Source organism: Zingiber officinale, chromosome 1A, assembly GCF_018446385.1.
Source record: "Zingiber officinale cultivar Zhangliang chromosome 1A, Zo_v1.1, whole genome shotgun sequence".
In the NCBI taxonomy this organism is placed as follows: Eukaryota; Viridiplantae; Streptophyta; class Magnoliopsida; order Zingiberales; family Zingiberaceae; genus Zingiber; species Zingiber officinale.
The window spans coordinates 88786280-88858368 of record NC_055987.1 but is presented as its reverse complement, the minus strand read 5'-3'; the positions used below and the strand labels follow the sequence as shown (position 1 = coordinate 88858368).

At 37.3% G+C, this 72089-nt stretch overlaps 2 long non-coding RNA genes across 2 annotated transcripts; both read left to right on the top strand.

Annotated features, from left to right (window-relative positions):
• Positions 1-30600: 30600 nt before the first annotated feature.
• LOC122006326 lies at positions 30601-31140 on the top strand. Its single transcript, XR_006118676.1, has 3 exons — positions 30601-30664; positions 30740-30881; positions 31083-31140. It is a non-coding gene; the product is annotated as an uncharacterized LOC122006326 (long non-coding RNA).
• Positions 31141-37422: 6282 nt separating this feature from the next.
• On the top strand, positions 37423-38511 carry LOC122006322. Its single transcript, XR_006118675.1, has 3 exons — positions 37423-38035; positions 38111-38252; positions 38454-38511. It is a non-coding gene; the product is annotated as an uncharacterized LOC122006322 (long non-coding RNA).
• The last annotated feature ends 33578 nt before the right edge of the window (positions 38512-72089 follow it).

The following is a 72089-nucleotide window of genomic DNA, read 5'->3' as shown; positions in this document are numbered from 1 at the left end:
TTCGTTAAATCAATAGGCCTGATAAGTTGAGAAATAATATTATTTATATGGTGTGTTGTTGATTATAGAAGGAAACTATGTCCTAGTTATCTAGGTTCATGATGTCCCCTTGAGGAGCTCATAAGGATTGTCATGTAAACTCTATAGGTGGACTTAGTTCTGACATGACAATGAAGTTGAGTGGTACTACTCTTGGAGCTAGATGTTAATTAAGTGAGTTGTCAGTAACTCAATTAATGGGCATTCGATATCTTAAACACAAGGAGATTATCGCAATCATGATAAGGAGTCCATAATGTAATATGGGATTGGTGCTGTAGTTCAATAATAACTCTTTAGTGGTATGAGTTATTATTCATGAACTTGAGTTGGGTGTTCCTGTCGAACACAGGAAACTCAAGCTCATCGGGAGGCCAAAACCAATTCCTCCTCTCGGTTCCTGTTGTAGCCTCTGTAAAGCTTCACATTCACCCATTTTAATTTTCCTTCTTACCCAAATGAGGGACCGGCCACATCCTTGCTTGGTGCCCAAGCAAGGGGCCGGCCAAGCCCTCTTGGTGCCCAAAATGTAGGCGACCAAGCCATGCTTGGTGCCCAAGCATGGGGCCGACCATACAAGAAGAGAAAAGGAAGTTTTTGTTGAAAATAAAATTTTGTTAAAATCTTTCCTTTTATTTCTTTCTACAATGGATTAAAAGAGAGATTTTAATTTTATTAAAATCTTTCCTTTTTTGTAGTTATCTACAATGGTTAAAAGAGCGATTTTAATTTTTTTTAAAATCTTTCTTTTTTGTAGTTATCTACAATGGTTAAAAAAGATATTTTAATCTTGTTAAAATCTTTACCTTTTTGTAGTTATCTACAATGGTTAAAAGAGAGATTTTAATTTTGTTAAAATCTTTCCTTTTTTTTGTAAACAACCATTATAGAAATAAAAGGAAGATTTTGTTTAAAACAAAATTTTGTTATAATCTTTTCTTTTATAGCTATTTACAATGGTTTAAAAGAATGATTTTAATTTTGTTAAAATCTTTGCTTTTTTGTAACCATTTACAATAGCAAATAAAAGGAAATTTTATTAAAAAGTTTCCTTATTAGCCGCTAGCAAAGATTATAAAAGAGGAGGAGGGGATGCTCTCTAATAATACAACCTAAGGCTCTCTCTCTTTTATTTCTTTTGGTGGTCGGCCCTTCTTCTCCCTTTCTCTCTTGAGGTCGGCGACACCTCTCTTCAATTCTTGGTGGCCGGTTGTTTGGTGGAGAAGGAAAAGAAGAAGGAGGCCTCTTCAATTTGCCTTTCTTGGTGGCCGAAAGTTTGGAAAAGAAGGAGAAGGTCGGGTGTCTTCATCTTGGTAGATCGTTGCCCACACGACGTCCAAGAGGAGGAGAGGAATACAGCAGAAGATCAAGAGGTCTTTAAGATACAAAGAAAGGTATAACTAATTATTTGTTTCCTCTGCATAATTAGTTTGTGTTCTTTGTATGTATCCTGAAATACCAACACAAGAGGCTATCGATTTTGTGTTTTGATTTTGTGTTTCTATTATGGTCTCTATAGTTAAACCTAAGGTTACTGTATTAAGTTTAAATATTCAATTTCTTTGAAAGGCTTTGTCTAGGAAGTGGTGGATGATCCCATACCCAAGAAGGCTGAGTGCCTCGCCATGTTTAACCTGGAAGCTAATCTTTGAAATAGATATTTAATCAACTTCTGTAATATGTTTTAACTTTCGAAGAACACATGGGTTGAACTTGGAGTAAAAATGTTAAGTTCTGTTTCCAATCCAAGTTTAACTTCTGAAGAACAACTTGGATTAATAATGTTAAGTTTCGTTTTCAATCCAAGTTTAACTTCTTGTAGAGCACATAGGTTATTAGAAAAAGTTCTGTTCTTGTACAAATTTTTGAACAAGGGAAACAGAACAGAATTCCAAGTAGCACCCAGCAGAACAATGACGAGAAGGTAGCATAACTCCAAGTGAGAATCAAAGAGCTAATAACTCAGCTAAACAACCTTGGAGAATCGATAACAACCCGAGACTCAATCTGGTACGCGCTCAACGCCTTCCCAAGGTCTCCAGAATGGGCGTCCTTAGTAGATGCATACTACATAGATCTCTAAGGACCTTGAGGTAAGTACTTTAGAAAGTTTATTTTCTACATTTGAACTTCAAGAATCTCGAATTGCAGAGCCTAAACAAGTAGAGAAGCCAAATCTCAACATTGCCCTACAAGCCGAAAAGGACGATCCCGACTCTGAAGCGTCGATCGACGAGTATGAAGCGACTCTATTGGTAAGGAAGCTAAATAAATTTATTAAAACTAATAAATTTAGATTGTAGTCAAAAAGGCATCAACACAGCAAAAGGATGGTTTGTTGCTACAACTGTAACCAGGAAGGGCACATCAAAGATGACTGCCCAAGACTGAAGAAAAGGGATAAGGAGAAGTTTCAAAAGCCGACATCCTCGATGCGCAAAAGTCTGAAGGCTACATGGGATGAATCATCATCCTCGGAATTAGAAGTCGAAGCCTTCTCGGGATTAGCAATGATGGCCAACCATCTTTTCGAAGAAACCAGCTCGGAGATGAGCATTGATGAAGGGGGAGGATCATCAGAAGAAGAAAACTATGATGAAGGGGGAGCATCAGAGATAGAGGTATGTCAGGTACGTAATTTAACTCTCAAGCAATCCTTTCAATTCATTAAAGTACTCACTAAAGATTTAGTTAAATTAGAACAAGAAAATAGTGAGTTAAAATTAAATTTAGCAAAAGCATGCCCACTAGAAATGTATTATAATTTAAAATTAGAAAATGAGAAATTGAAAAATGAAATTGAAAAATTGAAAAATGATTATGCATGCTTAAATAATTTCTAAAATCAAAACTCAAATTATATAGAAAATTAAACTGGTACATTAGAAAACATCAGGGAAAACTTAGGAAAGTTTCTGAAAGTTATATACCCCTAAGTTCTTCATTAATCTAGTAGGAAGGAACCTTTTGTTGGTGCGGGAAGTATCCGACGATCGAACCTAAGTTTTGATAATAGCAAAGGGATTCAAAGTTAAGATTCCTTATTATCTAACGTGCTTAAATGAGTTTCCAGGAAAGTCCTAACTGCGGTTAGGCAAGAGGAAAATCCTAAGGGGTGGTAACCTTAGGTCATAGGGGTTGGTAACCCAAGGTGGAGGAAAACCCTAAGGGGCGGCAACCTTAGGTCTTAGGGGGTGGTAACCATAGGTGGAGGAAAACCCTAAGGGGCGACAACCTTAGGTCCTAGGGGGTGGTAACCCTAGGTGGAGGAAAATCCTAAGGGGTAACCTTAGGTCCTAGGGAGTGATAACCCTAGGTGGAGAAAAATCCTAGGGGGCGGTAATCCTAGGTTCTAAGGGCAGTAATCCTAGGTCCTAAGCCTAGGAAGAACGTCCAGTCGGTTTGGAAGACCGGACTGCCATCAGGTAATCTCTCCTGAGGGGAGTAGGTGAAGACGCGTTCCCCGGAAGAGGGAACAGTAGGCGTCGGTTCGACCTAGGATTTCCGGTAGGAAATTCGAAGTCAAAATCAGACAGCCCGAAAGCTTTCAAACATTTTATTTATTATATTTATTATGTGCTAACTTTGTCTTGCAGGGTATATGGTTGTTTTGTGGACTAACACATCTTGCAGGGACGAAGGAGACACTTTTGCCTCGGATGAACAGTACCCGAGGCGCCCTCCATGGAGCTTGGAGGTGCCTCGGGTCCAAGGCTGAAGCTGGCTGTGCTATGGGCTCGGAGGCACCCTCAAGGGAACCTGAGGTGTCCTGGATGCTGGCTTGAAGGTGCCTTAGTGGTTGATGGAGGCGCCTCTAGGTGGATAAGTGGCAGCGACCAGGACACTTATCGCAGCACAAGAAGCGGGATGAGAGTTGAGGTTTGAGGCGCCTCCATGGGGCATTGGAGGCGCCCTCAACGCCCAATAAAAGGACATCTCGAGGCAGCAGCAATTCAATCACCTTCCAAGAAATCCTTACGGAACTAGCTACTAACGAGAAGTTCCAATGAAGCTACAACTTGACGCCGATGACCCGGAGCCCCGATTCTACTATTTCTTGGTTGTCATCGGTAAATTTTACTATTGTTGATTGTACTTCATTTGTAAACATTTTAACGATATTATAGTTGTTGCCCAACGTAAACGCTCAACGAGCGTGGACCTTGGAGTAGGAGTCGCCACAGGCTCCGAACTAAGTAAATAACTTGTGTTCGCGTTGTTTTTGTTTATTCCGCTGCTTGTTACACGTTGTTTTATGAATCTAAAACGTGTGAAAGCCACGAGTGCTATTCACCCCTCTCCCCCCCTCTAGCGCATCTCGATCCAACAATTGGTATCAGAGCGGGGTAGTTTTGATTTGGTGCAACCACCAATCAAGCAATTTTTTCGTGGCGTTTTTCAATTTTTTCAGTCATTTTGAATTAGTATTATTACTATATTCCAATTTATTTTCTTAAATTGAATCGATTTCTGCTCGAAGATGGTGCAACACCACTCGAGTTCACTTTTCTTTTATAATTCATCCTGCACTACTAATCCAGGATCAAGTCCTGGGATATTCTTTTTGTCATTTTTTTGTGCATATCCTCTAAATGGCCCAACAAGAAGGCTTCAACACTGTCCGCCCCCCGCTCTTCACCGGAGAAGACTTCGGTTATTGGAAGGGCAGAATGGAGAATTTCCTGAAGATCCAGTTTGAGATGTGGATGATCGTCAAGACTGGATTTGAACTACCGACTGATAGAGAAGGCAAACCTACACCCTGCGAAAACTGGGATCCAACACTAATCAAGAAGGTGGAAGCAAATGCCATAGCAACTTGCACCCTCGAGTGTGGACTAACAAAGGAGGAACTCAACCGAGTTGGCCCGTTCTCAAGCGCAAAGGAGCTGTGGGAGAAGTTGATCGAGCTTTTTGAAGGGGCGTCCGACACCAAGGTAAGTAAAAGGGATTTAATACTTAATAAACTGTACAATATTAAACTACAGGAAGGTGAGACGGCTACCCAACTCCACGCCCAGATCTAGGACCTCCTCAACGGGCTTGATGCGATCAGACAAAAAGTGCACAACTGGGACATAATCAGGTACTCTCTAAATGCTTTTCCGAGGAACACCCTGTGGGCATCCATGGTAGATGCTTACAAGGTGTCTAAGGACCTTACCTCTATTAAACTAGATGAGTTATTTTCCAAATTCAAGTTGCATGAGCAGATTAATGCACACCCGACCAAGAAAGGGTTCGCTTTGGTTGTAGGTACAAGTAGAGCGCGTGAATCGAAATCAAAATGTAGAACCGAACCGGAGTCAGAAGAAGAACCAGAATCGGACGACGACGACGAGCTCACGACCGAGCTTGTCAACCTGGTGAAGAAACTCTACAAAGAGAAGGGCTTCAACAAAAAGTATGTCAGAAAGGTCATCCAATCTAAAGAAGCTCAACCTAGCTCAAAGGTGAAATTTGAGGTCACGTGCTACGGGTGTAATCAGAAGGGGCACATCAAGGCGAACTGCCCAAACCAGAAAGATCCGAAAAAGCCAAGAAGAAGGAAGGCCCTGAAGGCGACTTGGGACGAGTCTTCTTCCGAGGAATCTGACGACGAAGAACTCCAGCAGGCAAGCTTTCTCGCGTTGACAGCCTGGGACTACACCAACGAATCTAGAAGCGAGGACGAATCGGAAGCCGAGTCCGAGAGAAGCAATAGATCCGTATCCGTTTTCGAAGAGCCAAACCCCTCTATAAGTATAAATCATCTTTATAATTTAATTAATTATTTAATGCGTAAAATAGCTAAGTCCAATGTTCGGATCAAGTCGCTTCTAAAGGAAGTAACATCCCTTAAAGAAGTGACTAATACCAAATCCTTGACTGAATCTGTTTAGAACGGAACCTCAACTCAAGTCCAAAAGCTTGAGGAAGAGAATTCCAGCCTGAAAATTCAAATCAAAGATTTGAAGATTGTATTGGAACGGTTTACACTAGGTTTCAAGAATCTTGACTTGATTCTTGGAAAACAGAAAGCCATATACAATCGATCCGGACTGGGATTTAAAGCAAAATAGAAATTTCGATCTTATTTATCGCTTATTAACAGACCAAATAGTAAGATAGTCCAAGCATGGGTACCCAAGTCTAACCTGGTCAATCAAGTTGGACTTGGTCAATATTGGGCTTCCAAGGATCAAGTACATTACCTTGATAGATCATATCGAGGCTATGATCCAGGGGGAGTAAATAGAAAAAATATCCTGATAAAAAGATAAACCATTAAAGGAATATAACTCAAATCTAATTTATAAAGTTAAATAAAAATATTCAAAAATCAATAATGTAGGGTGAAGCTCCAGAATAGCTAGCACCTCCAAAAATAATCTACTTGACAGGGTAACCAAAAGTAACCTACCCGGCAGGGTAAGTAGGATTAGAATAAAAAAGGGACAACAGTTTAACTTGACTTGTGGTAAAGGTGAAGTTTTGGATGATAGTACGTTAGGAAAGCTTAGTCTATGCATGTCTAGGAAGATATGACTTCAACCTGGTGCATTTGGCTAAGTGGAACTGACCGAAGCTACCCCTTACGAATCCTAACTAGTTAGACCAATGTTTTGTACTAAGTTCAGTGGATAGTACTACTTGTAAAACCTCGAAGGTATGATTATTCTAATAATGTCAAGGTGACTCACCATAGCCCAGAAGTTTATCCAAAAAATACATATTTGTTGAGCCCAAAGCCAAACCTGAATCTAACATAAAGTTAAACCAAACCCTATAATTGAATCTAATTTATCTTATAAAATTATAGGATTCCCTGAGTTAAAATTTAGATCGTGTGAGATGACTAAGAATCAAATTAAATTAAATTAAATTAAATTAAATTAAATTTAAAATTAAATTAAATGGTTTAAAAAATCTTTTAAAAAAAACTTATTTAAATTTTTTAAAAAAAACTTATTTAAAAATCTTTTTTTAAAAAAACATATTTAAAAATCTTTTTTTTTTAAAAAAAAACTTATTTAATTTTTTTTAAAAAAAACTTATCCCTGAGTTAAAATTTAAATCGGGTGAGATGACTAAGAATTAAATTAATTTTAATTAAATTAAATTAAAATTAAAATTAAATTAAATTAAATTGTTTAATTTTTTTAAAAAAAAAACTTATTTAAAATCCTTTTTTTTAAAAAAAAACTTATTTAAAAATCTTTTTAAAAACTTATTTTAAAATCTTTTTAAAAACTTATTTAAAAATCTTTTAATTTTTTTAAAAAATATTTTTAAAAACTTATTTAAAAATAGTTTTAAAAACTTATTTAAAAATATTTTAAAAAATTTTTTAAAAATATTTTTAAAAACTTTTTTAAAAATCTTTTTAAAAAATTTTTTAAAAATCTTTTTAAAAACTTTTTTAAAAATATGTTTAAAAACTTTTTTAAAAATATGTTTAAAAACTTTTTTAAAAATCTTTTTAAAAACTTTTTTAAAAATCTTTTAAAAACTTATTTAAAAATATTTTTAAAAACTTATTTAAATATCTTTTTAAAACTTATTTAAATATCTTTTTAAAAACTTACTTAAAATTCTTTTTAAAAACTTATTTAAAAATCTTTTTAAAAACTTATTTGAAAACCTTTTAAAACTTATTTAAAAATTTTTTTAAAAAAGTTATTTAAAAATCTTTAAAAAAACTTATTTAAAAAAATTCTTTTAAAAAACTTATTTAAAAAATCTTTTTAAAAACTTATTTAAAAATATTTTTTAAAACTTATTTTAAAAATATTTTTTAAAAAAACTTATTTAATTTTTTTTAAACTTATTTAAAAATATTTTAAAAACTTATTTAAAAAATATTTTTAAAAACTTATTTAAAAAATATTTTAAAAACTTAGTTAAAAATCTTTTAAAAATCTTATTTAAAAAATGCTTTTAAAAAACTTATTTAAAAAATCCTTTTAAAAAAAACTTATTTAAAAAATCTTTTTTAAAAAAAAAAAATCTTAATTCGTCAATCTAGACAACTTAACTTAATCGACTTAACCAAATCTTATCTAATCCAATTAAATTGAATCAATAACTAAATAAACCTTCTCACAATCACGCATAAGGGATACCTGATTGAAAACCTAGATTGAGTGAGATGGAAGATTAAGGAGCTAACTTCAATCAAACTATTTGTTCCATCAAATAGATTCCAATTCAAATACTTTCTGTGTAGGAATTGGATCAATGGATGTTGGATAGTGGATGCTCTAGACATATGACTGGAGATAGATTGAAGTTCACAAAGCTCAAATTAAAAAGGTTAGGATCAGTTGCATTCGGCAACAACGGTAAACTTAAGGTAATCGGAAGAGGTAACATCGAACTTAGTTCCGATTTTATTATACAAAAAGTATTATTAGTTGAAAATTTTAACTTTAACTTACTCAGCATCAGTCAATTATGTGATAGTGGTTACTCAGTGAACTTTACCAAATCTGGGTGTATAGTTAAAAATATTGACAACCCTGAAATCATACTTAAGGGCATTAGGAGAAATAACATTTACACAATTAGCCTACCAACATCCTCAATAAAATGTTTCCTGACACAACAAGAGGAAACTGAGTTGTGGCACAGGAGACTGGGTCACACTCATACTAGACTCATTTAAAAAATGAGTCAAAATGGTCTAGTTAGAGGTCTACCCAAATTAAACTTTATTGAAAACTCAACTTGTGATACTTGTCAACAAGGTAAACAAATCAAGTCAAACCATAAGCTAACCAATCTAAACAGAACCACCTCAATACTTGAGCTCCTTCACTTAGACTTATTTGATTCACACGGAGCCAAGTCACTAAGCAAAAACCAATATTGCTTAGTAATAATCGATGACTACTCAAGATTTTCTTAGGTAAAATTTTTAAAAACTAAAGATGAAACTTTTGAAGTATTTAAAATCTTTTGCAAATTAATAGAAAATGAAAAAGATACCCAGATAAAAGAATTAGAAGTGACCATACGGGAGAATTTGAAAACCATAACTTTATTGAATTTTGTAAAATAAATGGATATAAACATGAATATTCTTGCCCTAGAACCCCCCCAACAAAATTGTCTAGTTGAACGCAAAAGCAAAACCCTAAAGAAGCTACTAGGACCATGTTAAATAAATACAAACTATCTAATCAATTATGGGCAGAAGTAATTAATACAGCCTGTTATATACAAAATAGAATTTTAATTAATAAAATCCAGAATAAGACACCTTATGAAATATATTATAATAAAATTCCTAACTTAAACTACTTAAAAGTATTTGGGTGTAAAGTATTTATCTTAAACACCAAAGACTATTTAGGAAAATTTTCATCAAAAACAACTCCAGGAATATTTTTAGAGTACTCAACAACCAGCCGAACATACAGAGTTTACAACAAAAATACCCTAAAAGTTGAAGAAACAATAAATGTGATATTTAATGAAGAAAATGGAATACCCAATTTAATAAATGAAAAAAATAATACAGAAAATGTTAACTCTAGATATATAGAAGTTGATGAAGGAACTATACTTGAACCTAGTGACTCACAAGAACCAATTACTAACCCAAATATAAGACCAAACAGAATAAGTACCAATCACCTATCTGACCAAATTTTGGGTGACCCATCTCAAGGAGTTAGAACTAGGCCATCTTATAGGAACCTAAGCCAAATATCTCTTATTTCTAAAATTGAACCCAAAATTATAGATGAAGCCCTACCAGACCCAGATTTGACCTTAGCAATGCAAGAAGAATTGACCCAATTTGAAAGAAACTAGGTCTAGGAATTAGTGCCCAAACCCATTAACAAGACCATAATTGATACTAAATGGGTTTTTAGAAACAAATTAAATGATCAAGGAAAAATAGTTAGAAACAAAGCTAGGTTAGTAGCTAAAGGATTCAATCAAGTAGAAGGGTTAGACTATGATGAGACCTATGCCCCTGTAGCCAGACTTGAATCCATTAGGATGCTGCTAGCCTATGCAGCACACAAAGGATTCAAGCTATACTAAATGGACGTGAAATTCATATTTTTAAATGGATTTATTAAAAAAGAGGTATATGTAGGCCAACCCCCAGGATTTGAAGATCTAGAACATCCAAATCATGTTTTTAGACTAAAAAAGGCCCTATATGAATTAAAACAAGCACCTAGGCTTGGTATGAACGATTATCCAATTATCAAATATCAAAAGGGTTCAACCAAGGTCAAATAGATCCAACCCTCTTTGTAAAAATCTTATAAAAAGACATTTTTATAGCCCAAATATACGTAGATAATATAATTTTTGGGTTAACTAACTCCAAATTTTTAAAAGAATTTACCAAATTAATGGAAGATGAATTTAAAATGAGTCTGGTAGGTGAACTGAACTTTTTCTTAGGTTTACAAATTAAACAAACCAAAGATGGAATTTACATTTATCAAACTAAATATGCTAAGGAGTTAGTTAGAAAATTTGGAATGGAAAACTCAAAAAATATTAATACACCTATGGCCACTAATATTAAAATTGACTCAGACTTAGAAGCTAAACTAGTAGACTCGAAATACTATCGAAGTGTGATAGGGGGTCTACTGTACCTAAATGCGAGCCGACCAGATATTCTTTTCGCAGTGGGTATGTGTGCAAGATACCAATCTTGTGCAAAAGAGTCTCACTTAACCTTTATAAAAAGAATACTAAGGTATATTAAGGGAACCCTAAATGTAGGATTATGGTACCCTAGAACTTGCACCCTTGATCTAACTGGCTACTCTAACTCAGATTATGTCGGGTGCAAGCTAGATAGAAAAAACATAAGTGGTAGTTGTCAATTTCTAGGTCAATGCCTAGTAAGTTGGTCAAGCAGAAAACAGCACTGTGTGACCCTATCTACCACTGAAGCTGAGTACATAGCCCTAGGAGAATGTGCATTCCAATTATTATAGATGGTATATACCCTTAAAGATTATCAATTAGAATATCAGAATACTAAAATTTCAATCGATAACATAAGTTCAATTAATCTAACCAAGAACCCAATTCACCACTCAAGGACTAAGCATATAGAAGTAAGACACCATTTTGTGAGGGATCATGTGGCTAAGGGTGATATTGTACTTAACTATGTTGAGTCCAAATCAAAACTAGCCGACATATTCACAAAACCCTTACCTGAACTTGAGTTCAGTGCACTTAGAAGACAAATAGGGATGTGCTTAGTAGAATAGAATTTATTTTAAAATCAGTTTATTTTTTAAATCAGTTTATTTCTAACTGTGTTTTTTCTAGGAAAAATACTTTTTCAAAATCCCAATTTCCTAGATTTTCAAAATTTGGACTTAGCTTAGGAAATTACCCCCTAGATATCATGTACCTCTAGATTCAGCCAGAGCATCTCACAAACACACTAGGTCTAACTTGCTTGTGTTTGATAAACTTAGAATGGGGTGAGATGCATAGGGTGCAGTCTAGACTTCAGTATGCTTATTTCTGTGCATCATAGAAAGTCTGGACAATAAATACCAAAAGTACAGTAATCAAGTTAAGTTATCCAGACTTAGTCAAATATAACTGGATCACTAGCTTAACTTGACTAACGAAGTGAAAGTTGTTGCCCTCTAGGTAACCAGCTAGTTGTTGGTGCGGTTAGAACTAACGGTCTAACTCAGGTTTTGATGAATGACAAATCAGGTTAAGTTAGGTTCATCGTTATCTAATACTTTGATCGAGTGTGCAAGATAAGTCCAGACAAGTCGACGGGCTGACCGGATGTCTGGCACGAAGTCCAAGCGGGTCGACGGGCAGACCGGACGCTTGGCGAGAAGTCCAGCTAGGTCGATGGGCTGACCGGATAGCTGCCAAGAAATCCAAGCGGGTCGACGGGCTGACCGGATGCTTGGCGAGAAGTCCAGCTAGGTCGACGGGCTGATCGGATAGCTGGCGAGAAGTCCAGACGGGTCGAAGGGCTGACCGGACGTCTGGCAGGTAAGTAAGGTAAGTCACTGGAGGGGAGTGATTGCGAGGACGCGTTCCCGGGAAGGGAACATTAGGCGTCGATCCGGCTTAGATCCATTTCAGATATCTAAGTCGAGATCGTGACTAGATTTCGGTCTCGGAAAAAGGAATCTAATTCATACTTTTTCTGTTAATTCATACTTTATAAATTGTGCTAACAATCTGTGTTGCAGGGTATATTTTGCCTCGGACTAACCTTGTTTTGCAGGAAAAGGAATCTCTGGAAAAAGGTTGTCCGGGTGCCCGGAGGCAATTTTTATCCTCTGCGTCGCCTCGCCACGTGGAGCATCCTGACTGGACTTGCCACGTCGCACCAGGGCGTCCGGAAGGGATCCAGGCGCCCGGAGCAGCATATAAAAGAAGCCCTAGGGGTGGAGCTTCTCAAGAACATCTCAGAATTCCCAGATTGCTCTGCTGCTCCGTGCTCCAGCGACACTAACAAAGCTCCGACAACGCGCCCTTGCTCTTTAAGTTTTCTTTTCTGTCGGTATAGCTTTATGTTTTGTTTCATTAGCATTTCTTGTACTCTTTTTGTAATAACATTCGAATTGCTAGTGATTGCCCAACGAAAGTGGTCAAGGACCACGGGCCTTCGAGTAGGAGTCGTCACAGGCTCCGAACGAAGTAAAATCAATTGTGTTCATTTACTTTTCCGCTGCGTACTTTTACACTCGAGTTTTCGAATCGATATTCACCCCCCCCTCTATCGAACGATCACGGTCCTACAAGTGGTATCAGAGCAGGTACCACTCTGATTTGGTGCAACCACCAATCAAGCAAAGGGGGGTCGTTTTAAAGAAAAAATTAGATATTGTTTGTCTTTTAAATAAAACCTTACACCTTTCGTTTTTTCCCTCCAAAATGATTTTTGAAAAATACATCGCCATCTTTTCACCATTGTTTAGTATTTAAAAAATATTACATTTTCAAAATTTTGAAATAATATTTTTTTCAAATATTTTATTAATATTTTATTATTTTTTCCGAAAATAGTGAATTATTATTTTTTTCAGTACTGCTTGTAACGACCCAAATTTCCTCATTTTGAGCTCCAAAAATAATTCAAAAATATTTATAAATACTTTTAAAATATTCTAGAGATTTTTAGAAATTTTTAGAATATTGTTATGCAATTTTTGGAATTTGTTTGGTATTTTTACCAAGAGCAAGAAGTTTTAAAAAAAAAGAGAAAAGGAATATGTTGAAGCTAGGTTTTGAACCTGCAATCTGTGACTTCGAGCAAAATCATCCCAACCAGCTGAGCTACATGATTTTTGTTAATTTTTATGGAGCGAAATGTATATATGCAGTAGATGGAACGTTTAAAATAAATTGGAGAAAAAGGTGCGCGGACGGGAATCGAAGCCCAGACCTGGGGCTTCGAGCAAAGCCCAACGGACCAACTGGGCTAGCAATTGTTACTTGAACAAATAGAGGAAGAGATCTATTTAAGTAATAGGAATTGATAACAAAGGAATAAAAGGAAGAAAAAGAGGTAGCAGCCGAGAATTGAACCCGGGGCTTTTGGCTTGGTCAAAACCCAGCCAACCAACTGTTCCGCGGATATTTCACGAAAGAATTGGCAGCGAAATAATCTTAAGTTAACAGAATACCGGGTTATTAAAAGGAGAACTTAGGTTTTCCCTTTTGACCCGAGAACCCCTAATTCCTCTCTTCTCCCTCACGCGTGCACGGCGTCGGCGATTTCTCTCGAGCGGAAACGAAACGAAGCCAGCTTTGTCTCCGACGGGCGGCCGAAGGGAATTTCCACGAGCTCTCGCAGAACCGAGCTCTCCTCGTCAAGGAGAACACGCGGAAAGGAAGGAATCACCGAGATCTTCATCTTCACCCAAAACCTAGAAGCTTTAGAGTTCTCTTCTCCGGTTGTAAGTCCAAGAGCAGCGAGGTAAGTCGCTCCTCACCTGCGGTAAGATAGTTTCGAGCCTTTGATTTAGAGTATCTCTTGTTTTGTGAATGTGCCGTGAGAAATTTTGGATTTCCAGGAGTTTGGTTTCGTTTTGTTTCCGAATTTTATTATGGAGATTGTTGTTTAAGGCTTGCTGCCGTGGGTTGCAAAGAAAGAACATGAGGTGGTTTAGTATGTGGAGCATGTAGGTTTTGCTAAATTGGTTTCCTTTGCTCCTTGCCGTGGTACTAAACCTGAAGCAGGATTGTTACTTTTTTTGTTGGGTTCCAGTAGCAAATTCTATACTATTTGTAATTGCACACATTGCTATGTGTTCATTGGGTTCTTCAGTATTTGGATTTCGGGTCTTTTCTTCTGTACAGCAGTGGGTGGTTGCATTTTATCTGATTGGGAGTGTAGCAGTTTGCAAGAGATGAGTTTAAGAATGCAGATCATTAGATAAGCGATGTTTAGAGTATTAATGGTTATAACTTAACTTTATTAGTTTGCTGCCATGGAGACTTACCAATTGGTACCACCCGAACCAAGTCTCTGATAGCTTAAAATTGATAAGAGCAATTTTATTAGATGTTGTCTTTATTTAGAGCCTTAGTTACTGCTGTGAACTTATATTAACCCTTACGGATTCTGTTGGTTATTCCAGTAAGCACGAAGTTTCATTTTTCCCTTAGCTGCAGTTTGGTGTCATTCCTGTTTTCGAGTGTACAGATTTGAAGTTACCATTCCCTTGATGAGCAAGAATAGCCCTTGTTTAAAATATGTAGTATTAGTTTCCTTCCGTATCATAGTATGAACAACCTTAAGTTCCAACATGTAAACATTAGCATTTCTGTCACTTTCATTTGGTTTCGGTTTTGGTAATGTATGTGGTTTCCTGGACAGATTCGTAGCAGATAAAGATGGATTTTCATTAGGTTTTTATTCTAGTTTTCTACCATATATGCTAGTTCCTAGATTAGTTCTTGCAAGCATTAGTATACAATCCAAGTTCTGCATTTTATTATAGTAGTTTTTCCTTTGGACCTTTGTCTCTTAATGTTGCATAGGAACTTATATGAAGCATGTTGTTTTCAGCTTTGAGACAGTTAGATGGAGAAAGATTTTAGCAGTTATGTTTTAGTTGAGTAGTGTTAAGTGGTATTCTAAAGGTGAAGTGCTTTTGGATGCTTTAATTTATACTAAGCATTTGAGATTAAACACCTTGAAGTATATCATTTTAAGCATTTAGTTTAGTTTTGTTAGAGTATATATGAGAACTCATCCCCTCTAAATAAGATTTTTGATAAGTATTGTATGTGCAGATTTCTTTTGTATTCTATGCATGATTATGTGTTACATAGTTAGTTTCATTCATAGATGCATAAGAAAGATAAAGAAAAGTATAAGAAAGATAAAGGAAAAAAAGAAAAGGCCGAGGCCTTAAGTAGATCCCAAAGTCAAGACTTTAGGGATTTTTGGCACACAAAGTGCCTATTAAAATGCCAAGGCATTTAAAGAAGAAGTAATTAAGATTATAAGTATTTTACTTTTAAGAAGAGGCTAGTACCCGACTTCCGAGGTTGTCGTTAAACAAATCCAGGTGTCCAATTCCGAGGTCTTGGCCCTGGTAGACCGAGGTCTGCTCTTTTAGGATTGGTGGCTTGCTACCCCAACCTATTAGGGAACGCGCATAAGATGATACTATGCCTCGGCCGAAGAAGAAGTTGATTATTATTTTGAAGTATTATAAGTATAAGTTTTTGAACAAGTAAAACGAGTTTTACATAAACATAAAGTATTAAAGATTAAGTTAGAACAAATGAAATAAGTTTCATATGGTTCTAAAAATCAGTAAGTTTAGTTCCTTATTCTACCATGTTTATCTAGTAGATGAGTAGTTTTCATGTTTACCTATTAGATGAGCAGCATGATTAACTATTAGAATTACATGAGTAGATTCCTTAGCTTTTCTTTGCTATTAGTTTGACATGAGTAGTTATGTTTATGCTTTATTTCTTTTTAGAGCATATAGTTTCTAGTTCTTTTCGTATACATGCACATTCGTGATTTTGTGAGTTAGATAGCGCTTACTAAGCAAATTTTGCTTATAGACTACACTTTCTCTTACTACAGATAAAGGAAAAGAAAAGATTTAGCAAGGAAGGCGACAAGGTGGCGCGGATGGTGTGTGATGCCAGGACTATGGAAGCCTTGGGACTTAGTTTAAGAATTTATTAAGATTGTCATTTATTAAGAATGTATTAGATGAGTCATTTAGTCTTCCGCTGTTAGTTAATTGTATGTTTCTATTTTGTTTCCGCTATTCATTACTTGCATGATTTGATTTCATTAAACTGCGTGGTGATGTTATTCCTTTTGTGTGTTTGTTATGTATTCCAGCCGCCTGTGGCTGTGTATATTATGTTATGTATTAATGATTATGGTCACCGGTACAGGGGAGACTCTGCCGGAATTTTTCGGTAGGGTTTCCATGTGATTTTTAATCATACCGGTTAAGTAGAGTTAGTAGTTAAGTAACGGTCATCCTTATAGAATAGTAGTAGTAGGAAGGGTGGTCGTTACACTGCTAATCCAAGACCAAGTTTTGGGATTTTTTTCTGTTTCTCTGTGTGCAAGAATAATGACTCTTCAAGAAGGACGGAACCCCCACGAACCACCACCATACGATCATGAAGACTTCAACTACTGGAAGCGATTAATGGAATGCTTCTTAGGAAGCGTAGACATCGATTATATGTTAATTTTGAGGAAACCTTCTCAAAACTTGGAACTGAACAAAAAGGTAAGTAACATTATTTGTAATGTTTTACCTAACAATATTTTATGCAGATTAGAAAAGTACAAGAATGCACATGAGCTTTGGACCCAATTGATCAAACTTCACGAGAAGCTCGAGGATCAAGTAAAAATCGAATCCGAACTCGGGTTAGATCCAATCGAAAAGCCTACTGAATTAGCGGTTGCGCTCAAGGTTAGTGATATTTACCAAAATACCCCTGCTAATAGTAGTTTAGAAAATATGAGCATTGATCTGGTTATTTCTGAAAATATATGTGAAAATAATGTAGTTGACAATAATTACAAAAATACCCCTAGGATATTATCTGATAAAACAAATCCAATTAATTTAAAAAATTCAAACTTGAACCTAAACAAATCTGAAAACTCAAATGATAGAGATGACAACGTGAATTTTGATCTAGATAAAATTAATAAATTATTTAATAATCTAGACAATATTAATCTAGAAAATCCTTTCCAAACCCAAGATAATTTAATTAATAAAAAATTAAATTTTAACGATAAGAATAATCTAATAAATTCCACTAATTATATCAACTTAAAAAATAAAGAAAATATATCAAACACTTTGATAAAATCAAAACTAAATTTAACAAAATTAGAATTAAATGTTAAAAATAACATATTAGATAAAGATAATCTGAAAAATTCAAAATTAACAATTAATAAAAGGTTAAAAGATAAACCTTTAAGGAAATATAATTCAAATAATTTAATTAATTCAAATTTAAAAATGAATAAAAACTTAAACTTTAAACATAAGCTATTAAAGAAAGATAATTCAATTAACCTAATAAAAGTGAAATTGAAAGAAAATTTAAATATTAAATACATTCTCTTAAAGAAAGATAATTTGACTAATTTAATTAATTCAAAATTAAAAACTTGAATCTAAATTACAAATTAAATATTAAATTTTAACCAAAATTTAACTATAATAAACCCAGAACTAAAAACTAAAATAATGGTCAATAATTTAGGGGGAGGCTCCAGAATAGCTGGCACCTCCAAAACTAACCTACCCGACAGGGTAACCCTAACCAACCTACCCGAAAAGGGTAACCCCAACCAACCTACCCGATAGGGTAATTAGGACTAGTTAAAGAGGGTTCAAGTTTAACTTGAATCATGGTACTGGTGAAGTTTTTTGATGATAGTACGTTGGGGAAGCTTGGGCATTGCATGTCTAGAAAGATATGGCTTCAATCTGGTGCATTTGGCCAAGTGGAACCGACCGAAGCTACCTTTAAATGTATCCTAACTAGTTAGACCAAGGTTTAGTACTAAGCTCCGTGGATAGGACTATTCGGAAAACCCTCGAAGGTATGGTTACTCTAATGATGTCCAAGTGACTCACCAAGCTTAGAAACTTATCCGAAGAATGCCTATTTGTTGAGACCAAAGCTAAACCTGAATCTAACACAAGTTAAATCAAACTCTGTAATAAAATCTAATTCATCTCACAAAATTATAAGTTTCCCTGATTGATAATCTAGATCGGGTGAGATGAATAAGAATTAAATTAATTAATTTTTAAACTAAATTAAAATTTGAATTTCAAATTAAAATTAAAATTTGAATTTCAAATTCAAATTAAATTTTGAATTTCAAACTAAAATTAAATTTTGAATTTCAAATTAAAACTAAATTTCAAATTAAATTAAAATTAATTAAAATTAAATTAAATTTTGAATTCCAAATTAAAATTAAAATTAAATTTTGAATTAAAATTAAATTTTGAATTAAAATTAAATTTTGAATTTCAAATTAAAACTAAATTTCGAATTTCAGATTAAATTAAAATTAAATTAAATTAAATTAAATTAAATTAAAATTAAATTTTTTAAAAAATTTACCTTAAAAATTACACTTAATTTTTTTTTTAACTTAAAAATTTATTTTAACCTAAAAATTATTTTAAATGAAAAATTTATTTTAACCTAAAATTTATTTTAACTTAATTATTTTAAAAAAACCTTTTAAAAAAGTTCTTTTTTTTTTAAATTACTTTTAAAAAAAAAACTTTGAAAACTATTTTAAAAATTCTTTGAAAACTATTTTAAAATTCTTTAAAAACTCTTTTAAAAATTATTTTAAAATCCTTTAAAAACTCTTTTAAAAATTCTTTAAAAAATTATTTTAAAAATTCTTAAAAAACTCTTTTAAAAATTATTTAAAAAATTATTTTAAAAATTCTTTAAAAACTCTTTTAAAAATTCTTTAAAAAATATTTTAAAATCCTTTAAAAACTCTTTTAAAAATTCTTTAAAAAATTATTTTAAAATTCTTTAAAAACTCTTTTAAAAATTCTTTAAAAAATTATTTTAAAATTCTTTAAAAACTCTTTTAAAAATTCTTTAAAAAATTATTTTAAAAATTCTTTAAAAACTCTTTTAAAAATTCTTTAAGAATTATTTTAAAATCCTTTAAAAACTCTTTTAAAAATTCTTTAAAAAAATTATTTTAAAATTCTTTAAAAAGTCTTTTAAAAATTCTTTAAAAATTATTTAAAATTCTTTAAAAACTCTTTTAAAAATTCTTTAAAAATTTATTTTAAAATTCTTTAAAAACTCTTTTAAAAATTCTTTAGAAATTATTTTAAAAATTCTTTAAAAACTCTTTTAAAAATTCTTTAAAAATTCTTTTAAAATTTTTTAAAAACTCTTTTAAAAATTCTTTAAAAATTATTTTAAAAATTTTTAAAAACTATTTTAAAAATTCTTTAAAAATTATTTTAAAATTCTTTAAAAACTCTTTTAAAAATTCTTTGAAAATTCTTTAAAAACTATAATAAAATTCTATTAACTTAAAAAAAATTGTAATAATAATAAATTATTTCTATAGATTATTTTCACTTTAAAATTTATTATTTTGACTTTAAACTCATTTTTAATCTTAAACATCATTGTAACCTTAAAATTATTTTTTAATTTAACTTATCTGAAAATTAAATCTTAAATTAAAACTTAATATTGAAATTACAATCAAAATTAAAAATTTTAACTTAAACTTAAATTTTAACTTAAACTTAAATTTTAACTTAAACTTAAATTAACCACTAATATTAATTTAAATCTAAAATCAAAACTGAATCAAACGTATGTTAATTGACATAAAACTTATTATAAAAATCATTTTAAATTCTTTTTAAATGTTGTTCTAAAAATCCCTTTAAAAAAAATTAATAAATAAATAAAAATAATAATAATTATTATAACTAACACTTTCATTGACCAACTCAATCAGGTAATATGAAATTTAAATTATTTCATTAAGTATTAAATTATTAAATCAAGTAAAAACTAATCAATAAATTATTGATAATGCTTAACTGTTATTGAATTAATAAAATCTTATCTTATTTAACCTTAAACTAAAGTTAAGCGTCTGAATCTTAAATTAATTAATAATTGATTAATCAAATTCAAATAAACAGTTATACCAAGGATACAGAGATAATAACATAAGTGTTACTATATTAGACAAATGTGTTAGAGCTTTGAAATTTAACACAACTAAACCTTAGTATTAACTTAAAGGGGAGATATTAAATTAAGGGGAGTAACAAATTCAGGGGGAGGTTCAATTTTTTCTTTTTATCAAACTTTCTATTTAAATTCCCTAGAAGAATTAATAAATTAAGGGAGAGTAATAAATTAAAGTAGTATCTAATTCAGGGGGAGGTTTATTTTGTTAATCCCCTTAAGTGTTATTTTTTTCTCTTTAAAATATCTTTAGAAAATTCTATCCCAATTACTTTGAAAATCTTATATTAAATATTCTTAGCAAATATTTTCAAAAGCTTTATTTTAAATATCAGGTTTAGGGGGAGGATTAAATCAATACTTAGCACCTAAATTATTTTCTCCACCTTAAAAATTTTTTTTTTTTTGAAATTGAATTTCGGTGTTCAAATTTAAAGGTTTTACAAACCTAGTCAGTTTTGAAAAGTAGATTTTTTTCAAACTTAGTTTTGAAATCCTTAATCTTGAGAACTTATCTTTATAAACCTATTCTTGAAAACTAGTTTCTCTAAAACTAAATTCTTCAATTTGACTTTATAAACTAAGGTTTTGAAAATTGAATCTTTTGCAAACTCAGTCTTGAAACTTTGACTTTGAAAACTCATGGTTGAAAAGTGTTTCAAAGTTGAAACGTATTTTGAAAATTTAAACCTTGAAATTTTGGTTTTAATAATTCATGTTTGAAAAGTGTTTTAAAAGTTGAAACTTACTTTGAAAATTTGATCTTAAAATTTGTAACTTATAACCCCATGTTTGGAAATTAGAATATCTAAACTTAGCGTTCCTAAACTTAAGCTTGAAAATTAGCTTTCAAAAATTTCTCTTAAGTTTACAAAGTCAATTAATTTTGCAGATATTATCTTTCAAAATTACTCAAAATGTTCTAAATACTAAGTTATGTTGCTAAATTAGCTATTTTCAAAACTTAGTTATTTTACAAAAGTTAAGAAACAAAAGCTAAATTACTATTTAAACTCCCCCAAGTTCCCTTGACATTTTTTTTTACAAGTTTTACCTTTTCTGCATTCCAAAATTACTTGGCTTATGTCCGTATTTGATGAATGCCAAAGGGGGAGAGATATGTGGTTAAGTTAGAGCAACTAAATACAAACTCGAAAAACTAACTTAAAACCTTAAAAACCTCGAAAATCATGCTTGATTTTTGCATATATTTATCACTAACTTAACCAGGTTGTCATTCAATCAAAAAGGGGGAGATTGTTGGTGCGGTTAGCACTAACGGTCTAACTCAGGTTTTGATGAGTGACAAATCAGGTTAAGTTAGGTTCATTGTTATCTAACACTCTGATCGAGTGTGCAGGATAAGTCCAGATAGGTCGACGGGCTGACCGGATGTCTGGCACGAAGTCCAAGCGGGTCGACGGGCTGACCGGATGCTTGGCGAGAAGTCCAGCTAGGTCGATGGGCTGACCGGATAGCTGGCAAGAAATCCAAGCAGGTCGACGGGCTGACCGGACGCTTGGTGAGAAGTCCACCTAGGTCGACGGGCTGAACGGATAGCTGGCGAGAAGTCCAGACGGGTCGAAGGGCTGACCGGACGTCTGACAGGTAAGTAAGGTAAGTCACTGGAGGGGAGTAATTGCGAGGACGCGTTCCCGGGAAGGGAACATTAGGCGTCGATTCGGCTTAGATTCATTTCGGATATCTAAGTCGAGATCGTGACTAGATTCCGGTCTCGGAAAGACGGAATCTAAGTCATACTTTATAAATTGTGCTAACAATCTGTGTTGCAGGGTATATTTTGCCTCGGACTAACCTTGTTTTGTAGGAGAAGGAATCTCTGGAAAAAGGTTGTCCGGGCGCCCGGAGGGGATCCGGGCGCCCAGAGGTCCGGGCGTCCGGAAGGGATCCGGGCGCCCGGGGGCAATTTTTATCCTCTGCGTTGCCTCACCACGTGGAACATCCTGACTGGACTTGCCACGTCGCATCAGGGCACCCGGAAGGGATCCAGGCGCCCGGAGCAGCATATAAAAGAAGCCCCAGGGGTGGAGCTTCTCAAGAACATCTCAGAATTCCCAGATTGCTTTGTTGCTCCGTGCTCCAGCGACGCTAACAAAGCTCCGACAACGCGCCCTTGCTCTTTAAGTTTTCTTTTCTGTCGGTATAGCTTTGTGTTTTGTTTCATTAGCATTTCTTGTACTCTTTTTGTAATCACATTCGAATTGCTAGTGATTGCCCAACGAAAGTGGTCAAGGACCACGGGCCTTCGAGTAGGAGTCGTCACAGGCTCCGAACGAAGTAAAATCAATTGTGTTCATTTACTTTTCCGCTGCGTACTTTTACACTCGAGTTTTCGAATCGATATTCACCCCCCCCCCCTCTATCGAACGATCACGGTCCTACACTAGTAACTATGGTTAGATATGTGGCCAAGGAAATTAAGTTTTACTCATGCTTGGACTTTAGGACTAAAAACGAACAAATTCTCTATCTCAAAAGTGAAAATGGCCTTAGTTAAAAACTTTACAAGTTTTAATTTCTTAAAAAGCTTTTTCAAATTTAAACTAAGTTTTGAAGCCTTTCTCAAATTCAGTATCTTTCAAAGGCTTTTTCAAGATTAAGGACTCTCAATTAAGTGTTTTTCAAAAAGCCTTTCAAACTTAGATAAGTTAGCCTCTTTTAAAAGTTAGCTAAGTTCTCTCTAAAGCTCTTTCAAAATTTGATTAAGTATTTTACAAGATTTTCTCAAACTTAATTAAACCTTCTAAAACTTTTAACTAAGCTGTTTTAAATCTAACTAATATTTTCTCAAAAGCTTTTCTAAATTTAACTGAGTACTTTTCAAATTTGGCTAAGTCAAGTATGTTTTCAAAGCTTTGTCTTCAAACTATGAAATTTAGCTAAAGTATTTTAAGAAATTGATTTTATAAATTTTATCTCACTTAGCTAGACATTTTACACGAAAATTAACTAAAATGCTAAGTGTTTTAATCCAAGTGCATAAACCCTCTATTTTCTAAACATTTACATCCCCGCTTTAAAAAGCTAAGTGTTCATTTTGACAAATAAGATTTATGGAAAGTAAAGTTTTCTCAAAATAAAATAAGTTCATTGATAACTATTTCTTTTTACTCTCTTGTTTATTTTTTATATATGGCAAAGGGGGAGAGTACAAGGAAAATTCAATTCAAAAGAAATTAGAAATTAAGCTTTTGTCAAGGGGGAGTCTGCACTTAATCTAGCTCTGCACTTAATTTTATTATCATTATTCTTGTGTTTTCATGCTTATCTTTTTATGGCATTATTTACTTAACTTTGAATTTTTATTGCCATAATAAAAAAGGGGGAGATTGTTGGTACGGGAAGTATTTGATGATCAAACCTAAGTTTTGATAATGGTAAAGGGATTCAAAGTTAAGATTCCTTGTTATCTAACGTGCTTAAATGAGTGTTCAGGAAAGTTCTAACTGCGGTTAGGCAAGAGGAAAATCCTAAGGGGTGATAACCTTAGGTCCTAGGGGGTGGTAACCCTAGGTGGAAGAAAATCCTAAGGGGTGGCAACCTTAGGTATTAGGGGGTGGTAGCCCTAGGTGGAAGAAAACCCTAAGGGGTGGCAACCTTAGGTCCTAGGGGGCGGTAACCCTAGATGGAGGAAAATCCAAAGGAGGGGTAACCTTAGGTCCTAGGAGGTGGTAACCCTAGGTGGAGAAAAACCCTGGGGGGCGGTAACCCTAGGTCGTAGGGGGTGGTAACCCTAGGTAGAAAGCCCAGTCGGTTTGGAAGACCGTACTGGCATTAGGTAATCTCTCCTGAGGGGAGTAGGTGAGGACGCGTTCCCTGGAAGAGGGAACAGTAGACGTCGGTTCGACCTAGAATTTTCGGTAGGAAATTCGAAGTCAGAATCGGACAACCCGAAGGCTATCAAATATTTTATTTATTATATTTATTATGTGCTAACTTTGTCTTGCAGGGTATATGGTTGTTTTGTGGACTAACACATCTTGCAGGGACGAAGGAGACACTTTTGCCACGGATGAATACTACCCGAGGCACCCTCCATGGAGCTTGGAGGCGCCTAGGGTGCAAGGCAGAAGCCAGTTGCGCTGTGGGCTCGGAGACGCCCTCAAGGGAACCTGAGGCGCCCTGGACGCTGGCTTGAAAGCACCTTAGTGGTTGATGGAGGCACCTCCAGGCGGATAAGAGGCAGCGACCAGGAGACTTTTTGCAGCGCAGGAAGCGGGATGAGAGTTGAGGTTTGAGGCGCCTCCATGGGGCATTGGAGGCGCCCTCAACGTCCAATAAAAGGACATCTCGAGGCAGCAACAATTCAATCACCTTCCAAGCAATCCTTATGCTACCAGCTACTAACGAGAAGTTCCGACGAAGCTACAACTTGACGCCGACGACCCGGAGCCCCGATTCTACTATTTCTTGGTTATCGTCGGTAAATTTTACTACTGTTAATTGTACTTCATTTGTAAACATTTTAATGATATTATAGTTGTTGCCCAACGTAAACGCTCAACGAGCATGAACCTTGGAGTAGGAGTCGCCACAGGCTCCGGACCAAGTAAATAACTTGTGTTCGCGTTGTTTTTGTTTATTCCGTTGCTTATTACTCATTCTTTTATGAATCCGAAACGTGTGAAAGCCACGAGCGCTATTCACCCCCCCTCTAGTGCATCTCGATCTAACACCTTTATTGGGTTCCAAAATCTTTTCTAGACTAATTTTTTTTAAGCTTTCAGCGAGAAAATTAAACCTTAAAATTTCTATATGAGGCTTTTTCTAAGGAAGTGGTTGTTGCTCCAATAACCAAGAAAGCCCAAAGTCTCGCCACGACCTCGGAGCCAAAATATTAAAATAAAAATGTTTAATTAACTTTCTGGTAAAGTATTAAAAATAGAATTAAATAATACTTTAAAAGTTTTTTTAAAATTCTTCAAAAATATTTTTTTTAAAAAAAATGTTTCTTGCATAATTTTTTTTTACTTAGAATAATTCTCAAATTTTTCTACTTAGAAAAATAGTTATGTTTGCAAAATCTTTAAAAATTTTAGCGATTGTTGTGAAACTGATTTATTTTAAATCTTATTTAAAAATTTTTTTACTTAGAAATTATTTTGAAATGATTAAATTTTAAAAAATTGAGTATTTACTTAAGAAAATTGTTCTTTAAACTTTAAAATTTTTGTTTGATAATTAGTACCCCATGTTTTTGATGTGATCATAGGGGGAAAGATAGGACAAGTTTAGGGGGAGTTCTAGATTTTAGAGGAATTAATATTTTTTTTGGTGTTGCAATTTTTATTTTTGTTATGTTTATGCTTACAATGTTAGTTCAGTAATTTCTTTAAATTACTACTTATCTATTTGTTTTGCCTAACTTGAACTTGGGTTGATGCACATCAATAAGGGGGAGATTGTTGGACCCTATGGTTGTTTAGATGTGATCAACCAAGTTGGGTTAGGTCCTGTCTATTACTTGATCCCTGTGCCTAAGTGTGTAGGAGCTAAGGAGCGCAGGAAGTCGAGCCGAAGACGCAGCTAGCAAGAAGGATGACACGGGAAGGGAGCTGATGGGTTTGGTGCATCCGAAGGACGAGAGAGCTGCGGAAGAGTACACCGGTGGATGAGAAGAACGTGTGCAATATTCGAGGGACGAGAAGCCGGGATGGAAGCCTGCTCGAGGAGAAGGCCGAAAATTGAATTCGGGTGAGCTCAATTTCGGTTGGCCGCAATCACCCATGCAATCGGAACCTCGGAAGAAGAGAACAAGTCAAAAGGAGCTGAAGCAGCCATTGGAGGTGCCCTCAACAATGTTGAAGGCACCCTAAACGTTGAAGGTGTTGGTTGCTACTCGGAAAACCTAGAGGTTCCACTGTACAAAAATTTTGTACAAAGGTCTGAACCTTTTCCTAGCTAACATGTGTTCTTTTAAATTAAATTTTGGATCGCCTGCGGAACTTAACACGTTTGATCCAAAACTTAATCTATTCGTTCTTTTAGGTTTTGACTTGGTTCTCCTGCGAAACTTAACACGTTCGACCCAAATCACCTTAAGTTATTAATTCCATTAAATATTAATTTCCATAATTGGTTCCCAGTACTGACGTGGTGAGACACACGACCTTCTTGGATATGGGAGCAACCACCACCGACTAGACAAAACCTTTTATGGAAAGCTAATATTTAATTTCCTAAAATAACTTTAGGTTAACCGAAAAGAACAATCAAATCATAAGGAAAAAATAAAACAAAAGAACACAACATCGAAAAACATATTCGAAATACTAAATCGTAAGCCTCTTGTATTTGGTATTATTTCCAAAAATAACTAGTATGATGCGGAAAGAAAATTACTAGTTATACCTTTTAGAAAGACCTCTTGATCTTCTACCGTATTCCTCTTCTAACCTTGGACGTTGTGTGGGCAACGATCTTCCGAGATGAGAAAACACCAACCACCTTCTTCTCCTCCTAGCTAGGTTCGGCCACAACAAGGAAGCTTTACCAAGGATGAAGAACAAAACACCAACCAATCTCCAAGAGATGCAAGCTTTCTCTCCTTCTTCTTCTTCTTCTCCAAGTAGTATCCGGCCACCACAAGAGCTCCAAGGGAGATGAAGGATTCAGCCACCACAAGAGGAAGAGAGGGAGAGGATGATGGCAGGCCACAACACCAAGGAAAAAAGAGAGAGAAATAATAGAGGTTGTCTCCATGAAGACACCCTCACCTCTTCTTTTATATTCCTTAGTCTTGGTAAATTAGGAAATTTAATTACAATAAAATTTCCTTAATTTCCTTGACATGATTTAATTGAGAAAAATAAAATAAAATTTCCCAATTAAACTATAATGGCCGGCCACATCATGGAGGAATAAATTAGACAAGTTTTAATCAACAAATACAAACTTCCTAATTTGTTTCCGAAAATTTTAAAAATAAAATTTCTCTTCAAAAATCTCTTCATGGTTAATAAAAAGAAATTTCTATAATTTTAATTTTTCAACATGTGAATAATTTTTAAAGAGAAAATAAAATATCTCACCAATCTACAAATAAGGAAAGAGATCTAATCTCTTTCTTTAATCTTTTGTAGATCCTTTACAATAGAGATATTATAATTTCAATTCTCTTTAATAAATTATATCTTCCACATAATAAAAATTAAAATTAAAATTCTTTTTAATTTAATATGGCCGGCCCCCTCTAGCTTGGGTTCAAGCTAGGGCCGACCACCTTAAACCATGCTTAGGTCGGCCCTAGCTTGATTCCAAGCTAGCTTGGCCGACCCACTTTAGGTGGGTATAGAAGGTGGGTATAGGTGGGTATAGTAATCTATAAATAAGAGGCTACGATAGGGACCGAGAGGAGGAATTGGTTTTGGTCTCCCGATAAAATTAAGCATCCTGTGTTCGCCCCAAACACACAACTTAATTTTATCAATAATAATTCATTCCACTAGAGAACTATTATTGAACTACCGCACCAATCCCAAATTACATTTTTGGGCTCCTTCTTATTATGAGTGTGTTAGTCTCCCTGTGTTTAAGATATCGAATGTCCACTAATTAAGTGAGTTACTGACAACTCATTTAATTAATATCTTAGTCTAAGAGTAGTACCACTCAACCTTATCGTCATGTCGGACTAAGTCCACCTGCAGGGTTTAACATGACAATCCTTATGAGCTCATCTTGGGGACATTATCAACCTAGTATCTATAGGACACAGTTTCCTTCTATAATCAACAACACACACTATAAGTGATATCATTTCCCAACTTATCGGGTTTATTGATTCATCGAACTAAATCTCACCCATTGATAAATTAAAGAAATAAATATCAAATATATGTGCTTGTTATTATATTAGGATTAAGAGCACACACTTCCATAATAACTGAGGTATTTGTTCCTTTATAAAGTCAGTATAAAAGAAACAACCTCAAATGGTCCTACTCAATACACTCTAAGTGTACTAGTGTAATTATATAGTCAAGATAAACTAATTCCTAATTACACTACGACCTTCCAATAGTTTGTTCCTTTCCATTTTGGTCGTGAGCTACTGTTTATAATTTATAAGGTACTGATAACATCATATTCTATATGTGACACCACATACTATGTTATCTACAATATAAATTAATTGAACAACTACAAACAAATGTAGATAAATTGACCAAATGTGATTCTTTATTTAACATAAATGTTTACAAAAGCTTAGGCTTTCAGTATACACTCCAACAATCTCCCACTTATACTAATGACTAAGCTGCCATATCTTCTACCATACATCTGATTCCCATTCCCTCCACATGCCAATCGAAAGCTTTCGCTGGAAGGGCCTTAGTGAAACGATTTACCAGGTTATCCGCTGATGCAATCTTGGCGATGACAACTTCTCCTCGCTTCACGATATCTCGTATCAGGTGGTACTTGCGCTCTATATGTTTACTTGCCATATGAGCTCGTGGTTCCTTTGAGTTTGCAACTGCACCGCTATTATCACAATAAATTGTGATGATTTTGGGCAAACCAGGAATCACATCTAAGTCCATTAGAAAGTTCCTAAGCCATACTGCTTCTTTAGCTGCCTCAGAGGCTGCTACATACTCAGCTTCCATGGTTGAGTCCGAAACGCATTTCTGCTTAACACTCCTCCATGAAATGGGTCCACCTCCTAAAGTAAACACATAGCCTGATGTAGACTTACTGTTGTCCCTATATGATTGGAAATCTGAATCCGTGTAACCCACAGGGAGCAAATCGTCTGCTTGGTAAACTAGCATATAATCTCTAGTCCTTCTCAGGTACTTTAATATATGCTTTACCGCAGTCCAATGTCCTTGTCCAGGGTTACTCTGATATCTGCTGACCATACCCACGGTAAAACAAATATCAGGTCTCGTACATAGCATTGCATACATAAGGCTTCCTACAGCCGAGGCATAAGGAACTGCTTTCATGTCTTCTATCTCCTTTGATGTCTTAGGAGACATCTCTTTAGATAGAGCTATTCCATGCCTAAAAGGTAAGAAACCTTTCTTGGAATCCTGCATGCTAAAACGAGCAAGGATTGTATCTATATATGAAGCTTGGGACAGACACAACATTCTTTTCTTGCGATCCCTTATAACTTTGATCCCAAGAATATGTGCACACTCTCCTAAGTCCTTCATATCAAATTGTTTGGACAACCATACCCTTACGTCTGATAATACCTTGATATTGTTGCCAATTAACAAAATATCATCTACGTATAGTACAAGAAATACCACCACGTTTCCGTTACACTTCTTATATACAAAAGACTCATCCAGACTTTGAATAAATCCATATGACTGGATTACTTCATTAAACCGGATGTTCCAAGATCTTGAAGCTTGCTTCAGTCCATAAATGGACAGATTGAGCTTGCACACTAGATGCTCTTTGCCTTTTTCAATGAACCCTTCTGGTTGCTTCATATGGATGTTCTCTTCAAGACTTCCATTAAGGAAAGTTGTCTTGACATCCATTTGCCAAATCTCATAATCCATATGAGCAGCAATGGATAAGAGTATCCGGATAGACTTAAGCATGGCTACCGGTGAAAAGGTTTCCTCATAATCGATTCCCTCTTTCTGTAAAATACCGGAAAATAGGAAATATTAATAAGGGAATTTTTTCGGAATTTTTGGAAATTTTTCGGAAATTTTTCGGAGCTCGTATGGACGAGTTAACGGGGATAAGATTTGGGATCCGGGAAAGCCTATTTAGGCTACCCATTTAAGTGAGAAATTGTTTATTTTATAAATTCCTTTTTCCTTATTCTTTTTTTTATTTTCCCCGCTGATTCCTTTCTCCCTGCCGAACTCGCGCCGACGCCAAGCTTCTCCCGAGCCCTAACCGAGCGGTTCCTTCTCCCTCTCCGCGTACAAAACCTCCCAGCCAAGGGCTTCGCCTTCTTCTTCCTTCCCGAGCGCGCACGCCCTTCTCTTCATCTTCTGCCGACGACCTCTGTGCCCTAGCTTCTCCGCCGTCTGTCGCCGTCGAACGGAGAAGTGTCGATTCCTCTCAGCCATCTCTTTGCCCTAACCAGCGCCGCAGCAAACCGCCGTTGCCTCCCTTGCCCCTATTGCGCCTTTTGGTCGCCACAGCCGACGCCGACGGACTAGGGCAACGCTGTGCCCTAGATTTGCAGCGCCGCCGTCCCATTCTGCTCTAGCCATCATCGACACTGCTCTCCTGCAGTGTCCTTCGCTCGCCAACGCCCTTGTGATCTAGCGTACGTGAGTGCCAGCAACCACCTTGTTAACGGCTTGAGTTTCCGGCATTAGGGCTTCCAGTGGCAGCTTTGTTCGGTTTTTGGTCATTTCAGGCAGTAAAGGAAGAGGTAAAGTGCTCAAGTTATTATGGAAATTTGGTTGTGGTTTGGAAGTTGATTTCTTGATCTTTTTGATCCGAACAGTGAAGAATTCCAGCAGCCAACAACCCTTAACGGCAGCCCTCATTCCAGCATTCCTTTGTTCCAGCAGCAATCAACCTAAATGGGGCAGTAACTCTTCAATTCCAGCATCTTCTTGTTCTTGAATAAAGCTGTGGAACTTGAGGTAGGGTTTAGGGTTGTGGTCTTCGTTGTAGATGATTTCTAGTTGTGTTAGCAAAAGTTGTTAACTTAAGTTTAGAAATAAATCTAAAGGTGTAATTAGGGTTAATGAAGCTAACCCTAGTTGGTCAATGGATTAGAATTTAGTTTGGCTAATGGTTGTATGATAAATTAGCTAAACTAGACATTTTGTTTGATACCGCAGGACTTTGACGCGAAACGAGTATCTCGGAGTCGGTATTGGACCTTTCTTTTATCGGAGGCGGGTACTTTTGACTTATTGTCTTTGATATGCTTAGTAATGAAAATAATATGTTGCATTAATTGTGTTCCCTATTTACTTCGGTTAGTCACTGCCCAATACATGTTACCTGTTTGATTGATTGTTTGATTGCATCTCGTATTGGTCTTGTACCTGATCTATCATGCTCATGGGTAGTGATATAACCACGTTTCACATGTTCAGGACCTAGGTTTGATACCTTATTGATCAGTATATCTTGATATGATTCATTCGCTTTTGTGCACATTATGATATGTCCAGAGGTTGGATTAGTATATTACCATGTTTAGTGACATGCACCATTTGCATGATCGCATGCTGTGCGATAGATTGCTCCATTATTGTCGAGCACATTGCCAGTTTCATCGGTGCTCCGTTGTGACGCTCATGGGTAGCGAGATATAGCGTGGTAGCACGTCAGTTTGACTCTTAGGTGTGATCCGCTCAGGGGTAGTGTGACGCAGCGTGTAGCACGTTAGAGATCCCTCCCGTCACAGTGTACCGGGAGTTGAGAGCATTGCGCTCCCCCATTTATGATTTGGGGTAGGAGTACGTATGTACTCCGACAGCATCCGTCCACTCGATCACTCATCAGGAGTAGTGTTGCTGAGTGCACGGGTGTCACAGCCCTACCCACTCGTTCCCACTTTTGTTGTGAGTTGGCTGCCTGGCGTCAGGGGTGACCATGACATTGGCATCATATGCATGATGCATTTATTGTTTGTGTTTGTGTTTGTTGCACTTATATGTTGCACATTGCTTGGATACCTTGATTGACATGCATACAGGTCTTCTATACCTTTCGGACTGTTTGTCCTTTTACCAGGTCCTGGTTAGTACAGATTCTCTCCTGTCTTCTTCGGTTTGTAGTTACCTTTATCTTTATCAGGAGACTGTACGCATGATTAGTGCTAGGTGTTATTTCTTTACTTTGCATATCAATTGTACCTGCTGAGTGTTGGACTCACCCCGCCTCCATTGTTGTTATTTTCAGGTTGATGCTGTCAGGAGGGAGTTCCAGTCGCTAGTCCCCACAGCACGTAGTGCTAGTCCTCTGCTGGGTTGAGTTGTTATTTTATTTTAGTTTCTTTTTATTCTCTATCAGACTTTGTTTTAGTCTTGTTTTGGATTTTTCATATGGATATTGTATGGAATCCTTTCGTTTGATGGACCTTTGATATGATTTGGATTTTATTCTACTATATGCCTGCCTGGACGGCAGAAGAGGTGGGTTCGTCGGTTTTGAGCTTTACGAGTGTAATGGAGTAGGGTGGATTTTGAGTCAGAGTTTTATTATTTTATTTACTGTTTTTATTCCAGCCGCCTGTGGCTGAGGTATTTATGTATGTAGAAAGTTTCAGATTGTCCGTCGTACAGGGGAGATGCTGCCGAAATTTCTTCGGACAGGGACTCCTCTGGGGCGTGACAATTTAGTGGTATCAGAGCACAGGTATACGATCTTTTGTTTTCGTATTTTTGATGTTTGGGATAACCTGATACCAATTTATTTACTTGGTATCAGAGCGCCAAGTTTGGCGATACTTGTTTGATTTTTGTATTATGGATTTTCGAGATTTATCTGATACCAATTTATTGGTATCAGAGCGGGTTATGATACCTGCTTTTGGTGTTCTGGATTTTTGGATGTCTATTTCGGTTTGTACGGATTTCCGTTATGGTTATGTTTTGGACTTCCGTTTCGGATTTATATGGATTTCCGGCGATTTCCTCGTTCGGAATTTTGAGGTCAGAAATTGGGGACTGGACAGCGACGGAACATCTCCAGACAGCAATTAGGTATGATGTTTAATTTTATAGTTTATGACATGTATTAGGATTCTTTATTTAATACTTGTCTGGTTGTTGTAACACATATTACATGTGATAGGTTAGCCATTGAGCATGGTTGACCTTAATAGAGATCAAGGATTATAGTCTCTGGTGATTTTATATATCTTACCACTAGTAGTTTTAGTTTCTGTTACTACTAGTAGGAGTTGGAGGCACATACCAACCTCTGCTATTGTTAGCTGGGTAATGGATGATACCTATATATTCCTGTGGACTTAGCCAGTAGAGTTTTTATACTCGTATCTTTTGGATATTAGGGTATCCGATACGATGAAAATTGGTCATTGGAGAGTTATCATGTTTGATCATTGTTGAGAATGATTTGAGGTTGAGGGATATTGGGAGATCAGATATTGTGATGTGTTGATTTTTAATGAATTATGAGAGTAAATGTTATGTGGATAACTATTTTGATGATCTATTATTTGGGTTGTTGTTGATGGTGACATAGTGAGTGTCATGTATGATATTCCCAGGTTTGATGTTTATAGTTGGTGATCAGATTATAAATCGGGTGTTAGAGAGTTTATGGTTTAGTGTACCTATGAATTTTAATAAATCTGGTTAGTTGTGGTTAGATAACAGGATGATAAAATTGATATTTGCTTCCTCTGAAATTGGACTATGTGGATAAATAATGATTTGATGTTTGGAATATTAATTTGCTCTCATGGGGAGTAGAGACTTATTCATCTGATATTATGTGGGCTGATATTTTTGAGGATAAAAATAAAAGTGTCTTGATGTTCTTGAATTCTGACTTTATCTTTTGGGTCGTACACATTTATACATATGATTATTGCGGGTTTCTAGTAGATTATACCCGAGTGGATAGGCATACATGTCTGATTGTTTATTGGAGGTATTTGTCAGTTAAAAACTATGTTGTGGAATGTGCACATATGTTTGAGTGTTTTATTGGATGTATCTTATCGATTTAATCTAAGTTGTGATATGTGCAGATGTATTCGGTGTAATATTTGAGGTATCTTATTGATTATATTTGATTTGTGGATGCGCTTGTGTCTATTAGGTTTTGTTGGAAGTATTACGTTGATTATACTCTTGGTATAGGTATATATATGCCGTGTGAGGTTATTTGAGGTGTATTGTTGATTTTGCCTATGTTGATTTTGCACACGGGTTCGGTATGCATTATTGGAGATATCACGATGATTTATACCTATGTTGGGAGTATGTTTGGTGTGTACTAATTGGAGGATTATGTCGATCATACATATGTTGTGTGAGCACGTGTGCTAGTTATATATTGGTGGCAGCATGATGATTCTACTTATGCTGAATGCAGAATGTGGAGTGACTGCATTATGTTATTTGTTGGACTAACTCATCAACTAATTCTCCTATCAGTGGATGACCCACTAGGATGCTGATAGAGTTGATGATGGATTTGATTAGGTTACTAGGTTGTTATAGCCTAGGCTAACCACAGTGATTTGTGGTAGAGAGATCTTGTACAGTCTCTAGCTGGATAGTTAGGTTCCTTGGGGTACTTATGTATTATTTTGTGGTGTAGAATTACTCCCACATATTACGGATTGCTTGTAGCGAAGCATTGCCCCTATATTTATTACGATACATATTTCAAATTATTTGTAGTGGAGTGTTACTCCTACATATTGAGGATTTCTTGTGGTAGAGCGTTGCTCCCACATATGTGGTATTTTCTGTGATGGAGCGTTGCTCTCACACTGGGGGATCTTATGGTTAGAAATGTCTGTGATATGGACATTATGGGTCATGATTTTACCACTAGCGTTTGGGAAACCTTAGATGTTTTCAGAGACTTGATGATTTTGGTATTCCCAGGATGTTTGGATCGGTTTCCATTGTCTTTGTTGACGGTGTTGTGATCTATTTCGGATCCACGGTGAGTTACGCACTTTATCTTTGCATAGTTCTGGAGATGTTTCGATGAAAACGTCTATATGTGAAGTTCAGTAGTGTGTATTTTGGTTGTCTTCTGTGAGATGTTTGAGACACACGGTCACCAGTAGGAGTATACCGTGGTTTCACAGGTGATTGAGGTTGTTACCGTTGGAAGTAGACGGAGTCTATAGAAGAGGCTCGCAACTTCCTTTGTTTGGCTCGATATTTCCGGAGATACGTTGAGGGTTTCTCTTGGATAGCTATGTCACTGACACGTCTGACCTGGAAAGGCGTGAAGTTCACTTGGACTAAGGATGACAAGACCAACTTCTAGGAGTTGAAGCGGAGACTAGTGTTGGCTCCGATTTTGGTTTTATCTTCTGGAGAGGACGGATATGTCCTCTGCACCGACGCATCTATTCAGGGTTTGAGCGCTGTTCTGATGCAGCACGATATGGTAGTCTCCTATCCTTCTCGTCGATTGAAGGAACATGAGAAGAACTACCCTGTACATGATCTGGAGCAAATCGTCATTATTTTTGCCATGAAGATTTGGCGATATTATTTATATAGCGTTACATTTGAGATTCTCACTGACCATAAGAGTCTCAAATATCTGTTTACTTGGAAGGAACTTAATCTCCGACGGAGAAGATGGATGGAGTTCCTGAAGGATTATGATTGTACCATTAGCTATCACCCGGGGAGAGCTAATGTGGTTGCCGATGCGCTTAGCAGGAAGTCCGGAGGGACTTTAGTTTGCCATCGAGTTGTGGTCACAAACTTGATTTAAGGTTCCTCCGATTTGGTCATTGAGGGGTAAGGACAGACAGAGTAGGGTACTTTGGTACCATGGGTGCTCAGTCGTTGATCAGGACGAGGATACGAGAGCCCTAGGCTGCTGATCAGTATTTGCAATTTATTTGCAGCCAGATAGCTTCCGGGCAGCAGACCGAGTTCACACGAGACCAGGAGGGTGTTATACACTGCCGAGGCAGATTATGCGTACCTCAGTTTCATCCAGTCTTACAGGAGTTACTTCAGGAGGCTCATCGCTCTCGATTTGCGATTCGCCTAGACGGTACCCATATGCACCAAGATTTGAGGTGTTTCTATTGGTGGAACGACATGAAGGACGACATGAAGACATCACAGATTTTGTAGCTAGATGTCTTGTCAGTTAGCAAGTGAAGGTCGAGCACCAAAGATCTGCCGGCTTAATTCAGCAAATTCCTAATCCTGAGTGGAAATGAGAACACATTACTATGGACTTTGTGGTAGGTTTGCCGAGGACACGACGAGACCATGACGCGATTTGGGTAATTGTTGATCGATTAACCAAATCCGCGTACTCGTTAGCGATCCGGAAGACTGATTTCCTGGATCGATTGGTAGATCTGTTTTGCCGGGAGATTATCAGATCACGTGGTATTCTGTTGACTATTATTTCGGATAGAGACCCCGGTTCATGTCTCGTTTTTGACAGAGTCTGCAGCAGTCCTTGGGCACGCAGCTCTGTTTAGCATAGTTTTCCATCCTCAGACAGATGGATAGTCAAAGCGGACCATTCAGACTTTAGAGGATCTGCTAAGGTCGTGTGTTATGGATTTCGGAGGCAGTTGGGAGGACCATCTGCCGTTAGTAGAGTTTGCTTACAACAACAGCTTCCATTCGATTATCCAGATGACACCGTTTGAGGTGTTGTATGGTAGACCTTGTTGGACACCTATCCTCTGGGATGAGGTTGGAGAGGCCCAGCTGTTGGGACCTCATAGAGTTCAGCAGGATGCGGAGTTGGTCCGTACTATCAGACGGAGGATGTCAGAGGCGCAGGACCGCTAGGAGAGTTATGCTGATCGGAGACGCAGACCACTAGAGTTCTCTGTTGGCGACCATGTACGTCTGCGAGTTTCACCCACGAAAGGGGTGAAGAGATTTGGCCTTAGAGGTAAGCTAGCTTCGCTGTACATTGGCCCTTTCGAGATCTTGGAGAGGATCGGAGCGGTAGCTTATCGACTGGCACTACCACCGTCCCTGTCAGGAGTTCACGATGTATTCCACGTATCGATGCTGAGGAGATATGTCCAGTTCCAGTTCAGCCTGACATTACATATGAGGAGGTTCCGGTACGGATTCTCGACCGGAAAGAGCGTCAGTTGCGGAACAAGACTATCCGGCTGGTTAAAGTCGGATGACAGCATCATTCGGATGAGGAGGCTACTTGGGAGCTTGAGGATACGATCCGAGCTCGATATCCCCACCTTTTCACATGAGGTATGTGATTTTATTTATCGTTCAGCATTTATGCTTTACCTATTGTTAGTACTTGCTGATAGTAGATAACGAAATTTGGGGACCAAATTTTTATTAGTGGGGGAGAATGTAAAATACCGGAAAATAGGAAATATTAATAAGGGAATTTTTTCGGAATTTTTGGAAATTTTTCGGAAATTTTTCGGAGCTCGTATGGACGAGTTAACGGGGATAAGATTTGGGATCCGGGAAAGCCTATTTAGGCTACCCATTTAAGTGAGAAATTGTTTATTTTATAAATTCCTTTTTCCTTATTCTTTTTTTTATTTTCCCCGCTGATTCCTTTCTCCCTGCCGAACTCGCGCCGACGCCAAGCTTCTCCCGAGCCCTAACCGAGCGGTTCCTTCTCCCTCTCCGCGTACAAAACCTCCCAGCCAAGGGCTTCGCCTTCTTCTTCCTTCCCGAGCGCGCACGCCCTTCTCTTCATCTTCTGCCGACGACCTCTGTGCCCTAGCTTCTCCGCCGTCTGTCGCCGTCGAACGGAGAAGTGTCGATTCCTCTCAGCCATCTCTTTGCCCTAACCAGCGCCGCAGCAAACCGCCGTTGCCTCCCTTGCCCCTATTGCACCTTTTGGTCGCCACAGCCGACGCCGACGGACTAGGGCAACGCTGTGCCCTAGATTTGCAGCGCCGCCGTCCCATTCTGCTCTAGCCATCATCGACACTGCTCTCCTGCAGTGTCCTTCGCTCGCCACTGCCCTTGTGATCTAGCGTAGTCGTGAGTGCCAGCAACCACCTTGTTAACGGCTTGAGTTTCTGGCATTAGGGCTTCCAGTGGCAGCTTTGTTCGGTTTTTGGTCATTTCAGGCAGTAAAGGAAGAGGTAAAGTGCTCAAGTTATTATGGAAATTTGGTTGTGGTTTGGAAGTTGATTTCTTGATCTTTTTGATCCGAACAGTGAAGAATTCCAGCAGCCAACAACCCTTAACGGCAGCCCTCATTCCAGCATTCCTTTGTTCCAGCAGCAATCAACCTAAATGGGGCAGTAACTCTTCAATTCCAGCATCTTCTTGTTCTTGAATAAAGCTGTGGAACTTGAGGTAGGGTTTAGGGTTGTGGTCTTCGTTGTAGATGATTTCTAGTTGTGTTAGCAAAAGTTGTTAACTTAAGTTTAGAAATAAATCTAAAGGTGTAATTAGGGTTAATGAAGCTAACCCTAGTTGGTCAATGGATTAGAATTTAGTTTGGCTAATGGTTGTATGATAAATTAGCTAAACTAGACATTTTGTTTGATACCGCAGGACTTTGACGCGAAACGAGTATCTCGGAGTCGGTATTGGACCTTTCTTTTATCGGAGGCGGGTACTTTTGACTTATTGTCTTTGATATGCTTAGTAATGAAAATAATATGTTGCATTAATTGTGTTCCCTATTTACTTCGGTTAGTCACTGCCCAATACATGTTACCTGTTTGATTGATTGTTTGATTGCATCTCGTATTGGTCTTGTACCTGATCTATCATGCTCATGGGTAGTGATATAACCACGTTTCACATGTTCAGGACCTAGGTTTGATACCTTATTGATCAGTATATCTTGATATGATTCATTCGCTTTTGTGCACATTATGATATGTTCAGAGGTTGGATTAGTATATTACCATGTTTAGTGACATGCACCATTTGCATGATCGCATGCTGTGCGATAGATTGCTCCATTATTGTCGAGCACATTGCTAGTTTCATCACTGTTCGGTGCTCCGTTGTGACGCTCATGGGTAGCGAGATATAGCGTGGTAGCACGTCAGTTTGACTCTTCCGGTGCTCCGTTGATCCGCTCGTGACGCAGTGTGTAGCACGTTAGAGATTCCTCCCCGTCATAGTGTACCGGGAGATGAGAGCATTGCGCTCCCCCATTTATGATTTGGGGTAGGAGTACGTATGTACTCCGACAGCATCCCGTCCACTCGATCACTCATCAGGAGTAGTGTTGCTGAGTGCACGGTTGTCACAGCCCTACCCACTCGGTCCCACTGTTGTTGTGAGTCGGCTGACTGGCGTCAGGGGTGACCATGACATTGGCATCATATGCATGATGCATTTACTGTTTGTGTTTGTGTTTGTTGCACTTATATGCTGCACATTGCTTGGATACCTTGATTGACATGCATACAGGTCTTCTATACCTTTCGGACTGTTTGTCCTTTTACCGGGTCCTGGTTAGTACAGATTCTCTCCTGTCTTCTTCGGTTTGTAGTTACCTTTATCTTTATCAGGAGACTGTACGCATGATTAGTGCTAGGTGTTATTTCTTTACTTTGCATATCAATTGTACCTGCTGAGTGTTGGACTCACCCCGCCTCCATTGTTGTTATTTTCAGGTTGATGCTGTCAGGAGGGAGTTCCAGTCGCTAGTCCCCACAGCACGTAGTGCTAGTCCTCTGCTGGGTTGAGTTGTTATTTTATTTTAGTTTCTTTTTATTCTCTATCAGACTTTGTTTTAGTCTTGTTTTGGATTTTTCATATGGATATTGTATGGAATCCTTTCGTTTGATGGACCTTTGATATGATTTGGATTTTATTCTACTATATGCCTGCCTGGACGGCAGAAGAGGTGGGTTCGTCGGTTTTGAGCTTTACGAGTGTAGTGGAGTAGGGTGGATTTCGAGTCAGAGTTTTATTATTTTATTTACTGTTTTTATTCCAGCCGCCTGTGGCTGAGGTATTTATGTATGTAGAAAGTTTCAGATTGTCCGTCGTACAGGGGAGATGCTGCCGAAATTTCTTCGGACAGGGACTCCTCTGGGGCGTGACACTTTCTGAGTGTACCCTTTCGCAACAAGCCTAGCTTTGAAGGTTTCTACCTTCTCGCCTGTCCCTCTTTTCCTTTTGTAGATCCACTTGCATCCAACGGCTTTTACACCATCAGGTGGTTCTACAAGCTCCCAGACCTTATTAGAGTGCATAGACTCTATTTCAGAATTCATCGCCTTTTGTCAAGATGCTGCATGTATATCTTGGAGTGCTTCGTCATATGTCCGGGGATCAGGTTCATGTTTACCCGGGATCAAGTCCGAAGACTCTCCCATAAACATGAATCTCTCAGGCTGCCTTACAACCCTCCCACTATGACGAGGCACTGTCCGTGGTTATGTATCATGTGTGACACGTGTTGCAGTTTCTTGTGGTACTTCATCTTGTACTGTTGGTACTAAAGTAGACGTGTCCTCTCTTAGTTCTTCTAAAACAATTTTACTACTGGGCTTGTGATCCATTATATAGTCTTCTTCTAAAAACTGGGCATTGGTGCTAACAATGACCTTCTGGTCTTTAGGACTATAAAATAAACCTTCTTTCGTTCCTTTGGGATATCCCACAAAAACTCGAACTTCTGTATGAGATTCTAACTTATCAGCATCTGGTTTCAGCACATGTGCTAGACTACCCCAAATCCGAATATGTCTTAGACTGGGTTTTCGCCCATTCCATAATTCTGTGGGAGTAGAAGAAACTGATTTAGAAGGTACTAAGTTCAGAACGTATACTGTTGTTTCCAGAGCATATCCCCAAAACGAATTTGGTAATTCTGAATAACTCATCATTGATCTAACCATCTTCATAAGAGTCCTATTCCTTCGTTCTGCTACACCATTCTGTTGGGGTGTTCCAGGTGCAGACAATTGGGATTGAATCCTGGCCTCTGATAAGTAATTCCTAAACTCTCCTAAGAGGTATTCGCCACCACGATCAGATCGTAGTGTCTTGATACTTTTACCTAGTCGTTTCTCCACATCAGCCTTGTATTCTTTGAACTTATCAAAGCACTCAGACTTGCGGCGCATTAGGTAAATGTATCCGTATCTTGAATAATCATCTATAAAAGAGACAAAATATTCAAAACCACCTCTTTCCTGGACAGACATAAGACCACACAAATCAGAATGAACCAATTCTAACACTTCTTTGGCTCTATACCCCTTGGCCTTGAACGACCTCTTGGTCATTTTACCTTCCAAGCAAGATTCACAAGATGGAAAATTTTTCAACTCTAATGAACCCAAATGTCCATCGGCTATTAGCCTCTGAATCCTACTTAAGTTAATATGACCAAGCCTTAGATGCCAAAGATATGCTTGATTCATTTCCGAAGGTTCTTTTCTCTTATTTGAGTTAGAAGATGAGTTATAAATTTCCATGTTTTTCTTTGTGGGAGAAATTGGATTTAAAATATATAAATTGCCAACTAATGTACCAGAACAGATAATCACTTTATTTCTCTTAATAACTACATCGTTACTAAAGGAAACTGAATATCCATCTAAAAGCAGTTTAGAAACTGAAATTAAATTCTTTCTAAAACTGGGTACATAAAGACAATTTCTTAAAACCAAATTTTTATTTCTACTAAAAGATAAGTAGACGTCTCCCACTGCAACAGCTGCCACCTTAGTAGCATTGCCCATGTAGACGGTAATCTCTCCTTCAGATAGTCGTCGGGTTTCCTGGAACCCCTGCAAGGTATTGCAGACATGATCAGTGGCTCCTGTATCTACACACCAGATGCTGGTAGATAACACCGCTAAACATGTTTCAACAACTAGAGCATGAGATATACCTTTGTTGTTCTGATTCCTACGAGGACAGTCCGCCTTCCAATGCCTTGACTGCTTGCAGATGAAGCACTTGCCCTTCGGCTTCTTCATTCCAGCTTTAGGTCCTGTACTATGAGATTTATTCACTTTCTTTGCTGAACCAACTTGTTTCTTCTTCTTCTTTCCTTTCGGCTTGGAAGTAGAACCATTTTCAACATAGTGAATATGAGAGTTGTGACGAAACAATCCTTCTGCTGCCTGAAGTTCTGTCAGTAGTTCCGCCAATGAATATACCCTTTTGTTCATATTGTAATTCAGGCGGAATTGCTCAAAACTTCTAGGTAGTGTTTGGAGGATCATATCAATCTGGGTTTCCCTATCAATTTCTCCTCCAAGGATCTGTATCTCGTTCAGATAAGCCATCATCTTTAGGATATGATCCCTCACAAGAGTACCCTCTTGCATGGTGGCTGTCATTATCTTTCTCATGACTTCTTGTCTAGAAGCCCTATCCTGATAACCAAAGAGTTCCTTGAGATTGTTCATAATATCATAGGCAGTTGGTAAATCTTGATGCTGATGTTGCAATACATTTGACATTGAAGCCAAAATGTAACACCGCGCCATCTCATCTACTTTTACCCATTTCCTATGATATTCAATCTCCTCTTGGGTAGATTCACCAGTAGGTGCTTCAGGACAAGGCTCAGTCAGTACAAATTTATAGCTTTCAGCAGTAAGCACAATGTCCAGGTTCCTTTTCCAATATATATAATTAGGTCCAGTAAGTCTATTCTGTTGAAGTATGATGGACAGTGGGTTGAAAGTCATCCTAAGAATCACAAATAACTTTTGGTCAGAACTCTAAATTTAGAATAATATTGATTCCTCAAACAATACTATTTTAAATTAACCAACACCTCAAACCACCGTGAATTTTGTATGCCACGATAGTGTGGACGTATACAAATTCAACATTTGTAAAAGGAGGGTTTTAACCCATTAATTTTATTATCTTGTCAACCTAACTTTTTGACAAATAAAATTAATAGTCGGTATCCTTTGGTCACACAAATAATAGCAGTGACTTCGATGGGAAGGATACTATTAGTTGTGCCTAAGTGTATACCATTACTTGACGCTAAGTCCATTAATAAGATTGTGCCCCTTCCGATGGGGAAGATCACACGCTCTTAATTAACTTCCTATAGTCATCCCAAATGGAAGTTTGTTCTAGTGATCCACAAACAAGCTCATCCGATATAGAGGAAGGCACTCAGAGCCAACGCGCAAGCTTGTTTGCATCACTTACAAACCAGTAATGGAGACCATGGGTTTTACTTAAAAATCCCTCTCCCACTTAGTTATTTATAAATGAGGAATTTTAACTATGCTAGCCTACTAAACATGTATACTAACATACACACACAGCACAATATAAAAGCAATAAATAGAAAATCTAATTTTCAACTATTATGGCTTTTATCTATGGTTGTCCTCCGTGTGTTGTCATCCCAAGCTGCTGCCATATTTGGCCACCGCCACCGGGTCTAGCTGTCGCATCCATCTTGCTCCTTGTTCCGCTGCGCCTCTGGTCCTCAGAAGGTTCCACGCTTTGCAAGATTCGATCCGCGACATAAATAGAATTTTACAATTTTGATCCTATATTCCATAAAAGGAATGTACATGTATCTAGATCAAAAATAAAATCCTAATAAAACTAAATACAACTCCTGCTGTATTTTATAATACAATCATGCACACATATATAAATGCCCTTGACATGTCCAAGGGTCCAATCACACACATAAACCTATAAGCCATAATAGTTGGATCCTGCATGCACAAAGTTAGCACATCCTACTATTATCCTGCCTAAATTATGTATGACATGTGCATAATTAAACTAATACCAAATACACAGAGGCAAAACCCTAGCTCTGATACAAATTGTTGGTTGCTACTCGGAAAACCTAGAGGTTCCACTGTACAAAAATTTTGTACAAAGGTCTGAACCTTTTCCTAGCTACCATGTGTTCTTTTAAATTAAATTTTGGATCGCCTGCAGAACTTAACACGTTTGATCCAAAACTTAATCTATTCGTTCTTTTAGGTTTTTACTTGGGTCTCCTGCGAAACTTAACACGTTCGACCCAAATCACCTTAAGTTATTAATTCCATTAAATATTAATTGGTTTCCAGTACTGACGTGGCGAGGCACACGACCTGCTTGGATATGGGAGCAACCACCACCGACTAGACAAAACCTTTTATGGAAAGCTAATATTTAATTTCCTAAAATAACTTTAGGTTAACCGAAAAGAACAATCAAATCACAAGGAAAAAATAAAACAAAAGAACACAACATCGAAAAACATATTCGAAATACTAGAATCGTAAGCCTCATGTATTTGGTATTATTTCCAAAAATAACTAGTATGATGCGGAAAGAAAAATTACTAGTTATACCTTTTAGAAAGACCTCTTGATATTCTACCGTATTCCTCTTCTAACCTCGGACGTTGTGTGGGCAATGATCTTCCGAGATGAGAAAACACCAACCACCTTCTTCTCCTCCTAGCTGGGTTCGGCCACAACAAGGAAGCTTTACCAAGGATGAAGAACAAAACACCAACCAATCTGCAAGAGATGCAAGCTTTCTCTCCTTCTTCTTCTTCTTCTCCAAGTAGTATCCGGCCACCACAAGAGCTCTAAGGGAGATGAAGGATTTGGCCACCACAAGAGGAAGAGAGGGAGAGGATGATGGCCGGCCACAACACCAAGGAAAAAAGAGAGAGAAATAATAGAGGTTGTCTCCATGAAGGCACCCTCAACCCTTCTTTTATATTCCTTAGCCTTGGTAAATTAGGAAATTTAATTACAATAAAATTTCCTTAATTTCCTTGACATGATTTAATTGAGAAAAATAAAATAAAATTTCCCAATTAAACTATAATGGCCGGCCACATCATGGAGGAATAAATTAGACAAGTTTTAATCAACAAATAAAAACTTCCTAATTTGTTTCCGGAAATTTTAAAAATAAAATTTCTCTTCAAAAATATCTTCATGGTTAATAAAAATAAATTTCTATAATTTTAATTTTTCAACATGTGAATAATTTTTAAAGAGAAATAAAATATCTCACCAATCTACAAATAAGGAAAGAGATCTAATCTCTTTCTTTAATCTTTTGTAGATCCTTTACAAGAGAGATATTCTAATTTCAATTCTCTTTAATAAATTATATCTTCCACATAATAAAAATTAAAAATTAAAATTCTTTTTAATTTAATGGGGGCCGGCCACCTAAACTTGGGTTTAAGCTAGGGCCGGCCACCCATGAATCAAGGTTTGGCCGGCCCTAGCTTGAACCACAAGCCAGCTTGGCCGGCCCCCTTTAGGTGGGTATAGAAGGTGGGTATAGGTGGGTATAGTACTCTATAAATAAGAGGCTACGATAGGGACCGAGAGGAGGAATTGGTTTTGGTCTCTCGATAAAATTAAGCATCCTGTGTTCGCCCCGAACACACAACTTAATTTTATCAATAATAATTCATTCCACTAGAGAACTATTATTGAACTACCGCACCAATCCCAAATTACATTTTTGGGCTCCTTCTTATTATGAGTGTGCTAGTCTCCCTGTGTTTAAGATATTGAATGTCGACTAATTAAGTGAGTTACTGACAAATCATTTAATTAATATCTTAGTCCAAGAGTAGTACCACTCAACCTTATCGTCATGTCGGACTAAGTCCACCTGCAGGGTTTAACATGGCAATCCTTATGAGCTCCTCTTGGGAACATTATCAACCTAGTATCTCTAGGACATAGTTTCCTTCTATAATCAACAACACACACTATATGTGATATCATTTCCCAACTTATCGGGTTTATTGATTCATCGAACTAAATCTCACCCATTGATAAATTAAAGAAATAAATATCAAATATATGTGCTTGTTATTATATTAGGATTAAGAGCACACACTTCCATAATAACTGAGGTATTTGTTCCTTTATAAAGTCAGTATAAAAGAAACAACCTCAAATGGTCCTACTCAATATACTCTAAGTGTACTAGTGTAATTATATAGTCAAGATAAACTAATTCCTAATTACACTACGACCTTCCAATGATTTGTTCCTTTCCATTTTGGCCGTGAGCTACTGTTTATAATTTATAAGGTACTGATAACATCATCTTCTATATATGACACCACATACTATGTTATCTACAATATAAATTAATTGAACAACTACAAACAAATGTAGATAAATTGACCAAATGTGATTCTTTATTTAACATAAATGTTTACAAAAGCTTAGGCTTTCAGTATACACTCCAACAGAAGGCGCCTTCCACACTAATGAAGGTGCTTCCAACATTGAAGGCGCCTTCAATAGTGTTGAAGGCGCCTTCAATCTGGTCAACTCAACCGTTTGTGCGCGGATAAAGTTTTATCCACTCACCTCGGTTGGAGGTGCCCTCAACCTCATTGGAGGTGTCCTCAAGGTTCAAGATAAGTTTTCCAGGAGCTATATAAAGGCCCCTAGAGCTAGGAAATTATTAAATCAACTCTGTAACAACTTCCTAGCAACTTCTAAGCATTCTTAGTGTGTAAAAAGGCTTCTCCACCTACAGTGAAGGAGACATTCTAGTAGAGCTATTAGACTACCTTGGATTAACAACCCATGGGTTGTAACCAAGTTAAATTCCCTGTCTCTCTTTTATTACTATTTATTTTTTTTATTGTTGTTATTTCTTTTGAGTTGAAAGTTTGAGGAGAGTATTCTTTATTTTTAGGCAATTCACCCCTCCCCTCTTGTCGGCCCCGCAACTCCAACACTTAGGTCCTAGGGGGTGGTAATCCTAGGTGGTGGAAATCCTAAGGGGGTAACCTTAGGTCCTAGTGGGAGGTAACTCTAGGTGGCGGAAAATCCTAGGGGATGGTAACCCTAGGTCCTAAAGGATGGTAACCCTAGGCAGAAAGTCTAGTCGGTCTAGAGGACTAGACTGGCATTAGGTATGCTCTCCTAAGTGGAGTAGGTGAGGACGCATTCCCCACTGAGGGAACAGTATGCGTCGGTTCGACCTAGGGTTTTCAGTCAGAAATCTGAAGTCAAAACCGGATAGTCCGGAGACTGTCAAAATATTTTTGTTACTATGTTTATTATGTGCTAACTTTGTTTTGCAGGTTATGTTGGTATTTTGTGGACTAACATACTTTGTAGGGACTAAAGAGCAAAGTTTGCCTCGGGTGAACAGTACCCGAGGCGCCCTCATGGAGCTTGGAGGCTCCTAGGGTGCAGAGGAGGAGAAGTGCGTGCAGCAAGGCTGGAGGCACCCTCATGGAGGCTTGAGGCACCTCGGACAGTCCTGAAGGCACCTTCAAGGGGTATGGAGGCGCCTTCAAGTGCCTTCAAGAGGATCAGCGAGGACTTCTTCAGAGCTTATCTGCGCGACTAACTTGGTTGTGATGGAGGCACCCTCAAGGGGCTTGGAGGCGCCTTCAACAACCCTTATATAGAAGTCTCGACCAGCAGCTCTATTCAACACATTTTAAGACATCTTTGAGTTGTGCACTGCTGACAAGACGATCCGGCTAAGATACAACAAGACCCCGATGACCTGAAGCTTTAAGATTGCTATTTTTATCGTTGGTATAATTGTATTTCAGTTCTAATATTGTACTCTAAAGTTGTAACCTTTTATATAGTTGTTGCCCAAAGTAAACGCTCAACGAGCGTGGGCCTTGGAGTAGGAGTTGTCCTAGGCTCCGAGCCAAGTAAATACATGGAATCTTTGTGTTGTTGTTTTCTTATTCTGCTGCTTAACTCTCATCGAATTTCTGAAAACGATAAGTGAAAGCCACGAGTGCTATTCAACCCCCTCTAGCCCTTCTCGATCCAACACATTGTTGTTTCTCGATTGCTTAACTTTCCGTTGTATCCTCGCTTGTTCCATCATTTTTTCGTTCTTTGCAAAGTGGAATATAGCCTTTTCAAATTCCAAAGTCGTCCTAAGACTATTTAATTTAATAGAATCCCAGCACAAGAAGAATGGAGACATAAATTCTTCTTTTTACGCCTTCCTTCTCCTCCTCTATATCTTATAACCTGGTAACAAAGACTTCCTACCCTCCCTAATCCAAAAGATATATCTGCTGATTTGACCTTCCATGCTTCAATGTTAAAACTAAAGGGTGCCAAATTTAGTCTACCGGTGTTAATCGCTAAAGGTCTACTATTTACCTTTGGAATAAGTTTTGTTGATACAGAATTAGATGTTTCTTTCGGTAAGTTAAATGTTTTTTCTCATGTTTATTTGTTACCCTTAAATTGGGCCTCTCATAAATTTATGGTTTTATGTTTCTTTCAGCTGACGCCGTTCTCCCAGCTCTCATGTACAGAAATGAAGAATTGAATAGATCATTTTTGAATAAGCTGGGAGAACACTTGTTAAAAAATCATCGCATCAATCACATTCCTTCCACCCTTGGACTACTTCGTCCTAGTGAAGTACCTGCGGAGAACTCTGAATCTTCCGTGGAAGAATGCCCCTTCATCGCTCGATGGAAAAGACCAAATATTGACAAACACACTCCTCTTAGGCTTACCATCCCTACGCTTGAACAAATCCCCATTGTCCCTTCCGAGATTTCGTATGAGAGAGGTAAGGAACCTATGCCTTATACTCTCATTCGCTCTAATTCTTCCCTTAATATGATGCGACCTGACTTACTTATTTCTTGTAACGACCCAATTTTCCCTATTTCAAGTTCTAAAAGTCCATAAAAATATTTGGAAATACTTTTAAAATATTCTAGAGATTTTTAGGAATTTTTAGAGTATTTTTACGTAATTTTTGGAGGTCGTTTAGTAGGGTTACAAAAAGAAAGAAGTTTAAAAAAAAATGTTGAAGGTGAGATTCGAACCCACGACCTCGGGTCGGACTGACCCAAGCAAAACAGACCTAACCAGCTGGGCTACACGGTTTTGTTAACCTTATATGGTGAGAATTAAGTCTATAGCATAGTTAATGATTAGGGAATAAATGGGGAAAAAGTGTGTGGCTGAGGGATCGAAGCTGCGATCTGTGGCTTCGGTTAAAAGCCGGCTGACCAACTGGGTTGCGCGTGATTTGTTAACCAAGTATGTAGCGGAATATATTTAAGCTATAGTTGGAACGTTTAAAATAAATTGGAATTAAAAGTGCGCGGCTGAGGGTTCGAAGCCGAGACCTTTGACCCGAGCAAAACCCGCCTGACCGGCTGTGCTGGCGGCGATTGTTAATTAAGGAAGGAGTGAATAATACTTAAGCAATAGTTAGAGAATAAGAACCTTAGTTATAAGAAGAGAACTTAGGTATTTTCCCGTAGCCTAAACCCTCGTTTCTTCTTTCTCTTTTGCGCGGCGTCGCGACTTCTGCTCGGGCGACAGAGGCGGCGGAGCTAGGCTTCCTTTCTCCGGCGGCCGACGAAGGCTTTCTTCCGGCAAACCTTGCCGATTTTGATCCCCTTCATCGAGGAGAAGGTGAAGATGTAGAGGAATCGCCGAGATCTTCACCTCACTCGAAACCCTAGAGCTTTTCTTCTTCCTTTCGGTTGTAAGTCCAAGAAAAGCGATGTAAGTGCTTCTCACCTGTGGTAGGATAGCTCCGAGATTTATTCCTTGTTCTTTTTCCTTGTTCTCGAAAGCTTTTGGACAGCTTGAGGGTGCTTGGCGTTTTTGATCGGATTCTATGCTACTTAGTTTCATGCTTTGTGATAATATGGAATAAATGTCTCCCTTGATGTTGGTAATGCTGGCTAGATTCTGTTGAATACCATCAGGATGCTTATAATGAAATTGATGGCTATGGAGAGTTTAGAAACGTGATGGCCACAGTGATAAGATCATTAGGAAGAAAAAAAAAGGAAATATCCTATAGCATTTTAAGGTTAAGTGTTTACTCAATTTTGTACTATCATGTATTCCTTCTTGTGAGAACCATTGGTACAATTCTCAAGTTAAGGATTGAACTACAGAGTTCGCAACTGAGCATATAAATTAACCCAAACCTCAAGGTGACAACCATGGATAAAAGGGTTATAAGATGTTATAATGTCTCTGTTTGGATTCAATTAAAAGGTTTATAAGGAATATGGTATTACTAATTGAAATAGTAATTTTTATGATAGTATTTAAATATCTGATTTTGTTTGAGGCCAGCATTCTAGTTTTGGTTTATGAAGAGTGCTTTAATATTGAAAACTTGGAATCTTCTTTGATCCGTATCAACCTTAATGAGCAATGATCAGTTTGTTTTGTTTACTGAGGTGGATACTTCCTTGTTTAACATTTAAGTCATTAATTCCAAGCACGTTTGTGATTTGTATACGGAATAGGTCCAAGGGGTCATGCAAAGTCAATCAATATTTGCCTATATTATGAACAAGAGAAGAAGAACATGACTTTCAGTTTTGCTTGATTTTGAAACATGTTTTGTTTACTTCACCAGTAGCTTCCATTGCTATTAGACAAGCATATTTTCTTATTGCGGTTAGACAAGCAGATTTTCTTATTGCTTTGCTTAGTTTTCTGTATATATATGCAATGAACTTGAATAGCATGTGTTCAATATATAGTTTTAGTTTTTATAGATATGCAATGAACATGGATAGCATGTATTTATAGTATTTTAGAATTTTGTTAACAAAGCATGCAGAATTTGTTTAGGATAGTATGCAGTTTAGATTTAAGTTTCTTTACTACCTCATTTAGCATGAACAGATCTACTTTTGGTTTTAGTTATGATCCTCTACTAAATTACCAAAAGATAAGTAAAAGAAAGATAAAGAAAAGAAAGAAAAAGGCTAAAGCCTTAAGTAAGATTCTGAAGTCAAGACTTTAAGGATTTTGGCACACAAGGTGCTTATTAAAATGCCAAGACATTTTATTATAAGAAGTATTTAAAGATAAAAAGTATTTTACTTTTAAAGGGCATGTACCGGACACAAGGTCCAAGGGATGGGCTCCAAGATGCCCCTAGGCACAAGGCCTAGAAGTACCTTAGTAGTTTCGGGATTAGCTACCTCGACTCTTATTAAGGATGCGCGCAAATTGGTAAAATACCAAAGTGGTACAATGCCGGGCCCAAGAGAAGTTGATTATTATTTTGAAGTATAAAAGTAAAAGTTTTTGGAAACAAATGAAACAAACATCAAATATGTTTAGAATTAGAAAGTTTAGCTTCTTGTTATTTGAAGCATGCAGTATCAGTTTTCATTTGCTTCCTTATGAGTTTATTTTAGCATGACTATATGTCTTATCATTTAGTTGATTTCTTGCTATTAGATTATTTAGCATGATTAGCTTTATTTGCTTTTCAGCATGCAGTTATAGTTTTATTCTTGTATAGCATGAGTAGCTTTACATGTTAGCTTTTCAGTTAATATGATTTCTATGCTATTTATGAGCATGATTACATGTTTAGTATTTCAGTTAATCTGATTTATTTACTAGTAGATGAGCATGAGTAGCTTTCTTTTAAGCATTCAGATTTAGCATGTTTTTCGTTATATACATGCATATCGAGTTTTTGTGAGTAGACAAGCACTTACTAATCTTTTAGCTTATAGATACTATTTTCCTCCTACTGCAGATAAAGGAAAAGCTAAAGTATGAAAAGAAGACGACAAGGTGGTGATGATGAAGGTGTGTGATGGCTGGACTATGGAGAGATCATGAGTTTGCTAAGGAAACTGTCAAGACTCCTTCTTTGGAGTTTTCTTTCAGTTATTAAATTGATAGAGATTGTTTTAGTAGTTTTCCTTTGTCTATGTTAAGTTTATTCCGCATTGTAGTTGAGTTATTTCCTATTGTTGGAGTTCTTTTGTTTACTATTGCTAGGATAGTTTTTTTTAGTTATATATAAACTGCGTGGTGATGTTATTGCTTTGTATATGTATGTACTTATGATTATTGTCACTGGTACAGGGGAGATTCTGCCGAAATTTTTCGGTAGGGTTTTCCTAGAGATTTTTAATAAACCGGTTAAGTAGAGTAGTAGATAAGTAACGGTCACTCTTAGAGAGTAGTAGTAGTAGTAAGAAGGGTGGTCGTTACATTTCTATTGTTCTCTCAGTTATCCCTGCTTTTGGGACAATTCCAAATATGCCTATATCCTCCCCACTTCCCCAAATTCTTCCCTCTTCTTCCTCCAGAGTAAGAGCTAAGAGAACCCCTTGCAGGAGATCTTCTGGCTCTACCTCTTAGGGTATTTCTATTGAGTCAAATCCTAGCTCCCTACCTCCTTTTTTACCACCTCCAATTCCTACTCCTGTACATAATATTCCTACTACTTCTAGTGTTAGGACCTCATCCCCTCTCCCTAAACCTTTGCCTACCCCTTCTACAAGGCCTTCAACCTCTGTCCCTCCTCAAGTTCATTTTAGACAAGCCCAAGGATTACCTTCTTTGTTGGGACAACAAGATCCTACTCCTATTTCTTATGGGCTCCTCCAATTGAAAGGTCCCTTAGCTGAATATGGCTAATATGCTAGGCTTTTATAAAAGGAAAAAATATTTTTGATCGATCTGATGACCACAATCGCCAAGCTGCTGCTATAAGTATTCTGAATGTGTTTTCTTGATTTTCTTAGCTTGTGGTTTTAGACTATAAATGTGTTATTATTATATTTAGTTTTTTGCCTCAAGCCTACGTATGGGTCACCTGGCCACTGAATTAGAGAGGGAAAACAATGCTTTGAAGAATCAAATAATAGCTTTCAGGGTCGCTCCCCCTCCTAATAATGAGCTCATTCACTTGCAAGAGAAGATGAACTCCCAAGCTCAACATGCAGCCCTTTTAGAGAAAGATCTACAAAATCACCATCAACTATTACAAGTCCGAGAAGAGGAAAATAAAACCCTTGAATTACAAATACAGAGTTTGGACTCCTGATTGAAAATTGAATCAACTTTGAAAGATAAGGCTATTTTAGATAAACTCAGATCCTCACTTCTAGAAAATCTTCAAACTTCCCACTCCAGATCTTCAGACATAGCTCAAGAATTGGCCTCCCGAGACTTTGGTTTAGTAGAATTTCAAGAGAGGCTAAAAGTTCAAGATTCTCAAATAGATTTCCTTACCAAGGAACTGGAATGTGCCAAAACAGAGAGGGCTAATTTCAAAGATAAAGCATACTACCTTGAATCAGAACTACAAGCTTATAAGGCCAGTGAAGAGGAGCATTGGGAGAGTCGACACCGACAATGCTTAGACTCCCCTGAATTTGGGAATGAATTTGTTGAATGCATTATAGGAACTTTAACTCATTCCGCTGATGGAGTCCTTAGGCAACTATGAGAAGGAGGGTATTTACCTCAAGAACCTCCTCCTCGATTTATAGATTGTCGGCGGCTCAGCAAAGAATTACCCAAAAATTTTCTTAGTAGTTTTAAGTGAGCATTCAGTGGATGGACTGGTCATGGGTTAAGCTACTTGTACTTGTTTTCCTTTATCCTATCTGAACTTGTGTCTTTAAGAAATACTACTGTTTTGTTGATTGATGCTTGTATATTTTCCAAATTATTCTAAGTGTACTTGCAAATAATCCCCTAAAATGAGCATGTGATATTCATAATATTAGAAATAAGCATGTAAAGTAGGTAGTTGCATGTATGTACTCTATTCTTGAATTGTAAATGAATATCTAATACTTACTTGTTCATTGTATTCTAATACTCGTATATCTTCAGAGCTACTCCTGTTACACTTATAACAGATATAATGAATAAGCAGTCATGTGGAGTAGTCATGAGATAACCTAATCTTAAGAGTGAATATATAACATGTAAATAATCAAATATATGTACTTGTTCTTGCTTGCTCAAACTGAGAATATACTTGTAAAAATTGGTACTTACTTGTTTTTTGCAAATTATATATCTTTAAAATTTTTAGGCGAGTTGCCTTGATATAAAGAATTTTACCCGTTCTTATATTTCAGTTAGGCCTAATATCCCAAGTGAACTGAGAAGACATACAAGCTTTACCACGCTCTTGTATCTCGATTGAGATTGAATTACTGGGCAAATTTAAGCTGATGAATGAAGACCAAGGTTCTAATATATCTCAGTCGGGATTTTATTCCCCAACGAATTTGATCTAATGAAATCCAAGGTGTCATTACACTTTGGTCGGAGTTGGGCTCCTGAGCAAATTTGAGCTGATGAATGAACCTCAGGGCGCCACTATACTTCGGTCGAAAATGGACTCCCGAGCGAATTTGAGTATTATATCTCAATCAGAATTGTACTCTCGAGTGAATTTTAGCTGATTCAAGTTTTAAAATTTTTGGTTTTCCTTAAGGAAGTCAAACCGATCACTCCTTAAGGTCTCTGATCAATTATTACTGAGCGGAGGAAACACACTCGGAGGTTTATAGTCGGTGCTCTACTATTAAGGCTTTAAAGTCTCCGGTTCTCCTTAAGGAAGCCAGGTCGGTCACTCCTTAAGGTCCCCGATCGACTAGTGCTGAGTGGAGGAAACATGCTTGAAAGTTTATAGTCGCTGCTCAACTTAAGGGTTTAAAGTCTCCAGTTCCCCTTAAGGAAGCCAGGCCGATCACTCCTTAAGGTCCTCGATTGGCTAGTGGTGAGTGGAGGAAGCACGCTTGAAAGTTTATAGTCATTGCTCGACTGTTAGGGGTTTAAAGTCTCTAGTTCCCCTTAAGGAAGCCAGGTCGGTCACTCCTTAAGGTTCCCGATCGACTAGTACTGAGCGGAGGAAACTTGCTCAAAAGTTTATAGTCGTTGCTCGACTGTTAGGGGTTTAAAGTCTCTGATTCCCCTTAAGGAAGCTAGGTCGATCACTCCTTAAGGCCCCCGATCGACTAGTGCCAAGCGGAGGAAACACGCTCGAAAGTTTATAGTCGTTGTTCAACTGTTAGGGGTTTAAAGTCTTCGGTTCCGCTTAAGGACGCCAGGTTTGTCACTCCTTAAGGTCCTCGATCGACTAGTGTTGAGTGGAGGAAACATGCTTGAAAGAAGAATCGATTTATTTTTCCCAGGAGATATACGTGTTTTTTGGAGGATGGTCACCTGCATTCTTTCATGGTATTAAAAAATTAAATGAAATACATGAACTACAGGCCTACTTGCTAAGCTCTGTATGGTTGTAAGTGATTTGCACTCTAAGGCCGCTCGAGATTCCTCTCTTCTGCGTCTTGGAGATAGTAGGAGCCTGAAGCAAGCTTTTGTATTACTTTGTACGATCCTCCCCATTGTCATATCGATTTGCTAAAATCCCATATGGGCTTGATGCTCTTCCACACTAGATCCCCTACCTGGAAGAATCGTGGAATAACCCTTTTATTGTAACTTTGCCTTATCCGTTGTTGATATGATATAAGGCGAGTTCCTGCTTTGTCTCGAACTTCTTCCATTAGATTAAGCTTCATAAGACGTCGATCTGCATTATCCTCATCATATAGTTATCTTCGATCAGATTTCACCCCAACTTCGATGGGAACTACTGCTTCGCCCCCATATACTAACTGAAATGGTGTTATTCTCATAGCTTCTCTAGGAGTAGTATGATATGCCCATAACACACTAGGTAACTCATCAACCCAACTACCACCAACATGATCCAATTTAGTTTTGAGTCCTCTGATAATTTCTCTATTAGTTACTTTTGCTTGCCCATTGCTTTGTGGATACGCCACTGAAGTGAATGCTTGTGTAATGTCATACCATGCACACCATGCTTTGATTCTTTCTCCTTGAAATTGTCTTCCATTATCAGAAACCAATTTATGTGGAATACCAAATCTACAAATAATTTGTTGCCATAAGAATTTAATGACTACGTTTTCAGTTATTCTTGCCAATGGTTCAGCTTCCATCAATTTTGAGAAATAATCTACAGCCACCAATAGGAACCTTCTCTGTGCAATCGCCAAGGGAAATGAATCTACTATATCCATACCCATTGATCAAAATGACAAGAAACTATAGAAGTTTTCAATAACTTAGGATGATGTGAAATATTCTGATGTTTCTTGCAAGACATGCATGTTCTTATGAATTGAGCTGTATCTTCTTGTAGAATAGGCCAGAAATATCTGGCCAATAATATTTTATGGGCTAAAGATCTTCCTCCAATATGGCTTCCACATGAACCCTGATAAACTTCTCATAGAATACATTATATGTCTTTTGGTCCAATACATTTGAGCAGAGGACTAGAGAAAGCTCTCTTATAAAGATATGATCACCCACTAGAGTATACTGTGCGACCCTTTTTTTGAAAACTCTCGCTTGCTCTTCCTCTGCTGGTAGAATGCCCCGTTGCAAGAATAATATAATGGGTGTCCTCCAGTCACCCTGTATTTTTATATCAGCTTGTCTCTCGATACAAGATACCACCACTGTTTGTTCCACAGGCCGGTCCAGGTTCCAAGGTACTATTGCTGAAGCTAATTTAGCTAACTTATCAGCCACTTGGGTTTCCGATCGAGTTATCTTTTGTATATTCATTTCTTAAAATTCAACTTTCAGTTTATCAAATGCTTCTGTATATAACTTGAGTCGGTCATTGCTAATTTCAAAGTTGCCTGTTAACTATTGTGCTGCCAACTGAGAATCAGAATAAATCCATACTCAAGCAGGTCCTACATGTCGAGCAGCTTGAAAACCAGCTATCAATGCTTCATATTCTGCTTCATTATTAGTGACCCTATAATTTAATCGGACGCAAAGCTGAACCCTGTCTTCTCTCAGAGATATAAGAAGAATTCCAATTCCACTACCCTATCTAGTAGAAGACCCATCTATATAAATTTTCCAAGCTCCTTCCTCTTTTGGACCTTGTGCTTCTATTATAAAGTTTGCTAGAGCTTGTGCTTTAATGGTAGAGCAGGGTTGGTACTGTATGTCATATTCACTAAGTTCAGTTGTCCATTTAATTAACCATCCAGATGCTTCTGGATTGAGAAGTACTCAGCCAAGAGTGCTATTAGTTAATACTATAATCGCATGTGACAAAAAGTAAGAACGCAACCTTCTTGCTGCCAACACTAATGCATAAGCTAATTTTTCGAGTGTAGTATATCTACCCTCAGTTCCTTTTAATAAATGACTTGAGAAGTACACTGGTTGTTGCTCTTTACCCTCTTTCCTCACCAACTCTGATCCTACAACATGCTCATTTGCTAAAAGATAAATCCATAAAGTTTCTCCTAGTACAGGCTTGGTTAAGATAGGGAGGGTTACAAATAATCTTTCAACTCTTGGAATGCCTTATCACATTCTCCATCCCATTTAAATTTATTAACCTTCCAGAGTATCTTGAAGAAATGGAAACTTCGATTGATCGATCGAGAAATGAAGCAAGATAAAGCAGTGATCCGACCGGTCAACCTTTGGGCTTCTTTCATGTTGTGTGGAGGTTCCATGTTCTGGAGTGCTCAAACTTTGTCGGGATTTGCTTCTATTCCTCGTTTTGTCACCATATAGTCATGGAACTTGCCACTTTTAGCTCCAAATAAATATTTGCAAGAGTTGATCTTGAGTCCATATTGCCGCAAGGTTCTACATGTTTCTTCTACATCCTTGCATAAATCATCAGCCTGCAGAGATTTAATTAGTATGTCATCCGCATATACCTCCATATTTCTCCCAATTTTCTTCCAAAAGACTTTGTTCATAAGCCTTTGATAAGTTTCCCCTGCATTCTTTAATCTGAAAGGCATAATATTATAGCAATAAGTACCTTCAGCTGCTATAAAGCTAACCTTTTCCTGATCATCTTTAGCAAGGGGCACTTGATGATAATCCTGATAAGTATCCAACATACAAATATATTCACAACCCGCTGTAGAATCCACCACTTGGTCAATGCGAGGCAATGGATAGTAATCTTTCGGACAAGCTTTGTTGAGATCCGGAAAGTCAATACATACTCGCCACTTGTTTCCTGGTTTAGAGACTAGGACCACATTTGCCAGCCAACTAAGGAATTGTACTTCCTGAATATAACCTGCCTTTATTAATTTGTCTACCTCCTCCTTGATGATTTGGTTTTACTCAGCTCTAAAATCCCTCTTCTTTTATTTGACAGGTCGAGCATCTGGGTATACATGTAATGAATTCTCCATCACAAGAGGGGAACACACCTGTGACTTCCTTAGGTGTCCATGCAAATACATCATTATTTCGCACCAAGCATTGTATCAGCTCAGTTTTGAGTAGAGGATCCAGAACAGTGACTACATAAGTCACAGCTTCTGGTCACCCGACTTGTATTTGTATTTCTTTTTTTTTCTTCATATATTAGACCGGGTGGTCTCTCTTGAATGGCATTGACTTCCATTCTTTGAATTTTGCGGGCAGGTTTGATTTCTGTGTTAATAATCTCCATATAACATTTACACACCATTAACTGATCTCCCCGAACTTCACCTACTTGGTCATCAACAGGGAATTTTACTTTCTGGCAGAAAGTAGAAACGATCGCTCGAAATTCATTCAAGGCTGGCCGACCCAATATGACATTATAAGAAGGTGCATCTACCACAATGAAATAAGACCTTCTTGTTCTCCTCAAAGGCTCCTCTCCTAGAGATATGACCAACTTTATTTGGCCAAGAGTCTGTACCTCATTGTCCATGAAATCGTATAGAGGAGTCACCATGGGCTGAAGCTCAATCAGATTTATCTGCAATTGGTCAAAAGCTTTTTTGAAGGTAATATTAACATAACTACTAGTATCAATAAAAGTACGAGAAATATTATAATTGACTATAATAGCCTTGATTATTAGAGCATCGTCATGGGGTATTTCTATCTCCTCTAGATCTTTGGGTCTGATGCTAATTTCCGGACCTGCTACCCTTTCCATGCTGCATCCTACTACATGGATCTCTAATCGCCGGGCGTGTGATTTCCTCACCCGATTTGAATCACCATCAGTAGGTTCGCTCGCTATCATGTTGATGTTACCTCGGTCGGCGTTGCTTCGATTCTCCTCTTGCCGAGCGATTGTTGTCTCAAACTGTATCCGCTCGGGTGCTTGGACAGGCACGATCCACATCTATAATACTCCCTGTTGTGGTTCGATCATCTGATACTCTAGCTTGAGCGAACTGTTTCACCTTGGATATTGTTGCCGGTTAGGGGATCATCGATAATATCGAGCCTTATTCCTCTGGTTCTTCAGAGCAAAATAGTTTTCTGTATAATGAGTACTTGACATATGATACATACATCATCTTCTTGGGACTTCTTGTGGCCTTTCCACATGTTACACTGCTTGGGGTCTAAGCTCAGGTTAATGGTGTGGAGGAGGAACCGCCCGAGGTCCCTTTGTGGATGAACAGGGGCTATGGAGCGTTCATTAATAGGTATCGGAGCAGGTACAACACTTTTCTTCTTGCGAGTAGCTTGAGCTTCTTCAACATTAATAAATTTAGTAGCTCGCTCAATTAACAAATCAAAATTAGTTGGAGGATTTCACACTAGATCCTTGAAGAAATTATTATCATTGAATCCTTGACAGAAGACACTCACCAGAATTTCAGTAGTAGCATTAGGAACATCAATAGCTACCTGATTAAATCTTTTAATATATGCTCTGATACTCTCCTTAGGCCCTTGTTTAATAGAGAAAACACTCTAAGGGGTTTTATGATACCTTCTATTGCTAGAAAAATGATGCAAGAATACTTTGCGAAAATCCTTGAAATGTCTAATAGAATTTTCTGGCAGCCTCTTTAACCACCTCTGAGCTGCTCCTCTAAAGGTGGTGAGAAACATACGACACTTAACACCATCGGTGAATTGCTGCAATAGAGCTGCATGCTCAAATTTAAGAAGATGATTTTCTGGATTAGTAGTTCTAGAATACTCTTCAATATTTAAGTTTTGATAATGCTTTAGAAATGGATCATCAAGTACCTTCTGAGAGAAAGCAGTAACAATTCTCTTAGGGGAGCTATCACTAGCCACTATTTTCCCTTTGCATTTTTCTCTTGCCGGTGGTTCACCAGAGGACTCCTAATGTACCGATTTTCATCCTCCTTACTCCATAGGAGTATGAAAAAATGCTCGGGGATGCCGAGTGGGAGAAATGGGAGCAGGAGTTATGTAAGCATGATCATCTTCCTCCATACCTCTGTCTTTTCGATGATCAGTAGTTGAGAGGGTTGGATTTGCTACTACTAGCAAGGTACCTCCGGTATTTGCTTGTTGTTGTTGTTGTAACACCTTCTACACTCTTGCGTTGACGAGGAGCTCTAGATCTTCCTAAGTTAAGGTAATAGTATGAAGTTTTCCAGCGCCCTCCATCACGTATTCTTAGATTCAGGTGAGAGTTCCTACAGACAGTGCCAAATTTGATTCTGTCTAAAACCTATGTGATGAAGAGCTAGGAAAGGTAGGAGATGACTCCGGGGAAGATGAATAATGATAGATCTGAGAAAACCAAAGCAGATCCAGAAGAAGCCTAGTCGAGAATACCTCCCAGCGAAGAAAACAGCAGATCAAGGCTAGATCTGAGAAAGCCAAAGTAGATCTAGGAGAACTTCGATGAAGAATGCCTTTGATGTCTCCACTCCTGCGCACTATGAAACCAACCAACAAAGCGTTAATGACCTAAGACCGGGGTGGGAATCCCTAGCTAGGCCCTCTGACGCTCAAGTTAGTTTTTTCTCGTTAAAAGCAGGAAGAAGAAGAAGAAATATAGTAAAACTAAAGTGGAACTAGGGTTTCCGTGGTGATGTTGCACTTTGCCTTACCAACAGAGAGGATTCCTCTTTTTATACCAGCTCATATAACCTCCGTAGTCATGAGGTGGACCCCAGTTCGTTAGAATTTGTTAGGAGATGATGTCATCTACAATAATAGTTTAAGGAATTTTTTTGTACCCCAGATGTACCTTCTTTGTCGTTTAGTTCGCCTACAGAAGTCTCTAGATGGTTTTTCCTACCAAATAAAACAAGTCGTCATGTAATCACATATTATTTACATATCATTAATATAACAGATATATTTGTGTATTGAGAATATTTTTTGTTAAGCTAATTTTGGTCAAGTATATCTAACGGATGTAACAAGGTTGTTTATGCCTGGCCAGTTTTTGCCAGGTCAATCTTATACTAATAGCCTTATAAAAGTGTGTGTTTATATGCCTGCTTGGGATTCCATTACCGAGTATATTATGCCTATGTTTGACCGGATATTTCCAAGCTGAGCCCATTTTGACAACCTTAGTTTGTATGTCTGCTCGCACGCTTGAGATTATGTTACAGAGCAAGGTATATTCATGCTCGACCGGGCTTCTACTACCGAGTGTGTTATATTTATATTGTGTTTATGTTGGTTGCTACTCAGAAAACCTAGAGGTTCCACTGTACAAAAATTTTGTACAAAAGTCTGAACCTTTTCCTAGCTACCATGTGTTCTTTTAAATTAAAATTTAGATCGCCTGCGGAACTTAACACGTTTGATCCAAAACTTAATCTATTTGTTCTTTTAGGTTTAGACTTGGATCTCCTGCGGAACTTAACACGTTCGATCCAAATCACCTAAGTTATTAATTCCATTAAATATTAATTTCCATAATTGGTTCCCAGTACTGACGTGGCGAGGCACAAGGCCTTCTTGGATATGGGAACAACCACCACCGACTAGACAAAACCTTTTAAGGAAAGCTAATATTTAATTTCATAAAATAACTTTAGGTTAACCGAAAGGAACAATCAAATCACAAGGAAAAGAAGAAAACATAAGAACACTACATCAAAAATAAATTCGAAATACTAGAATCGTAAGCCTCTTGTATTTGGTATTATTTCCAAAAATAACTAGTATGATGCGGAAAGGAAAAATTACTAGTTATACCTTTTAGAAAGACCTCTTGATCTTCTACCGTATTCCTCTTCTAACCTCGGACGTTGTGTGGGCAACGATCTTCCAAGATGAGAAACCACCTAAGCACCTTCTTCTCCTCCTTGTTAGGTTCGACCAAAACAAAAGCTTCACCAAGGATAAAGAATAACACCAATCAAGCTCCAAGGGATGCAAGCTTTCTCTCCTTCTTCTTTTTCTTCTCCAAGTAGTATCCGGCCACCACAAAAGCTCCAAACAAGAGATAGGTTTCGGCCACCACATAGAGGAAGAGAGGGAGGGAGGATGGCCGGCCACAACACCAAGGAAAAAAGAGAGAAAACAATAGAAATTGTAACCCATGAAGGCACCCCAACCCCTTCTTTTATATTCCTTGGCTTTGGCAAATAAGGAAATTTATTTATAATAAAATTTCCTTAACTTTCCTTGACAACAATTAATTAATAAAAATTAAATAAAATTTCCTAATTAATTGTATGTGGCCGGCCACCTCATGTAGAGCAAATAAGATAATTTTAAATCAACAATTAAAACTTCCTAATTTGTCTTTGGAAATTTTTAAAAAATAAAATTTCCCTTTAAAATCCCTTCATGGTTGATAAAACTAAATTTCTATAATTTTAATTATTCAACATGTGAATAATTTTCAAAGAATAAAATAAAATATCTTTCCAATCTACAAATAAGGAAAGAGATCTAATCTCTTTCTTTAATCTTTTGTTGATCTTTTTAAGAGAGATATTTTAATTTTAATTCTCATTAATAAATTATATATTCCACATAATAAAAAATTCAAAATCAAAATTCTTTTTAATTTAATGGGGGCCGGCCAACTAAGCTTGGGTTCAAACTAGGGCCAGCCACCCATGAATCAAGGCTTGGCCGGCCCTAGCTTGAACCACAAGCTAGCTTGGCCAGCCCCCTTATCATTCGTATGAAGGTGGGTATAGGTGGGTATAGTACTTTATAAATAAGAGGCTATGATAGGGACCGAGAGGAGGAATTGGTTTTGGTCTCCCGATAAAATTAAGCATCCCGTGTTCGCCCCGAACACACAACTTAATTTTATCAATAATAATTCATTCCACTAGAGAACTATTATTGAACTACCACACCAATCCCAAATTACATTTTTGGGCTCCTTATTATGAGTGTGTTAGTCTCCCTGTGTTTAAGATATCGAATGTCTACTAATTAAGTGAGTTACTGACAACTCATTTAATTAATGTCTTAATCCAAGAGTAGTACCACTCAACCTTATCATCATGTCAGACTAAGTCCACCTGCAGGGTTTAACATGACAATCCTTATGAGCTCCTCTTGGGGACATTATCAACCTAATATCTCTAGGACACAGCTTCCTTCTATAATCAACAACACACACTATAAGTGATATCATTTCCCAACTTATCGGGCTTATTGATTCATCGAACTAAATCTCACCCTTTGATAAATTAAAGAAATAAATATCAAATACATGTGCTTGTTATTATATTAGGATTAAGAGCACACACTTCCATAATAACTGAGATCTTTGTTTCTTTATAAAGTCAGTATAAAAGAAACTACCTCTAATGGTCCTACTCAATACACTCTAAGTGTACTAGTGTAATTATATAGTTAAGATAAACTAATTCCTAATTACACTATGACCTTCCAATGGTTTGTTCCTTTCCATTTTGGTCGTGAGCTACTATTTATAATTTATAAGGTACTAATAACATCATTTTCTGCATGTGACACCACATACTATGTTATCTACAATATAAATTAATTGAACAATTACAAACAAAAGTAGATCATTTGACCAAATGTGATTCTTTATTCGAAATAAATGTTTACAAAAGCTTAGGCTTTCAGTATACACTCCAACAATCTCCCACTTATACTAATGACTAAGTTGCCATATCTTCTACCATACATCTGATTCCCATTCCCTCCACATGCCGATCGAAAGCTTTCGTCGGAAGGGCCTTAGTGAAAGGATCTGCCAGGTTATCCGCTGATGCAATCTTGGCGATGACAACTTCTCTTCACTTCACGATATCTCGTATCAGGTGGTACTTGCGCTCTATATGTTTACCTGCCATATGAGCTCGTGGTTCCTTTGAGTTTGCAACTGCACCGCTATTATCACAATAAATTGTGATGATTTTGGGCAAACCAGGAATCACATCTAAGTCCATTAGAAAGTTCCTGAGCCATACTGCTTCTTTAGCTGCCTCAGAGGCTGCTACACACTCAGCTTCCATGGTTGAGTCCGAAACGCATTTCTGCTTAACACTCCTCCATGAAATGGCTCCACCTCCTAAAGTAAACACATAGCCTGATGTAGACTTACTGTTGTCCCTATCTGATTGGAAATCTGAATCCGTGTAACCCACAGGGAGCAAATCGTCTGCTTGGTAAACTAGCATATAATCTCTAGTCCTACTCAGGTACTTTAATGTATGCTTTACCGCAGTCCAATGTCCTTGTCCAGGGTTACTCTGATATCTGCTAACCATGCCCACGGCAAAACAGATATCAGGTCTCGTACATAGCATTGCATACATTAAGCTTCCAACAGCCGAAGCATAAGGAACTGCTTTCATGTCCTCTATCTCCTTTGATGTCTTCGGAGACATCTCTTTAGATAGAGCTACTCCATGCCTAAAAGGTAAGAAACCTTTCTTGAAATCCATCATGCTAAAACGAGCAAGGATTGTATCTATATATGAAGCTTGAGACAGACACAACATTCTTTTCTTGCGATCCCTTATAATTTTGATCCCAAGAATGTGTGCACAATCTCCTAAGTCCTTCATATCAAATTGTTTGGACAACCATACCCTTACTTCCGATAATACCTTGACATTGTTGCCAATTAACAAAATATCATCTACGTATAGTACAAGAAATACCACCACGTTTCCGTTACACTTCTTGTATACACAAGACTCATCCAGACCCTGAATAAATCCATATGACTGGATTACTTCATTAAACCGGATGTTCCAAGACCTTGAAGCTTGCTTCAGTCCATAAATTGACCGATTGAGCTTGCACACTAGATGCTCTTTGCCTTTTTCAATGAACCCTTCTGGTTGCTTCATATGGATGTTCTCTTCAAGACTTCCATTAAGGAAAGTTGTCTTGACATCCATTTGCCAAATCTCATAATCCATATGAGCAGCAATGGATAAGAGTATTCGAATAGACTTAAGCATGACTACCTGTGAAAAGGTCTCCTCATAATCGATTCCCTCTTTCTGAGTGTACCCTTTCGCAACATGCCTAGCTTTGAAGGTTTCTACCTTCCCGTCTGTCCCTCTTTTCCTTTTGTAGATCCACTTGCATCCAACGACTTTTACACCATCAGGTGGTTCTACAAGCTCCCAGACCTTATTAGCGTACATAGACTCTATTTCAGAATTCATTGCCTTTTGCCAAGATGCTGCATCTATATCTTGGAGTGCTTCATCATATGTTCGAGGATCAGGTTCATGTTTACCCGGGATCAAGTCCGAAGACTCTCCCAAAAACATGAATCTATCAGGCTGCCTAACAACCCTTCCACTACGATGAGGCACAGTCTGTGGTTGTATATCATGTGTGACACATGTTGCAGTCTCTTGTGGTACTTCATCTTGTACTGTTGGTACTAAGGTAGACGTGTCCTCTCTTAGTTCTTCTAAAACAACTTTGCTACTGGGCATGTGATCCATTATATAGTCCTCTTCTAAAAACTGGGCATTGGTGCTAACAATGACCTTCTGGTCTTTAGGACTATAAAATAAACCGCCTTTTGTTCCTCTGGGATACCCCACAAACATACGAACTTCTGTACGAGATTCTAACTTATCAGCATCTTGTTTCAGCACATGTACCGGACTACCCCAAATCCCAATATGTCTTAGACTGGGCTTTCACCCATTCCATAATTCTGTGGGAGTAGAAGAAACTGATTTAGAAGGTACTAAGTTCAGAATGTACATTACCGTTTCCAGAGCGTATCCCCAAAACGAATTTGGTAATTCCGAATAACTCATCATCGATCTAACCATCTCCATAAGAGTCCTATTCCTTCATTCTGCCACACCATTCTGTTGGGGTGTACCAGGTGCAGACAGTTAGGATTGAATCCCGGCCTCTGATAAGTAATTCCTAAACTCTCCTAAGAGGTATTCGCTACCACGATCAGACCGTAGTGTCTTGATACTTTTACCTAATCGTTTCTCCACATCATCCTTGTACTCTTTGAACTTATCAAATCACTTGGACTTGCGGCGCATTAGGTAAATGTATCCATATCTTGAATAATCGTCTATGAAAGAGACAAAATATTCAAAACCACCTCTTGCCTGGACAGACATAGGACCACACAAATCAGAGTGAACCAATTTTAACACTTCTTTGGCTCTATACCCCTTGGCCTTAAAAGGCCTCTTGGTCATTTTACCTTCTAAGCAAGATTCACAAGTTGGAAAATTTTCCAACTCTAATGAACCCAAAAGTCCATCGGCTATAAGCCTCTGAATCCTACTTAAGTTAATATGACCAAGCCTTAGATGCCAAAGATATGCTTGATTCATTTCCAAAGGTTCTTTTCTCTTATTAGAGTTAGAAGATGAGTTATAAATTTTCTTGTTTTGCTTTGTGGGAGAAATTGGATTTAAAGTATATAAATTGCCAACTAATGTACCAGAACAGATAATCACTTTATTTCTCTTAATAACTACATCGTTACTAAAGGAAACTGAATATCCATCTAAAAACAGTTTAGAAACTGAAATTAAATTCTTTCTAAAATTGGGTACATAAAGACAATTTCTTAAAACCAAATTTCTATTTCTATTAAAAGATAAGTAGACGTCTCCCACTGTAACAACCGCCACCTTAGTAGTATTGACCATGTAGACGGTAATCTCTCCTTCAGTTAGTCGTCGGGTTTCTTGGAACCCCTGCAAGGAATTGCAGACATGATCAGTGGCTCCTGTATCTACACACCAGGTGCTGGTAGATAACACCGCTAAACATGTTTCAACAACAAGAGTATGAGATATACCTTTATTGTTCTGATTCCTACGACGACAGTCCGCCTTCCAATGCCCTGACTGCTTGCAGATGAAGCACTTGCCCTTCGGCTTCTTCATTCCAGCTTTAGGTCCTGTACTATGAGATTTATTCACTTTCTTTGCTGAACCAACTTGTTTCTTCTTCTTCTTTCCTTTCGGTTTAGAAGTAGAACCATTTTCAGCATAATGAATATGAGAATTGTGGCGAAACAAACCTTCTGGTGCCTGAAGTTCTATCAGTAGTTCCGCCAATGAATATACCCTTTTGTTCATATTGTAATTCAGGCGGAATTGCTCAAAACATCTAGGTAGTGTTTGGAGGATCATATCGATTTGGGTTTCCCCATCAATTTTTCCTCCAAGGATCTGTATCTCGTTCAGATAAGCCATCATCTTTAGGATATGATCCCTCACAGGAGTACCCTCTTGCATGGTGGCTGTCATTATCTTCCTCATGACTTCTTGTCTAGAAGCCCGATCCTGATGACCAAAGAGTTCCTTGAGATTGTTCATTATATCATAAGTTGTTGGTAAATCTTGATGCTGATGTTGCAATACATTTGACAATGAACCCAAAATGTAACACCGCGCCATCTCATCTACCTTTACCCATCTCTTATGATATTCAATCTCCTCTTGAGTAGATTCACCAGTGAGTGCATCAGGACATGGTTCAATCAGTACAAACTTATAGTTTTCAGCAGTAAGAACAATGTCCAGGTTCCTTTTCCAATCTATGTAATTAGGCCCAATAAGTCTATTTGTTGTAGTATGATGGATAGTGGGTTGAAAATCATCCTAAGAATCACAAATAACTTTTGGTCAGAACTTTAAATTTAGAATAATATTGATTTCTCAAACAATACTATTTTAAATTAACCAACACCTCGAAACACCATGAATTTTGTATGCCACGATAGTGTGGACGTATACAAATTCCACATTTGTAAAAGGATGGTTTTAACCCATTAATTTTATTATCTTGTCAACCTAACTTTTTGACAAACAAAATTAATAGTTGGTATCCTTTGGTCACATAAATAATAGCAGTGACTTCGATGGGAAGGATACTATTAGTTGTGCCTAAGTGTATACCATTACTTGACGCTAAGTCCATTAATAAGATTGTGCCCCTTCCGATGGGGAAGATCACACGCTCTTAATTAACTTCCTATAGTCATCCCAAATGAAAGTTTGTTCTAGTGATCCACAAACAAGCTCATCCGATATAGAGGAAGGCACTCAGAGCCAACACGGAAGCTTGTTTGCATCACTTACAAACCAGTAATGGAGACCATGGGTTTTACTTAAAAATCTCTCTCCCACTTAGTTATTTATAAATGAGGAATTTTAACTATGCTAGCCTACTAAACATGTATACTAACATACACACACAGCACAATATAAAATCAATAAATAGAAAATCTAATTTTCAACTATTATTGCTTTAATCTATGGTTGTCCTCCGTGTGTTGTCATCCCAAGCTGCTGTCATATTTGGCCACCGCCACCGGGTCTAGCTGTCACATCTATCTTGCTCCTTGTTCCACTGCGCCTCTGGTCCTCAGAAGGTTCCACGCCTTGCAAGATTCGATCCGCGACATAAATAGAATTTTACAATTTTTATCCTATATTCCATAAAAGGAATGTACATGTATCTAGATCAAAAATTAAATCCTAATAAAACTAAATACAGTCCTGCTGTATTTTATAATACAATCATGCACACACATATAAATGCCCTTGACATGTCCAAGGGTCCAATCACACACATAAAACTATAAGTCATAATAGTTGGATCCCGCATCCACAAAGTTAGCACATCCTACTATTATCCTGCCTAAATTATGTATGACATGTGCATAATTAAACTAATACCAAATACACAGAGGCAAAACCCAAGCTCTGATACCAATTGTTGGTTGCTACTCGGAAAACCTAGAGGTTCCACTGTACAAAAATGTTGTACAAAGGTCTGAACCTTTTCCTAGCTACCATGTGTTCTTTTAAATTAAATTTTGGATCGCCTGCGGAACTTAACACGTTTGATCCAAAACTTAATCTATTTGTTCTTTTAGGTTTAGACTTGGATCTCCTGCGGAACTTAACACGTTCGATCCAAATCACCTAAGTTATTAATTCCATTAAATATTAATTTCCATAATTGGTTCCCAGTACTGACATGGCAAAGCACAAGACCTTCTTAGATATGGGAACAACCACCACCGACTAGTCAAAACCTTTTAAGGAAAGCTAATATTTAATTTCCTAAAATAACTTTAGGTTAACCGAATGGAATAATCAAATCACAAGGAAAAGAAGAAAACATAAGAACACTACATCGAAAATAAATTCGAAATACTAGAATCGTAAGCCTCTTGTATTTGGTATTATTTCCAAAAATAACTAGTATGATGCGGAAAGGAAAAATTACTAGTTATACCTTTTAGAAAGACCTCTTGATCTTCTACCGTATTCCTCTTCTAACCTCGGACGTTGTGTGGGCAACGATCTTCCAAGATGAGAAACCACCTAAGCAACTTCTTCTCCTCCTTGCTAGGTTCGTCCAAAACAAAAGCTTAACCAAGGATGAAGAATAACACCAACCAAGCTCCAAGGGATGCAAGCTTTCTCTCCTTCTTCTTCTTCTTCTCCAAGTAGTATCCGGCCACCACAAAAGCTCCAAGCAAGAGATAGGTTTCGGCCACCACAAAGAGGAAGAGAGGGAGGGAGGATGGCCGGCCACAACACAAAGGAAAAGAGGGAGAAAACAATAGAAGTTGTAACCCATGAAGGCACCCCAACCCCTTCTTTTATATTCCTTGGCTTTGGCAAATAAGGAAATTTATTTATAATAAAATTTCCTTAACTTTCCTTGACAACAATTAATTAAGAAAAATTAAATAAAATTTCCTAATTAATTGTATGTGGCCGGCCACCTCATGTAGAGCAAATAAGATAATTTTTAATCAACAATTAAAATTTCCTTATTTGACTTTGGAAATTTTAAAAAAATAAAATTTCCCTTTAAAATTCCTTCATGGTTGATAAAAAGAAATTTCTATAATTTTAATTTTTCAACATGTGAATAATTTTCAAAGATAAAAAATAAAATATCTTTCCAATCTATAAATAAGGAAAGAGATCTAATCTCTTTCTTTAATCTTTTGTAGATCCTTTTAAGAGATATATTTTAATTTTAATTCTTTTAATAAATTATATCTTCCACAAAATAAAAATTAAAAATTAAAATTCCTTTTAATTTAATGGGGGCCGGCCACCTAAACTTGGGTTCAAGCTAGGGCCGGCCACCCATGAATCAAGGTTTGGCCGGCCCTAGCTTGAACCACAAGCTAGATTGGCCGACCCCCTTATTATGGGTAAGAAGGTGGGTATAGGTGGGTATAGTACTCTATAAATAAGAGGCTACGATAGGGACCGAGAGGAGGAATTGATTTTGGTCTCCAGATAAAATTAAGCATCCCGTGTTCGCCCCGAACACACAACTTAATTTTATCAATAATAATTCATTCCACTAGAGAACTATTATTGAACTACCGCACCAATCCCAAATTACATTTTTGGGCTCCTTCTTATTATGAGTGTGTTAGTCTCCCTATGTTTAAGATATCGAATATCCACTAATTAAGTGAGTTACTGACAACTCATTTAATTAATGTCTTAATCCAAGAGTAGTACCACTCAACCTTATCATCATGTCGGACTAAGTCCACCTGTAGGGTTTAACATGACAATCCTTATGAGCTCCTCTTGGGGACATTATCAACCTAGTATCTCTAGCACACAACTTCCTTCTATAATCAACAACACACACTATAAGTGATATCATTTTCCAATTTATCGGGCTTCTTGATTCATCGAACTAAATCTCACCCTTTGATAAATTAAAGAAATAAATATCAAATACATGTGCTTGTTATTATATTAGGATTAAGAGCACACACTTCCATAATAACTGAGGTCTTTGTTTCTTTATAAAGTCAGTATAAAAGAAACTACCTCTAATGGTCCTACTCAATACACTCTAAGTGTACTAGTGTAATTATATAGTTAAGATAAACTAATTCCTAATTACACTACGACCTTCCAATGGTTTGTTCCTTTCCTTTTTGGTCGTGAGCTACTGTTTATAATTTATAAGGTACTGATAACATCATCTTCTGCATGTGACACCACATACTATGTTATCTACAATATAAATTAATTGAACAACTACAAACAAAAGTAGATCATTTGACCAAATGTGATTCTTTATTCAAAATAAATGTTTACAAAAGCTTAGGCTTTCAGTATATACTCCAACAGTTTATGCCCGATCGGGTTTGCCTATTGAGTCATGTTGAGCCTTATGATATGCCATCGGTCTTCGCTTGACCGACTATAGAGATTGCTCTGGAATGCATGCCTTTAAGCTCGACTGGGCTTTGCTTGCTGAGTGTTCCTAGGTTCATTTGCACTCTATTGCTTTAGTATAACCAACACTTTATGCTTGGTCGAACCTTGATTGTTGAACGTGTCTAAATGCCCTAACCCCTTGTCCGTCTCTTAGTTAAGTCGAGCTTGCATTCTCAATCGAGCTTATATTCTCGGTCGGGATTTCATGCTCGACTGAGGCTTTCCTGCCGGGCGTAAGTGCGCGTGCTAATATTTCACCCATTTTGGTTTGTCCGACACTCCATGCTCGGCCGAGCTTTGCCTGCCGAGCATATCTACCTACGTCGTGCCCTCAGTCAGTTTTATCCCTGTCGATCCTACATTCTCGATCGAGATTTGCTTACCGAGCACATTTACCTCACCTAGGCCTCCCTACTTCTTCTCTCTTCTCCTTATATCCCCTTTCACATTATTGTACGGGATCCGCTCCTTATAACCCATATCATCGCAAAAACAAACAAAAAAAAAATTCCAAAATCTTTCTTGATTTTTTTGTTATCCTATTTACATATTACACTTACAACGTCTTTAACAAATTATATCCAATACATCCATATACAACATCCAAATAAATCATCCCAAAACTAAATACATCATATCCAACACATCCATATCTTACATCCAAACAAATCATCCCAAAACTAAATACATCATATTCATATATACAAATAACCAAAATCTAAACAATAGCAAGTCCATCGAATCATGATATCTAAACATGAAAGTTCTATCATAATCCAAACAACAAATGTAACAAGGCATCCAAAGGAAAACAAATACATATCGTCATGTCTCAGGAGCTTCAGTCGCCTTCCGTGCTTCTTTCCTGTGTCAAATTACAAACAAACAATAAGTAACATTTATAACTAAAAAAAATATCAAACATATTAATGATATCTATATCTAACATTTACATACATGAATGAAATTTTTTA